Source organism: Gracilinanus agilis, chromosome 3, assembly GCF_016433145.1.
Source record: "Gracilinanus agilis isolate LMUSP501 chromosome 3, AgileGrace, whole genome shotgun sequence".
Taxonomy (NCBI): domain Eukaryota; kingdom Metazoa; phylum Chordata; class Mammalia; order Didelphimorphia; family Didelphidae; genus Gracilinanus; species Gracilinanus agilis.
In genome coordinates this window covers 6,869,908-6,941,996 of record NC_058132.1, presented here as the reverse complement: position 1 = coordinate 6,941,996, position 72,089 = coordinate 6,869,908, and the positions used below count along the sequence as shown (strand labels likewise).

Sequence of the window (72,089 nt, the reverse complement as noted above, 5' to 3'; positions counted from 1 at the left end):
CCCCCCACTGCTGGGGAGTGAATTATGAGGGGACTCAGATTCCGAGCACCCTCAGGATGGGATTCGGGAGTCACAGAAAAATTATTAATTTGATAGTCATGTGGAAAGGTTGAGAGACGGGGCAAGAGTGGGAGCTGCCTCCCAGAGGAGACAGGTTCAGGGGACTTGGTACCCCTTTCTCAGCACAGGTTACAGGGTCAGAAAAGGGGGGATGGGGTGAGTTAGGAAGGAGGCCCTTTCATGGAGGTTGGGGGTGTCTGGGATTATCCGTAGAATCTAAAGGAAGTTTATGCTTGTGAGCAGCTGTTTTCAGCTTTCAACGATGTGAAATCTGACAGCAGAAACAGGCTAAGAGAGGACCTGAATGCTGAATGTGTTGCTCTCAAACTTACAAAGTATGAGGCAAGCTTAGTCAAATGATGAGAATGTAAACAACAGCAAAAATTACATTAATTGTTCAAAAGCATGCCAAATGCCAACTTTTACTTTTCAATGAAAACTTGTTTGTATCACTGAAAATTGTTATTGTATTTTTCTTTTGAAACAAAAGATGCTAGTGTGTTTGTTGTTTTTTTTCTAAATTAAAACCCCAGTATTCAGGTTAAATTGCCGTAGTGGTGATAAGTAAATGAATTTTGGGTTGCAGTTTGGGCACTCTGTCTCTAAAAGGTTCTCCATCACTGGAATATACAGATGGTAATCATAACTATGAATGTAAATGGGATAAATTCACCCATAAAACAGAAGCAGATAGCAGAATGGATTGAAAATCAGAATCCTACCATATGTTGTCTACAAGAAACACATTTACACACACAGAGCAAAGGTAAGAGGCTGGAGCAGAATCTGTTGGGCTCCAGCTGACACAAAGAAGGCAGGAGTAGCAATCAGGATTTCAGACAAAGCTGATGCAAAAATAGATTTGATTAAAACTGATAGGGAACCAGCTGTGTGACCCTGGGCAAGTCACTTGACCCCCATTGCCCACCCTTACCACTCTTCCACCAAGGAACCAATACAAAAAAGTTAAGGGTTAAAAAAAAAAGTTTAAAAAAAAGTGATAGGGAAGATGTAATGATAATTGTAATGTAGGTGAAATTAGCTTAGTTAAGAATAGAGTGTAGTAAGATATAAGCATAAAAGGGATTTGAGATTTCTTAAGGTGCTTTGAGATTTTGCCATGGAAATCTGATGAGGTCAGAGACAGAGAATTTTGGAGGGTGCCTTAAGAGCATCAGTTGAGAAATTGTTACCCACGTCTGGGACAGAGACTTGGAGGTTTTTTGTTCCTGGCTTTCCTGCTGATCAGCCTTGAAGACTAGTGAAAGAGTTACAACATCTTGAATCTGAAGGAGTTAGAAAGGTGTTTGGAGCAGAGAGCAGGAGAGTTATTGAGTCTACTTGGAGCTCCTCTGGGGGGCACCAAAGATCAGCAGCTGGGAGAAACAGCCTGTGACTGACTAAGAGAGTTGATCTTTGACTAAAGGGGAAAAAAACTTGGCAAATCTGTATAAGTTAAGTTTATAATTTTTGGAAGTAGGTTTAGTGAGTTAGAATTTATAATTTAGGGACATGAATAGGCAATTTTTGGATAAGAAATCAAAACTATCAGTAAGCACATTAGAAAGAGTTCTAAATCCTTTATAATTAGAGAAATGTGAATCAAAACAACTCTTAGGTACCACCTCACACCTAGCAGTTTGGCTAACATGACAGCAAAAGAAAGTGGTGAATGTTGGAGGGGATGTGGCAAAATTGGGACATTGATGCATTGTTGGTGGAATTCTGAATTGATCAACCATTCTGGATGGCAGTTTGGAACTAGGCCCAAAAGGTTTTAAAAGCCTTTCTGCCCTTTGATCCAGCCATACCACTGCTGGGTTTATACTCCAAAGAGATAATCAGGAAAAAGATATGTACAAAAATATTTTTGTGTGTGTGATATCAAAAAACTGGAAAACGAAGGTATGCCCTTCAATTGGGGAAAGGCTAAACAAATTGTGCTATCTGCTGGTGATGGAATACTATTGTGCTAAAAGGTATAATGAACTGGAGGAATTCCATGTGAACTGGAAAGACCTCCAGGAATGGATGCAGAGTGAAAGGAGCAGAACCAGGAGAATGTTGGATACAGAGACTGATACACTGTGGTAAAATCTAATGTAATGGACTTCTGTACCAGCAGCAATGCAATGATCTGGGACAATTCAAGGGACTTATGAGAAAGAAAACTATCCACATTCAAAGGAAGAACTATGGGAGTAGAAACACAGAAGAAAAACAACTGCTTGAATACATGGGTTGATGAGGATATGATATGGGATGTAGACTCTAAAAGACTACTCCAGTGCAATTATCAAAAATATGGAAATAGGTCTTGATCAATGACACATGTAAAAACCAGTGGAAATATGCATTGGCTATGGGGGTGGGAGTAGGGGTGAGGGGGTGGAGGGGAAAGAAAGAACATGAATCATGTAACCACAGAAAATTTTTCTAAAAAATAAAAATTAAAAAATAATAGACAATATAAAACATTTGGGAGTCTATCTGCCAAGATAAACACAGGAATTATATGAAAACAATTATAAAACACTTTTCACACAAATAAAACTAGATCTAAACAACTTGAAAAAAATTAATTGTTCATGTGAAGGCCAAGCTAATATAATAAAAATGACAATCCAACCTAAATTACTTATTCAGTACCATACCTATCAAAGTACCAAAAAACTATTTTATAGAACTTGAAAAAATAATAAAATTCATCTGGAAAAACAAAAGTTCAAGAATATCAAGGGAACTAATAAAAAACAATGTGATGCACCAATGCAACTATCAATAATAGGGAAATAGGTTTTGATCAATGATACGGGTTAAAACCAGTGGAAATGCACGTTAGCTATGGGGGGGTTGGGAGGGTGAAGGGGAAAGTAAAAACATGAATCATGTAACCATGGAAAATTTTTCTAAAAAATAAAAATAAATTTTAAAAAACAGTGGGATAGCTGGTGGCCCAGCAGTACCAGATCTCAAAAGGTACTATAAACCAGTGATCATCAAAACAAGCTGATACTGGCTAAGAGATAGAAGGGTAGATCAATGGAATAGATTAAGGGGAAATGACCTCAGTAATCTAGTGTTTGATAAACCCAAAGATCCCAGCTTTGGGGATAAGAACTCACTATTTAACAAGAACTGCTAAAAAATTGGAAAACAGTATGGCAAAAATTAGGTTTAGATCAATATTCACACCCTCTACCAAGATAAATTCAAAAGGGGTTTTTGATTTAAACATAAAGTGTGATATTAGAAGAATTAGAAGAATGTAAAATAGTTTACCTGTCAGTTCTATGAAGAATGGAAGAATTTAAGACCAAACAAGAGACAGAGAACATTGCAAGATGTAAAATGAAAATTTGGAGTACATAAAATTAAAAAGGTTTTGTACAGACAAAACCAATGCAAGCAAGATTAGAAGGGAAGCAACAAACTGGAGGAAAACTTTATAACAAATTTCTCTGATAAAGGTCTAATTTCTCAAATATATAAAGAACTAAGTCAAATTCATAACCCATCAAGCCTTTCATCTCTTTCCCAGGCACTCACAGTCGGTTGGGCTTTGGTTGACTTTGATGTTAGAGTTACAGATTTCTCTCAAAATGAAGGCAAAGGGACCCCCTTCATGAATCTCTGATGGCCAAATTCTGCCACAAAAAGGCTCAGCTTTGTATCATCTCACTCCCTTCAAACCTGGTTTCTGCACCTGAAGATATCAAACAATGATATATGCAGAGAAAGAAACACACACATCATTGCAAAAAATAAACTGATTTATATTCTATTTCCCTAATCAAAAAGATTTTCCCAATTAATTCCCATTAAATTCCCATTAAACAGGCAGCATCACATTTTGGACACACCAGCAAAATGGCCAATGTTCAAAGGAGCTTCACCTACAATAATACTGGATTTTCCTAGCATTGGGCTCGTCCAGCATTCTCACTCTGTTCAGAACTTGGACCAGGAGCTCAAAATGGCTAAGTAACCTGACCAGCATCACTGCAGCTAGGCTACCACTCAAACTTTGTGACTTGCCAAGGGCCACAGAGGGGACAAGGGCCCATTGAATCCACGCAGAATGACAGAGTCATGCATGGAAAAACAGGCCACAGGAAGTATGGAAACCCCAATCAGACCCCCCTGTGTGACTCCCTTCTGACCAACAATTTTTATTACTGAAATTATTGTAATAAATTTCTCTAGAATAGCTCCAAATCTTGTAGTCTAGATATAGAAATACCCTAATCACCTTATAATAAACCAGCAATTAATGAGTTAATATTTCATGCATCAGCAAAAGCAGCATTCAAAATGATAGAAGCTGCTTCTAATCTCTCCTGATTTCTGAGAAATCTGGAGGACAGAGGATGGCAATTTAAAATACTTTATTACTTCAATACTTTACAAGATTAAACTAAACCTCATAGTTTTAGAAGTTCACACTTTACCCTACCTTTTGGAATATGTTGAATAATAAAAAAACTGTTATTGAAATAATATTTGGACAAAATTAGGTCTTGGTAACCTTTGAATGCTATTTAAACTAAAACATAATCTACATAAAAAAATATGTTATTCATACCAAACTCCTATGTAACCTTGAATTCTATGCTGTATAAGGCTTGAAATGTAATGTGTATTATTCATGCCAACCTTGTAGAAAATACTGGTCTTAAGAAAGAATTATAAAATTAAATACAGCTCAAAGGCTAGTAGAACAGCTCTGGGCTAACTTGTTGGTACTGGACTTTCCTCAGTTTCCTTTCCTTTTCACCAACCATCAGGCTTTTCCAAGCCCCCTGTTGATGTGTAAGCTGGCCCTACACAGTGACTGAGCATGGAGGTCGAGGAGTACTGAGCTAACAGTTTATACTCCTTAACAAGAAGACCTTTCTAGGGATTAGACCTACCCCAAAGAGGATGGGGCTGCCTTAGAAGGCAGATGTCCTCCTCAATGTCCATCTGTAAGGAAAAGCAGGACAAGCAATTTCCAGATATTTTGCAGACAAAATTCATGCCTCGGTTTTTTGATAGACTAGATAACCTCTGAGATTAGCTACAACATTGTGAATCTATAACAGTGGTTTGAGTTTTTTACCTAAAGCTAACAAAAAAGGAAAGAGGGGGCAGCTAGGGGCTCAGTGGTTTGAGAGTCAGACCCAGAGATGGAAAGGTCCTGGGTTCAAATCTTGCCTTAGACACTTCTTAGCTGTGTGACCCTTTGCCTATCCCTTACAGCTCTTCTGTCTTGGAACAAATACACAGTATTGATTCAGAGACAGAAGGTGAGGGTTAAAAAATAATAATAATAAAATAAAACATGGAAGAGACAACTTCAGAAACAACAAAAGAAGAGTCCCACCCAGTTTCCAATCACAGAATTCGAAAATCTTTTATAGGAAAACCAGGTAGAATCCCATGGAAAGGTCAGCACTTTTGTGTTTCCAATAATTGATATACATTAAAATCCTGCATAGTGGGGAGGAAATGAAGACATTCCTTTAATGTCAGATTTAAATAAGAGCAGCTTCTGGACATTCTTCCTTGTTCAGCTCTTTCTGAGAATGGTGTAAAAGGCACCACTCCTACTGGGTAAAGTCCACAGCCATTTCCTTGAATGTCACCCATTCTTAAGCCATCAAAAATTAAGCCATCGATGATTTGGAGCTGAAAGAGATTTCAAAATTCATCTAGTTCAACCCTCATCAGCATACAGGAGGAAACTGTAGCACACAAGGGATTTACCCCAAACTTAAACTTGAAGAGTGTCAAAACCAGCACTTAAAACCACAGTCCTTAAGAGCCCCCTGGAATATTGAAAAAAGCAGTTTGTGGTTGATGTAAGAATCATGTTGAAATAGTAAAAGTTGGAGAAATGTCTTATTCTGAAATGCTTCTCCTGATGGACTCCGAAGATGATATGTGATCTCCAAGTGAGATATGAGAATCTATGGAGAAGAAAAAGAGAAGGTAAGTGGAATTCCTTCTCATCCGAAGTATCATGAATAAAATGTTAAGATAATTCTACGAAGAGTCTGTGAGAAGGTGGCAAAAGTACTTTGTATTCTGGGGAAAAAACATTACCAGCCATCACTGAGAAGAAGGCAAAGAAAGAGGAATTGCCTAGTTAGTGTCCTAAAAGTCTGAAATAATGTCTTATCTAGATGAAATCACAAAGAGAATTGTGGAGAGATAGCACTCACAATCTGGACTGAACCGGGGGGTCTGAGACTCAGCTGTCACCATTTGGTATCCAGAGTGAAACTATGATGGAGGACTCCACAGAGAACATCAGCCCTCTTGGGTTAATGTGGTTATTGTCCGTCATGCTCAGAGAGGACCCAAATGACCACAGCACGTGGGGGTCAAGGTAAAGTGTGTCTGAGCAGACGAATATGAGCTTGGAAGGCTCTAGCCCAGGTCTGGCACAAATAAGCCACAGGAACAATGAGATGGAGGTGACTCTGAATTTACAAATCTCACATTTCAAACTAATCGATGTTTGATGCAGATGAGTAAATACGGGGCTGCACACCAGATCTCTGAAAGCTGCCCACGTTTCAGTTCCACTGTTGCTAACCGTTTGCTGGCTCAGCTTTTTATCCAATTCAGTAACTGTTCCCACAGGGGGAAGCACGCTAGCCTGTTGCCATTAAGTCCTTTGACAGTTGTCTTGCCTTGGGGCCCCCACTTTTGTTGAATGTGAATATTTAGCTTGGAGAAGATAAGTCTGTGATCTGTTCAACACCCTGCACCACACATCGCCTTCATGACTCTCACATCCTCTCTGTCTCTTCTCCTTACAGTGACATAGTCTGTTAAATGCCAATGTTTGCTTCTAGGGTGCATCCATCAAGTTCTGTTGTGTTGGGGAAGAGGAAAGCAGTGTCGGGGACACGCAGGTCTTCAGGAGTAAGTGAGCACTGTGGTTGCTGTTTGGCTGCATCCCTGTCAAGGTCTCCCTGCCATGGCAGTTAGCCTGTGCCTACTCTGGCACACAAGTCTTGGATTATTAGAAGCTTGTCCTTTTCTGGCACACCATTGATGAGGGTCTCCAGGTCTTGATAAAATTTTTCTTTGACCTCATCAGGGTTCATCATGGTGAGAATGTAAGGGATCAATAAGCCAACATTTGAATCTAGAGAAAGGTTTAACAAAAGAAGAGACAGATACAAACCTAACTTGTAACCTTAAATGAAAGTAAAGTTTAAAAAAATGAGTGATAGGTTAAATTTTAAAAATCCTATAGTCTGTGGGTTACATAAAATATATTTAAAAAACAAAGACTCACAGAATGAAAATGATGATCTGAGTGATAAAGCGTTACTTGTTAAATGAATTCATAAAAGCAAAAGATGTGATCATGCTACCAGACTAAGCAAAAACAATCATTTTTAAAAATGGAAAAGATAAATAAGGAAACAACATTAAATGGAAAAGAACCATAGAAAGAAAACCAATATCAAAAGAAATGATCTATATTCCAATGTCCCTATCTCAATTTTGGATGTCTCACAAATATAGATAAACAATAAGAAAAATAGATCTGAACAATGTGTCAAAGAGACTAGAGCTAAACAACTTATAGCATCTTCTGAAGGAGACTTGCTCAAGAATATTCAGATTCATCAACACCATAGAGAACTTTTACAAACATTTTTTAAAGAGTGGGCAATGTAAGAATGTCTTGCTTATACCTATTTGTAATAGAGGAGTTGTTTTTCTTTTCTGTCTCAATTTGAGGTGGTTAGAAGAGATACATGGAATTTTTCCTGATGAAATATTTTATTTTTAAATATGAGAAAATACTCAGGTTCTTGTCACAACTGTGGGTAAGAGAATTCTTGATCCAAAATAGAGATTTTAAATTACATCAAATTTGAAGGTTTGAATAAAATCAGTGAATATCAAATTAGAAGAGAAATTGTAGATTGGTTGATATATAAAATAGTATGTGAAAAAAATGGCCACAAAAGTCACTTATGTCCCATAGGGAAAGAAAACTGATACCCATGTATAGCAGGAAGCACTGTCAATGGGTAAGAGCTGAAAGAATAGGAAGCAGAAACGACATATCAGAGCATGTTCCAAAGCACAGGCGATAAGAGAAAGGAATATGGAAATAATTGCCAATTCATGTCGTACCTTCAAAATAAGTGGAAATGACAAAAAGGAAACCATCGATAATTAATGTTTTAATTATGAAATTCATAAACATGAAATAAAATAAAAAATTTATATCCACCATAAAACAGGAAATGAGGATTATACATAAAACAAGCTTTAATGTGCAGAGCCTGACTTTCTTTTTGAGTGCAAAAAAATTCAACCTGGCACTTTGAAAGCTGTCCTCATTCCTGCTCTCCTATTGTGTGTATGATTACAATGCATCCGTTTCCTGATTTCCTTTTAACACCCTGAATAAGAAGCTCAAATCAGTTCCTTGACTCCATTCTCATTTTTTCATTCCCAGGAGTTACGGCTAATAGCGCCACAAAGCCGCTGAATCCCTCATTAAGAAACATCACTTTACTGTGATACTTACGGTCCAAGGAATGGTCATCATAAAATAAGCCAGTATCTCCATAGTGATTTAATGCCTGGGAAGCATTTTACAAATGTCTCATTTGATCCTCACGTCAACCCTGGGGAGTAGGTGCTCTTCTTATACCCATTCTACACATGGGAAAACTCAGGCTACCTGAATAATCCAAAGTCAAAAAGCCGGCAAGGGCCAGAGATCCAACTGGGATTCAGGCCTTTGGGCTCCAAGCACAGCACATCATCCACTGGGCCATCTTGCTGCTTAAAGAAAATATGACATACATAAATATCCAATAGTTACCAAAATATTTATAGGAGGATTTCTGCATCAGCAAGCAACAGGAAAATTCAATAACGGGGGAATGGCTGAAAAAAGTATAATATACGAATGCCATGAAATATTGAGGAAGGATGACAAACATTAGGATTTCAGAGAAAAATTCCTTACCTTTGTAGGATTTTACGTACAGTATGAAATCTGGGTTGTTTCATAAGGTCTCCTCTGTGGGGAGCTCTAATGAAGTCTGGGCTACAGCAAAAGGCCTTCTCTTTTTAATTAAATATGTTAAACTTTAACTCCAACACATTTTCTCCAATGTACAATCAAGTATGAGCTCTAGGTGAAGCAATTCCCATCAGGATCACTTATAGTTCATTCCAATAAGAATATTGTTCTCTGTGGATCATTTTACTCTTTTTTTTCTTTTCAGATTTGATTTTTGTTCTCCAATTACATGTAAAAACAATTTCCAACATTTAAAAAATGTTTTGAACCTCAAATTCTTTACTGAGTCCCCCCAACATGAGAAAGTAAGCTATCTGGCATAAATCTGAAATATTCAATCATGTAAAACATTTTCCCATATTAATCTTTTCATGAAAAGAAACTCAAACAAAACAATTAAGAAAAAAAAGGGGGGGAAATGGATTTGGTCTGGATTCAGATTCTATCAGTTCTTTCTCTGGAAGCAGATGGCATTTTTTATCATGAGTTCTTTCTGTTTGTTTTAGATCGTTGTATTCCTGGGAAGAGATAAGTTATTCACAGTTACTCATCCTATAATATGACTGTCCCTGAGTACATTGTTCTCCCGGCTCTGCTTCCTTCACTTTGGATCAGTTCCTACAAATCTTCCCAGGTTTTTGGTTTTTTGTTTTCTTTTTTTTTTCCTTCCCAGGTTTTGCTGAGCTCCTGTTTCTCTTCATTCCTTAGAGTACAATTAGTATTCCAATACAATCATATGCCACAATTGACTCTGCCATTCCCCAATTGATGGGTATTCCCTTCCTCGATTTCCAATTCTTTACCACTACAAAAAGAGCTGCTTCAGCGTTTAGAGGTCCTTTTCCTTTAGGGTTCTGATCTCTTTGGCATTCATACCAACAGTATTGCTGAGTCAAAGGGTATGTACTGTTTTATAGCCCTTTGGGGATCGCTCCAAATTACTCTCAAGAATGGCTGATTCAGTTCACAACTCAGTAATTCATCCGTATCTCAATTTTCCCAAATCCCCTCCAACTTTTGTCATTTTGCTTTTTTGTCTTAATAGCCAATCGGCTATATATGGAGTGATCCCTCAAAGTGGTTTCAATGGGCATTTCTCTGATTAATAGTGATCTTCCCCCTCTTGAGAAGAAACACATGCCCCTGGATCATGTTCTTTAGGTTTCTCTGCACTAGGAATCCTCTGACATAAAGTAAGAGGCATCTCTGGCTCAAAGCCTTTGTCTGGGGGAATCCACATGGAACGGGTTCTCAGAAGGCATTTTCTCATTCTGAACAAGCTTTGAACTCCATCTGAATGCAGACTCTCCTCATCCATGACAGTGATGAGATTTCTATCCAATGGATTTGGGTTTGGAATAAGAGATAATTTTTGCCTGAAGGCTTCACCCTATTAAATATATTCTTAAGGTTGCTCTCTAGCATGGACTCTCTTCTCTTAAAAAAAGCTAGAGAGGCAACTAAAAGCTCTGCCTCACTCTTGAGGATTTGTTCCACAGTGAAAATCTGATGTAGGGCAAGGTCGGAGCTCTTCGTGGAAGTCCTTCCACACGGGTTACACTCATAATGTTTCTCTCCAGCATGGATCCTCTCATGTGTAGCAAGACTGTCCCTGTGTGTGAAAGCCTTTCCACATTGCTTATGTTCAAAAAGTTCCTCTCCAAAGTGGATGCTGTGATGTCTAACAAGCTGAGAGTTCTGAGGGAAGGCTTTCCCACCTTTATTCCCTACAGAAAGCATTTCTCCACATCTGAACTCCAGGTAGACGCCATTTCCCTCAGATTACCCAGATACTTGTGCGTTTTGGGAGGTCTCCCATGGGATTGAGAAGTTCTCATTGTTCAGGAAAACATTTGCTATATACACTACCCTGACATTAGTCATTCCCTGAAGTTGTTAACTTACACTAATTTAGGACTGAATGTGGTCTGAATCTCCCTGAAATTCAATCAGATTCACAATCTCCTTTTGGATTTTTATCTACTTTGATATCCAAGTCATAGATTTCTCTCAAAATGAAGTGACAGTGACCCTCAGGAGTCTTTGCTGGCCATATTCTTCCTCAAAAATGCTCCGCTTTGTAGACGAATCATTCACTTCAAACCTGGTCTCTGCATCTGAAGAAAACATAATGACATACACAGAAGGGCATATACACTCATAAATAGAAGTTCTTTTCTCTGATAGCAGAAAGTAAGTGGATTTTATTCTGTTTTGTTTATTCTAAACAAAGAAGAGTTTTCAAACTTAAACAGGCAGAATCAGTCTTTGGAAATCCTTTCACATACAAGAACAGTGGAATTTCCCAACACACCAGTAAGATAGCAAGCTGAGCATTCTCATCACACTTCCTAAACCAGGCCATGAGCTCAGGAGGAGGAGTGACCTGAGCAGCCTCCTGGTCCCTAGACTCCAACTCCAACCTTGTGAGCATGCTCTGTCCTCAGTCCTAGAAAGATTTTCTCCATTGTACTTTCTACCTTACCTTGAAATGTCACTTGTGGATTAGACTTCTGATGTTGTCCCTGTGGGGTCATATTCCTGATATTCTGTACTTGAAGGGCATTCATGCTGGCTGTGCGGCTAGAATAAGTAGAAAGTCCCTGGCCTCACTCCGCCCCCCCTCTGTCCTTTCTTCTTTTAGGTACAAGCCCCTCAACACTCCTCCTCCCTTCTTTTCCTTTCTTTTCTGCTCACCTGCTACCTAGAGCAGGTCAGGAAGTACTCAGTCAAGAACAACCCCCCTGGGCTTCTTCACGCAGACCAAATTGACCCTGTAACTTGGCTGATTGGACTTTGACGGGCAGCCACAAGCATGGAAGAGGGTCCAGACTGGATTTAGGAAAGTGTGCGGGAGCATGGAGAGAGACAGGATCGGGTGTTAGCTGTGAACCCCTCCGGTGCACGAGGAAAGGATCCCCCATCCTAGAAACTCTACTTAAACACCCGCCTCACATTCAGCAGGTGCCTCCCAACTAAGTGACATCTCTGCTGCAGACACCCTCTTCCAGGGTAATAGATTGGCTTGTTGCTTTGGGATCTCAGAGTCGCGGCCCGCACATACTGGTCAGTTGGAATGCACGATCACCCGGTCATTCTAGGAAAATTTCATATGTTAAGCTGAGAAATAGCTCTACTTTTTTGTGTGTGTCACACAATATTTTTCAGTGTTACGTCCAAGTCTTCTTCTTTTCTACTAGGATTCAAAGATATGATACCATTTGATACAGATATAATAAATCTTCATCTTATTTTATTATTATTCTATTTAATACTATATTCTATCATATCAATATACATTATATTACTATTATTATATATTACTATATTTATTACCCATCACCATAGCAGTCTGGCATACGTGTGCACATTTGTTCCTGGATGGTCACAGGTGTGCACGTGGCCTCTTTTACTTTCTAGATCATCCCAAGGTGACCTTGCAGTCTCCTCTCATCACTCCTGTATGCACCATGACAAGCTGTTAGAAATGTTTGCATTGTTCCAGTGCAGATGGCTGCCTCTTTGGAAAACATGTTCCCTGGACATACTCATTACAAACCATCTTGAAACCATCGTGGACCATCACCCATGTTCTATGAGAACAAACTTTACATTGCCTTTCATTGGAAGGTTAAGGCTATTTTCTGTTCTAAACTTACCTTTTGCTTCTGTTATTCTTCTGTCTAGTAGATTTTCAAATCTGGTTGGCAAGCCAGGTCAGTCATTCTATAGAGTTTGTGTGAGAATGTAGCCAGTATGGCCATGGTAGGAAGAAGAAAATTATATGTGAAAAGGTATTTCCTTGCAAACATTATATAGAAAAATGGTTTTAAAAAGTAATATATGGCGGGGGGTGAAGGGAAAAGTAGGAGCATGAATCATGTAACCATGTTAAAAATGATTATAAATAAATGTTAAGAAAAAAGTAATATATGCAACTGAATTTCAAGTACATTTACTATTTAACACACTAGTTGTCATTAGACAATAGAAAATCCATCTTTTATATAGTAAGTAGCCATTCATTTTGTTGGCTGATTTGGGGGATAAAAAAGTAATAAATTTCCATCTCTCAACAAGAGAGCTAGTAAAACACATCTGCCATTTTCTACTTCATCCTTGTGTCAGGGAATCCTTTTACTATATTTTGGTTAAAAATCAATATGGCCAATTCTTTTCGTAGACCTAACCCTCCTGGCTCGCCACCTCCAAGGCTTGATAGTCCTGCAGATGGAGTTGTTACAGTGCCTAAAGCAGATAAGTTCTGGTGCAGCTATACTGGGATCTGCTGACCTTTCCCCAGTAGAATTTGCATAATGTGAATTTATGTAAAACCAGAACTGTTTGTACATCTGGTTGCACCATGGATAAAGAACTGGGCCTAACTGTCCGGAAGAGCCAAGTTCAAATCCCACCTTAGACTCCAGCACTGTGTAGGAAAAGTTTTGCACAGAGAGGAGAACTTTGGCATGTTACAAGGACACTTGAAGGACAGGGGGTGACAGTTAGAAGGATCGACAAGAGGCTTCTGGGAAATAAAACTGGAAAAGGGGAGTTCCTCCTGGGAGGAGGTGCTAGATGGAGCTCATTACCTCACCTCAGATTTCAAATCTTGAATACTTGGGGGTTTCCCCCATCTTTATTGTGTGCCTTGAAGAGCTGTGGATATCTGTTTCTCCTGAATACCATCTAAAGAGGGTGGCTGAATAGTTACAGCGGCTGGAGGGGTTTTGACCTGGAAAGCACACTAAGCCAGTCTGAAGAGAATTTGTCCTCTATGTGCTATCTAAAGAAAGACCTCTGCAAGCTGGTCATTAGATTAGGTTAGCTGACAGATTAGAGGGAGGAAACAAGAAGGTTTCAGGCCAAGGCCTTTGGCTTGGCTTATAACAAAAAGGACCCCATGCCTTTTGTGTTAGACTAAGGCCTCCTAATCCCACTCTCCTAAACCTCCCTGATCCTGTTATAATAAACCAGCTTTTGAAAGATACACAGTCAGATAAGGTTTCATCTGGAAGATAACGGGGAAAATTGAGGGTGAAAGAGGATATTCTGGGAGAAAAACTCTAATAGGCTTCAGTTACGTCAAACCCCGAGTCAAACACTATTATTTGTCTCCGGGGCAGGAGCTGTGTTCAGGGGAGCTTCTTGGGGGCCAGGAATTTTGCAGAACCCTGGCAAACAGTTAATATCTTACTCCATAGAAGTCTTTGTCTGAATGTTGGTTCCTGTCCATTCCTGTGCTCAATACCATCACAGGGAAGCCCTCTTGAAACCTCAAGGGTAAAAGAGGAGGGCAATCCAGCTAGCCTGAAATCACAACCAGACTAGCAAACCAATAATACCTTTGGGTTCTCTCTTCATCTTTTGACAGTTGATTCATTATCCTTTTAACATCTGTGATCCCAGGTGAGTCACTTAAACTATGATTGCCTCTGTCTCCTCAATTGTCAAATGAAGATAAAAATGACATCTATTTCCCAGCATTGTCATTAGGATCAAAAGAGGTCATCTTTATTGAGCCCTTAGCCCTGTCAAGGGCACATTGGAGGCATTATAGAAATGTTATACTTATCATTATTTTTGTTGTTATCATTACTATCAAATTGACTTGATGCAGAACCAAAATGAAGATCTCATTTGTCAAGTGTTGAAAGAAATATTACAAACTCTTCTTCAGAGAAAAAAGGCAATGTCCACTTCTTCCCCTTATCTCTCCCATCAGGGGAAACAAATCTGAGAAGCATTGTGCCAAGCACAGTCCCCTATGAGCCTCTGGATCCCTCTTTCCCAAAAAGGGAAGAAAGTAGGTATAACAAACAGTCTAGCCAACTCTTGAATAGCATATTCAATTAGAGCATGTGAAGGACAAAGAATTCCAGGTATAATATAAGTAGGATGATGCACAGTTAGGAAGAAGAGTTGATAACAGCCTAGCAGATTATTTCAAGTTGTTTCATAATGGAATGTCCACATCATAGCTGATAACAGGGACCTCACAGAACAGAATGAGGGTTCCCATGGTCATAGGTTATGAATTTTCAGTTGAGTTTACTCAGTCAAATGTATAAACTTGTCAGCTTCCTAAAGCCATTAGTAATGCAGTGAAATTCATACAGGTACTTCCCTATAAGTAGCTGGATAATGGGGATGCTCCAGCAGGTCTAGATAATTGGAACATTCATTTTCACAGCTGAGACCAAACAGAGCCTCAGTGACTCCCAACTCAGATCTCCCTCTGATACTATGTGTGAGATAAGCAGGTTGGATGTAAAATAAAGTAGTAATATAGTAAATAGTATTTTAAATTAAATTAAATTAAAAATTAAAATAGTAAAGATGGGAATGGCACTCCAGGACCTTTGGGATGTGATGAGGAATCTGGCAAGTAGCAAGGGCAGGGAGCAAGCCCAGAATCCAGGACTGGAAGAGTCCTGCTCCTGGCATAACTGGCAAACACTGACTAAGAGATCAGACAATAAAGACCATCAATGGAAAGGGTCAGCCAGCAGAAACAGAATGCAGGGAGACATCCACCCTCAGACCTACCTGGCACCTGCCCAAGCAGAACTGACTTCTAGAAGCCATAGAAAATTCAGCCTCAAGGGAAGAAGCGATCACACCTTGAGCCAGGACCTCAGGATACTATGTCTCCTCCCCAAGCTCTGGCCTCCAAAATGATGAATACTTTGGCCTCTAGCATGACTCTTCTTTCTCTCTGGTCTCCTCTCAGCCTTCAAACTCTACCCAAAGAATTATAATTCCACCTGGGACACATCCACCAGGCCAATCATCTATGAAAGATTCTCTTCTCCATTCTTCTCTCACCTCTTTCCCTTAATTTGCTCTCCAGTGTGGAGTCTCTTATGTTTAGTAAGACTGGAGCTCTTTATAAAAGCATTTCCACATTCTTTACATTCATAACATTTTTCTCCAAAGTGGATTCTCTGATGTGAAGAAAGGATGGAGTTCTTTGAGAAAGTCTTTCCACAATGATTGCATTCAAAAGGTTTCTTTCCAGTCTGCATTCTCTGATGTTTACAAAGATCAAAGATACTTCTAAAAGTCTTTACACAATAATTAGATTCTTAAAGTTTCTCCTCAGTGTGGTTTTCTTTCTTTTTCTTTTTTTTTTGAATTTAAACATTTATTAATAATCATTTTTAACATGGTTACATGATTCATGCTCCTACTTTCCCCTTCACCCCCCTTCACCCCCCCACCCATGGCCAACGCACATTTCCACTGGTTTTGTCATGTGTCCTTGAACAAGACCAATTTCCAAATTGTTGGTAGTTGCATTGGTGTGGTAGTTTCGAGTCCACATCCCCAATCATGTCCACCTCGACCCATACGTTCAAGCAGTTGCTTTTCTTATATGTTTCCTCTCCTGCAGTTCTTCCTCTGAATGTGGGTAGCATCTTTACCATAAATCCCTCAGAGCTGTCTTGTGTCATTGCATTGCTGCTGGTACAGAAGTCCATTACATTCGATTTTACCACATTATATCAGTCTCTGTGTACAATGTTCTTCTGGCTCTGCTCCTTTCATTCTGCATCTGTTCCCGGAGGTCTCTCAGTTCGCCTGGAACTCCTCCAGTTTATTATTCCTTTTAGCACAATAGTATTCCATCACCAGCATATACCACAGTTTGTTCAGCCATTCCCCAATTGAAGGACATCCCCTCCTTTTCCAGTTTGTTGCCACCACAAAAAGCACGGCTATAAATATTTTCGTATAAGTCTATTTATCTATGATCTCTTTGGGGTACAAACCCAACAATGGTATGGCTGGCTCAAAGGGCAGGCATTCTTTTATAGCCCTTTGAGCATGATTCCAAATTGCCAGCCAGAATGGCTGGATCAGTTCACAGCTCCACCAGCAATGCATTAATGTCCGAAATTTGCCACATCCCCTCCAACATTCATTACTCTCCCCTTCTTTCATTTTAGCCAATCTGCTAGGTGTGCGGTGATACCTCAGAGTTGTTTTGATGTGCATTTCTCTAATTATTAGAGATTTGGAACACTTTCTCATGTGCTTATTGATACTTTTGATTTCTTTACCTGAAAATTGCCTATTCATGTCTCTTGCCCATTTATCAATTGGGGAATGGCTTGATTTTTTATACAATTGCTTTAACTCCTTGTATATTTGAGTAATTAGACCCCTGTCAGAGTTTTTTGTTATAAAGATTTTTTCCCAATTTGTTGTTTCCCTTCTGATTTTGACTATATTGTTTTTGTTTGTACAAAAGCTTTTTAGTTTAATATAATCAAAACCATTAAATTTACATTTTGTAATTTTCTCTAACTCTTGCTTGGTTTTAAAGTCTTTCCTTTCCCAGAGATCTGACAAGTATACTATTCTGTGTTCACTTAACTTATTTATAGTTTCCCTCTTTATATTCAAGTCATTCACCCATTCTGAATTTATCTTGGTGTAGGGTGTGAGATGTTGATCTAGACCTAATCTCTCCCGTATTGTTTTCCAAATTTCCCAGCAGTTTTTGTCAAATAGTGGATTCATGTCCCAAAAGTTGTTTAAAAGTCCACCCCGGTTCAATTTAAGGTTCTTCTGATTGAGTTCAGCTGAGTTTAAGGGGTTTTTTAAAGTTCAAAGTTCTGAGGAGGTATGAGGGTGAATAGGCCATGTGGCCCAATTAAGGGTAAATGCTAGTTCAAGGTTCAGACGCTAGGTCCACGTGGAGTCAGGTCGTGGGTTTGGGGCTAGAGAAAAACTTAGGTCAGTTTTGTAGAAAATCCCATGTGTAGAGGTTGTGGGGGTGGGGGGTGCCTAAATTAGGTGTTTAGAGAAACATGTGGAGGCTAGAATGCAGGCCATTACCAAGAGAGTGGGGGGGTGGAGGGATATACTTCCCCAAATCTTTAGCAGCAGAGCTGAAGCAGTCTCTGAAGATCAAGATCTCGGCAAGTCAGAACCGGGCGGTAGTGAGAATGGCAGCAGCTCCAGCAGCCTCCAAGTCAGGGCAGGGTTGTAGTGGAAGCGGCAGCACCAGCAAAGAAGAAGTGGTCTGCTCCAGTGAGTCAGGAAAAGCGGTGGAGATCAGAGTAGGCAGGAACGTGAGGCAGTGGTCTGTACTGGCGGGCCGGCAGGAATGGAGTCCAGGTCAGGAGTCAGAAATGGCAGCAGAGGCACTGGCAGGGCACTGGCATTTTGGTTTTAAAGCCAAAAGCCAGAATCGGCTGGCCTTACCTCCCAAGGTGGTTTGGGCTGGACTGGCTGGCTGAGTCCCTCGTGGGGCAAAAACATACTGTTGTTTTTAGCGAAAGCATGGCGAGGAAAGTCATTCTCCTTTTTAAAAAAGGTGCTCAAAAGAGCTGAGCCAGGCAAAAAAGCAAGCGTGGCTATCGTTTCTGAAAGGCTATCTGGAAAATTGAGAATTCAAATTCCAAACTTCTGGTTGCCATCATTGTTACGATTAAAAATGATAAAGACTGATATAATAATATAAATTAGTATTTTAATTAAAGCCATGCTGATAGGTATAAAATCATTAGACCACGCGCCTGTAAGTATTCACATTGCCTCAGTCCTCTTTACCTTTCGTATCACCTGTGCCTCGTAGCTAAGAGAGCGACTTCCTCCTCACCCAGGAGATTTAACCCCTCTCTTACATCATCATACTTCCTGTTTGCCATGAGGAATCATGGAAAATGTAGTTTCAAAGTCTCTCACATGTCCATAGAAAATATATATATACTTTTAAATGGCATCTCCCAAATTCCAATTATACACTATGAAGTGGGTGAGATGTAGAAAAAGGACTATAAAAGATCATGTCTTCCTGGATTCAGTTCTCTTCTGGCTTGGAGACATTCCTACCTTGGGTTTTGGAGGGACTCTTTCCTTGAATTCTGCATGGGTGAGTGGAGCTACTTTTTTTTCCTAGGAGTCATTCTGCATTGGTGGAACTATGGCCAAAGACACCAAATGGAGTTCTGGTTGAGGATTACTAGAAAATCCATGTGGAGATTAGGACTTGGGGAAGCCTCTGCTAGGGACTGAGCCGAACTTTACTTTGGCAAATGAATTGAACAGCAGGATAGCTGGATCAGAGCATACAGATTAATGGCTCCAAATTGCCATTTGCCCTTGTGGTCCACTTTGCCAACATGATCTTGGTGGTGTGGCACTTCAGAGTTCATTTAATGTACATTTCTGTGACAATTAAGATGTTAATAAGTTTGTGCTTTCTGCCAATTCCTGTAAACCTTCCCCCCATGTACAATATATCTCTGCATTCTGAGCGAAAATGCTGATTAGACGTTCTTACCCAAATCCCAGCCTCAGTGTTCCCAGGACTCTGTGTGGTTGTGCAGTTTAGAACTCTGACAAGAGAGTGTCTAATGGGTTGTGAGGGACTTGGGGAAGGGGTTCCAATGGAATAGGTATCAGGTGAAGGATGTGAAGGACTTTCCCCAGGTTTTTTCTCTCTTTCTCCCTCAATAAGCAACTGCATTGTGATTGATGGCTTCCTGGTCTCATGAATAGTGGCCAGACCATGATTGCACACAGATGGTTCCCTGACCAGGAAACCAGAACTACAGAGGACACTTCTGTTTTCCTATCTGAACAAATTATTTGTTCTGATGGGTAGACTAGGTCTCTCATTACGCTTCTAAAAAACTTGGGGGTGGAGAGAGAAGTGAGAAAGCCAAAGAGAAGCAGGAAGCAGTAAACCATGGCCAGCTGGGAACAGCATTTGTGAGTATTAATAGGGACCCCTGGTGAGGGAGATGCCTCCTCCCCAATGAGGGTGGCTTAAGAAGGGAGAAGAAGGGGGAGGAACACGTGGATTATAAACTAGGGTTTGATTCACAAGATCTCTCAGGCAAGACCCAGGTTGCCCAAGTCTGGACTGGTGAGTCTGAAAGTGAGTAAACTAGGAACTGGATTACAAGACATCTCACACAAGACACAAGTTGCCCGAGTTTGGTCTGGTGAGTCTGAGAGTGAGTAACCCAGGGTTTGATTCTGTGAATCAGGAAAAGTTAACATGCAAACTATCTGGGCTGCTAACATTATGTCGGAGTTGGAGGATTGGGGCCCTTGTGTTGAAGATCAGAGTTTGGGATCCTAAAGAGGAGACCACGGGGCAGAGACAGTCTGCAATAGAGAAGGAGACACAGGACATACTAGATAAGGCTGAGCAGAGCAGCAGAGAGCCGGCCCTCAGGAAAGTCCATTGGGATTAAAATTATAAGCCTGCAGTAGGTCTTCCCATTTTGCAGCTTATGACAGGAAGGCTTTTGTTCAATACTGTTGTTTTAGGAATTTTAAGAGAGAGATGGAAAGTCCTCTAGAAACAGAAGAGCAGAGCCAGAGCAGACAAGATATTACGAAGGTCTGGGACAATGAAAGTCCCATAACCCAAAGCAGATTGAGAGGTGAACAGGAATTTCCTCTCAGGGACAGGAATGAATCTACACAGCACACCAGGCAAAGAGAAGAACCTCCCACTGAATTTGTAAATAGATTAAGGGAGGCATTTAGACAACAAATCTCAAAGGTGTTTGTAAGGAAGGAAGGATGGAGCACTCAATTTGGAAGGCCTCCAGAGGCCTGGTCTGCTCAAACCTGTGAGCTATGTGCTCTAAATCAGGCCCTGAAGATACTGGGAGACTGAGGAGGAAACATATTTACTGACTCAAAATATGCACAGGGAGTAGTTCGTGTGTTTGGAAAAATTTGGAGTGAACTAGGAATGATTTCTAGTAAGGGAAAGGAACAAGCACATATTGAGCTGCTAGAGAACGTGCTTGAAAATATGTAAGTCAGAACAATTGGCTGTGATCCACGTGAATGGACATCAAAATGGAAATTCCACTGAAGCTAGAGGAAACAGAATAGCAAATGAAGAAGCTAGGAAAGCTGGAGTTGAGGAAATCTTGCAGTTTGCTCTCTGCTCTTTCTAGAAGACAAAGGCTGGAAGATGCTTTAACTGTCTGTTATGTGTCTTTTGTAAGTCCGTGTTCTGGGTCATGTGTGTCATATGTCACGTGTGCACACTGGGGAGGTGTTTGGGGAATAAAACCTCTGATTGATGAGGTACTCTGTCTCTCCCCTCCATTATTCCAGAAAAATAAAGGAACTGACAGATCAGAGAATATGTTTAAGGAACTGAAAAAGAACACTCCTGGGAGAAGGAATTTTGCATTTTGCTTTCTGTTCTTTCTAAGAACACAGAGCCCGGAGACGTGTATTCAACATTGCTCCTCCTTCTTCCTCTGATGGCCAGCAGAGAGAAGTGGGAAGAGAAGAACAGAGAAAGCTGTTTTGCTCTCACAATTGGACTTTTACTTAGGAATACATTTTAAGGTGGATATATGTGATTTCACAAAATCACAAGTGATCAAAACAACTCTAGAACAAGACATTTTAAAGACAGTCAGCTGAGCTAACCTAATAAAAACAGGTGCAAATGCAAATCTAGTAAAGCTGTGTCGCTGTTCTCCACGACTGTTAATGCAAAATTAAGCTACTATTTTCTTTAGGTAGCATATAAACTCAGGGATTAAAAAGGTGCTTTAGGAAAGCTGCTCTTTTTGATAATCTTATTTTGTTTCACTGTGATGATAATGGAAAAATGTTGACTAATTTATCTGATGTTTTGAGCATTTGATAATATGGGATAAGAAAAGGTGGTAGGTTAGGAGGTAAAAAGAACTACCACGGAAGAATGGGAAGCTTGCAGTGGAACTTAAGAAACTTTAAAATTAAAAGAGAGTCTCCTCTTCCTTTCCAAATGTGGGAAGGCAGGCAATAAGCAAACATAATGAAGAATTAGTGAAGTAGGGACTCCTAGATGGTTCAATGAATACAGTGCCAAGCCTAGAGACGGGAGGTTCTGGGTTCCAATCTGGCCTCAGACACTTCCTAGCTGTGTGACCCTGGATAAGTAACTTTACCCCACCATTGCCTAGCCCTTACCATTCTTCTGCCTTAGAACCAATGTACAGTATTGATAGAAGGCAAGCGTTTAAACACATGAATCAGTGAAATAGAAAGATTACTTCCATAACCAACTTGGGATGTGATTGTTAAGGGAAGGCTCAGATCAAGCAGTGAAGGACAAGCACAGTTTTCATGTAGTAAAACTTCAGGTGGTTACTCTTTGTAAAACTGCAGCTGGAAATTTTCAGCTCCTGAAGCTGAAGGAAGATTAAATGTAAAGCGGCTTCCCTGAAAAGCCTGTGAGATAGGCAGAGGTTTAGGAGTGGATTAAATGGACACAAAAGATTTGATCGAACCCTTGGATGGGGACAAAAATTAATCCAGTTCTTTGAAATAGGGATGAAGTTATATTTAGCTGGGAATTTTGAAACTGAGTATTGATAACAGGAGATTTTCCCTTTCTTTTCAAGTGTTATGTTTTGAGGAAGAATTATAATGCTGGGAAATACAGTGATTCGGCCAGTCTGTAACTTACTAGCCGTGGGATTTCACGTGTCTGAAGGGTAATATGGAAAGAGTAGCATCAAAAGGCTTAATAGCCTATGTGGTTTATGGCAAACACTATAAATATTAATCCTGGTTATTGCTATCATTATAATCTCTTAAGTCATTACCTTGCTTCTTGGAATCAATATAATTGGTTCCAAGGCAGAAGAGTGTTAAGGGCGAGACCAGCATGGGTGAATGTTTACAAGATCACATGCTCAAACTTCAACTCCAAGCTGCCTGTGAGCCCCCCACAGCCCCCCAGAGAGCCAAGGGAGGAAGTGCTTGCTTTGGGGGGCCTGTATGTAGGGATGGAGCATGGAAAAAATGTCCTCAGGAGTTGTGGAGAGGGGAAATGGAGCAGCCCTCTCCATACCACAGGGGCACCATACCATGACTTTGCCAACACGGGGCTAGGCAGTGGGGCTAAGTGACTTGGGAGGGTCATAGCTGGGAAGTTTCTGAGGCCAGATTTGTTCCTAGAATCTCTCAACTCTTCTACGCCTATCTCTCAATCCAGCAAGCACCTAGTTGCCCCTATTGTTATTGTTATTGCTGCTGTACTAGAATGTTCATATTAGATCATCTTATACAGGGTTTTAGATGTGATTAAAAATGTAACAGATAATTCTGTGTAAGGTAATTTGATAGTTTTGTTTCAGGTTTCAAAGTCAATATATTGTTTATGAAAAGGTGAAATTTGGCAAACCCTTGTAAAGATATGCTATAGAAAAGCAGCTTCTCATACAATCTGGGTATTGCTAGATTAGAAACTAAATTTTCATAAAGATTTAAAAAATCCCCATTTGAAAAAAATCATGTTTTGAATGGTTCCAGATGTAAATGAATTGTGAGGATACTAAGGATGTATTCAAAAGATGATTAATGAGCAACGTGTTCATGGACCAAACTTATGGATATATTTCTAATATTTCACATGACTGATTTCTGAATCCTTAAATTGAATGGGGCTCAAATCGTGAAGATGAGATTAATCTCACCCTGCCCATTTTTAGATTAAATCACTAAAAGTGTAAACACTACCACTTAATTCTCAAGTAGGGGAGGCCTGTGACCCATGTGCAAGATGAATCAGAATTGACTGCCCCCTGGGCAGTTCTAAGCAAATCCTTTGTTGTGATTGGTACACATAAAGTGCACAGGAAGTGACACAAAAGAAGTGCCTTTAAAAGGGAGAGACAGCTTCCTGTGAGACAGTTCTTGTTCGTTCTTTGGAGTTGGAGTGAGACTTTGCTTGCTAGACCTGAGACCTTAGACTTGGTGAGACAGTTCTTAAATCTCTCCCTTTGAACTGCCACATGGTGAGTGAAAAGGACTGACTCCTTCTTGGATTGTTCTGAAGGGACTCTCCTCTTAAGAGAGGCTTTATGACTGAAGCCCTTCTTTATTCATCCCCAGACCTTCAGCCTTTGGTCCTCAGCTCAAGGCTGAGGCTTCTCTGGCTGAGGAGTAATTAACCTGACCTGGGTTGAGCCAGGGGCCAGAGCAAATTACTTAGTGTGTTAAGTTAGTTATCTTACTCTATCCTCTCTTAGATTTTCTTTATTTTCACTGTCTCCTGTATTTTGTAAATGAATTGCTAAAAAATCATTTGGAATTATTTATTCAATTCCTAGTGACCCTCTCTCTTGAATATTCAGTCCAAACAAACCTGCTCTGGAAATCTAGGTATATCTTGGGGGTGGGACAATTAAGCAGCTTGAGATGGAAAGAGAACCGCCAGAAACTCAGTAAACTTGCAGAGGCTGTTCTCTGAGCCTTCTGCTATCTTTTTAATTTTTATATCCTTCTCTAAAGATTACATAAATGGTGGCATGAATTTCCATACTCAACATACAATTTTTTCTTGTAGATAATGAATCAAGTCATACATTAACTTTACTGAATCACAAAATTATTTGATTGCCATTCCATTATTATCTTATTTTATTATTAAACAAAAGATGCAAAGCTTTGGCAAGAAAACTTCATTACAGATTAACTGGGCTGTAAATTACTTCCCTACCCATCTGCAAGGTATATGGCATGCATTCCAGCTGTAAAGAATGGTCAATTATCTTTTAACAAATCAGATTTAAGCATGATTATTTTTTTATTAAATTGTATAATTAATCAGTAAGAGATTTCTTGGCTAGTTAATTACACAAACACACAATTTCAGATTTCAAAGATACAATAACCCTAACACTGACCCAAATATTATTTCAATATATCCTTTCATTTTTCAATATTTTTTAAAGAGTTTGTTCTGTTCTTTAAGCTTCGGGGTTTGACAAGAACACTCCAGAGGAAGCCTGCTTTAATTTTTCATCCTTGCCTTCCCTGTGAAAGATCAGGGAAGTTTGAAAGCAGTTTCAGGCATTTGTGTGGGAATTGTGAAATTCTTGGTTGTGGCCTTGCTGGGAAGTTTTAAAGTTTTTTAACTCTTTATTTGCTGGTTTGTCATGGGGGGACTCTAGGGGAATTTCTATATTATATATAAAGGTGGGGCTTTCCTAGAAATTTATAGAGGGCCTGTAAGGGCTCTAATGATAGCCATTACTAATCTTCTCTATCTCCCTAGGGCTGGATAGAGTATTGGTTATAATAATTCCACTAAGGAATGTTAATAAAAGAAGAGTCATGCAGGGGAATCTTTAGTGGGGGGGGGGGGAACCATCCTTTCTAGAATTTCACTATGCGGTTCTAGGACCCCATCTGAGACTCTGTCATTCAGAGGGGGTTTGATGGCCCTCCATATCTGCTTAAATCTCATACTTACTTTGTAAGCTATAAGACTAAGTGAAATTTTTATCCCCTTCTCAATTATGATGATTCTGATTTAAGGGGAAATAATTTCCAGAGGGAGAAATAATTAGGACTTTGTTCACCTTATAGAAATATTTTACTGTGGTAGTATTCAGATTTTAAGCAATAAAGAATAGGGGTCTATTTCCCCGAGTATAATATGGTTTCTCAATAGGGGCATGAGATTCCCATAAGTAAAAAATGTGTCTCCTTCCCTATTGTTCTTAGAAAAGAAAGTGCCTTTCCTCTTGCTTGTGGAGTTGTGTTCTGTTTCGCTTTACCCTGACAACCTCAGACTGTGCATCATGACCCTGAAATCTTGGATATAATGGACTGAACAGTGGGGATCAGATCTCATATTCCTTCTGCATCTTCCTCATGCACTCTTATTTTCTTTGTTTGTTAAGATCTACATGTGTCAGCAAAAATTGGGAACAACTGAGTGCCAATTAACTAGAGAATGGCTAAAAAAGCTGAAACAGATAAATGCTGTGAAATAGTGACAAATAATGTCAAGCATTAGGATGCCAGAGGAAAAGTCCTTATCGTTGTAGTATTTTATGCACAGTATGAAACTTGGGGTATTTCATGAGGGCTCCTCTGAAAGAGTCTATGAAGACTGTGCTACAGCAAAAGGCCTTTCCTAGTAAATTGGAGATATTAAATCTTATCTTCACCATAACACATCCAGTGTTTAGTCAACCATAAGCTCTAGCTGAAGCCTTTCCTGTAATTTTTCCCTGTATACCTCTTCATTCCAAAAAAGATATTATTCATTACTGATCATACAACTCTTACCCATCATTTCATATTTTATTTTTCACAATTACGTATAAAAATGATATCCAACATTAAAAAAAATTAGTCTTAGATTTTCTCACCAATGCCCAAGAGCTGTTAAGCAATCTCATAGATTTGCATGTGCAATCCTAGAAAATAATTTTCCATATTGAACCTTCTGGGAAGCTAAACTCAAACAAACATAAAGTTTTTTGAGGGAAAAATTTTTTCTTTGGTCTGGATTCAGACTCCATTAGTTCTTTCTCTGGAAATGGATGAAATTTTTTATAATGTGACCTTTGGGATTGCTTTAGATGCCTATATTATTGAGAATACCTCAATTAACAGTTATTCTGCTGCCAGAGGGGTCCTAAAGGGGTAAGGAGAATGAGATGTGGGGAGAAGGATGACTCATCAGGAGGGCCAATGAAGCTGGTAGCAATCAGTGGCAAGGTTTATTGATCACAGCTAGTATTTTACAGCAAAAGTGATGTAGACCAAGGGATTGATCACAGCTAGTATTTTACAGCGAAAGTTATGTAGACTAAGGGACAATAGTTACTTATGATTTACAATCTTACTATAATAACTTAGTTTACCTAATTGAAGCTTAGACAGAGTTTTCTATAAGTTAATAAATTACAGGTAAATACGTAACCATCTAACCAAGCTTCTCAAAGAATTCCTGCATCAGTAACTTCTTAGAAGAATATTCAGTTTCTGTGTGGAGAGGTGGAAAGGAGGAGTTTTGGGGAACTCATGTGATACCTAGACTGTGTGACTGACTGGCCAGATCATGGTTTCCCAGAGACGTTGCAAAATGAGTTCACACTCACTATTGGGGGCTACATTCCGCATACAATATTGTAGTCACAATGTACAGTGTCCTCGTAGTTCTGCATCAATTCTCAAGTATTTCCAGGTTTTTCTGAGCTTTTCCTTCTCATTAATTACAAAACAGGAGTATTCCATTACAATAATATGCAACAATTTGCTCAGCCACTTCCCATTGATGACTTTCCTCTTACTTTCTATTTCTTTTATTACCCTTAAAAGAACAGCTTTAACTGTTTTTTTCTTTAATCTTTATAGTCCTTTTCCTTTTTCTAATACCCTTTGGACATGGTTTAAAAATGCTCTTGCATGAATCAGTTCACAACTCGCCCAATACTTCATTAGTATCTCAATTTTCTGGCATGTCCTCCGATTTTTGTCACTTTCTTTTTCTGGCATGAGTCAATTTAATAGATTTGGAGTGCTCCCTCAGACTTATTATAATTTGCATTTCTCTAAATAATAGTGATTACCATCCTCCTGAGAAAAACACATACAACTTGAGCACAGTCATTAGCTTTTTCTGCACTATAAATCCACTGATATGAAGAGATGATCTCTGGCTGAAAGTCTTCCTACAGGGAATCCATCTGGAACTATTGTATTCAGAAGACATTTTCTCATACTGAACAAGCTCTGAATTCTCCATTTCAAAGTCTTTCTTCATTCATGACAGTAATAAGATTTGCATCCTAAAGGAATTCTAGGTTGAGAATAAGAGATGATTGTTCCTGAAGGCCTTACCACATTGATCATATTCCCAAAGTTTCTCTCTAGTGTAGATCCTCTTATGTTAAACAATCTAAAAGTGTCAACTGTAAGCGCTGCCTCCCTACTCTTGAAGTTTCCCTCCAGTGAAGATTTTGGGACATGAAGCAACTATGAAGTTTCATGTGAAAATCAATCTGAACTCATTACATCCATAAAGTTTCCCTACAGTGTGGATACTCTGCTATTTAGCCAGATAAATCCTATCTGTGAAAGCCCCTCCACACTATTTACATTCATGAGGTTTTTCTCCAGTGTGGATTCTCTGATGTGCAGCAATACTGCTCTTCTTTGTGAAAGCCTTTCCACAGTGTTTACATTCATAAGGTTTCTCTCCAGTGTGGATTCTCAGATGTGCAGCAATACTGCTCTTCTGTGTGAAAGCCTTTCCACAGTGTTTACACTGATAAGGTTTCTCTCCAGTGTGGATTCTCTGATGTGCAGCAAGACCACTGCTCTGAGTGAAAGCCTTTCCACATTGTTTACATTCATAAGGTTTCTCTCCAGTATGGATTCTCTCATGTGCAGCAATACTGCTCTTCTGTGTGAAAGCCTTTCCACACTGTTTACATTCATAAGGTTTCTCTCCAGTGTGGATTCTCTGATGTACAGCAAGACCGCTCTTTTGAGTAAAAGCCTTTCCACATTGTTTACATTCATAAGGTTTCTCTCCAGTATGGATTCTCTGATGTGCAGTAAGTCTGTAACTATGAATGAAAATCTTTCCACACTGTTTACATTTATAAGGTTTCTCTCCATTGTGAATTCTCTGATGTGCAGCAAGACGGCTACTCCAAGTGAAAGCTTTTCCACAGTATTTACATTCATAAAGTTTCTCTCCAGTGTGAATTCTCTGATGTGAAACAAGTTTGTTCCTTTGTGTGAAAGCCTTTCCACATTGTTGACATTCATGAGGTTTCTCTCTAGTGTGGATTCTCTGATGTACAGCAAGACCACTGCTCTGAGTGAAAGCCTTTCCACACTGTTTACATTCATAAGGTTTCTCTCCAGTGTGGATTCTCTGATGTACAGCAAGACCGCTCCTCTGAGTAAAAGCCTTTCCACATTGTTTACATTCATAAGGTCTCGCTCCAGTGTGGATTCTCTGATGTGCAGCAAAATTGTAACTTCGAGTGAAAGTCTTTCCACACAGTTTACATTCATAAGTTCTCTCTCCAGTGTGGATTCTCTGATGTGCAGCAAGATCACCACTCCAAGTGAAAGCCTTTCCACATTGTTTACATTCATAAGGTTTCTCTCCAGTGTGGATTCTTTGATGTGCGGCAAGATGGCCCCTCTGTATGAAAGCCTTTCCACAGTGTTTACATTCATAAGGTTTCTCTCCAGTGTGGATTCTCTGATGTATGGCAAGACATCTTCTTATTGTAAAAGCCTTTCCACATTGTTTACATTTATAAGGTCTGTCTCTAGTGTGGATTCTCTGATGTATGGCAAGAACGTACCTCTCTGGGAAAGTCTTTCCACAGTGATTACATTTGTAAGGTTTCTCTCCAGTGTGAATTCTCTGATGTGTAGCAAGGTACCTTCTTATTGTAAAAGCCTTTCCACATTGTTTACATTGATAAGGTTTCTCTCCAGTGTGGATTCTCTGATGTACAGCAAGGTTGTAACTTCGAGTTAAAGTCTTTCCACACAGTTTACATTCATAAGTTCTCTCTCCAGTGTGGATTCTCTGATGTACAAAAAGATCACTCTTCAGTGTGAAAGCCTTTCCACACTGTTTACATTCATAAGGTTTCTCTCCACAATGGATTATTTGATGTGAACTAAGCTCAGAGTTCTGACTTAAAGGTGTCCCATCTTTATTATTCCCCAAAACCATCTCTACATGTTTAGTTTTTGGATGTCTAATGAGGTCTAAAGTAGAGTCAAAGGCCTCTCTCCCAAGGTTACCAAGATAAATGAGAATTTCAGGAGTTTTCTCTAGTGACTGAACAAGTCCTATTTTTTCAAGAAAGCCTTTGCTGTATTTACTAACCTGACAACAATCCTTTCCTGAAGCCAATTTGGTGTATTGATTTAGGTCTGAATATTGGCTGAATTTCTCTGCAGTTTCATCAAATTCAGAGTCACTCTTTGGATTTCTATTTCCCTTGATATTAGAGTCACAGATTTCTCTCAAAATGAAGCCAGAGAATCCTTCATTCATGTATCTTTGGGGGTCAGATCCTTCCACAAAATGGCTCAGCTTGGTTGATATCTTCCTCACTTCAAAATTAGTTTCTGCATCTGAAAAAAATAAAACATGACATAAAAACAAAAGGAAGATAAGTACACACATGTAAACATAAATTCTTATCTCTGATGGCACAAAGTAAAGTGACTTTTATTCTATTTCCCCTAACAAAAAGGAGTTTTCAAACTTAAACAAGCCAAACCAGTCTTTGGACACATCATTTGGTCATGACTGCAAGATGGATGATTTTAGAAAGATTTTCACATACAATAACAATGGAAACTCACAATGGAACAGTGAAAGAGGCAGACCCAAGATTTTTATCATACTTCACAACTCATGTCATGAGTAAACAATGGAGTTGTGACCTAAACAATTTCCTTGCAGGCAGACTACAACTCATACCCTGTGTCTAAGCATGCTCTGTCCACAGTATTAGACAGTCTTTCTCCATTGCCCTTTCTAACTTTACTTTAAAAATCACTTGATGATTATTCTTATAATTTTATCAATCTCAGGTAACGTTTCAGATATTTTGTTCTCATCGTTTTGGAGGTACCATCACATGATCATTCTTGGTAAATTTTATATGCTAAACAGAGAAACACCTTCATTCTTTTTAACTCTCATGTAGTAATTCTCAAAGCCATCAATTAAGAAAGCATTAAAGCTTAAATACACTCTACTAACTTAATAATACAAAATAACCAAAACTGCTAATCTAATATTGGATGATTCTATTTAACTTTAGAAGACATAATATAGTGTCATGGAAATTTTTATCCCACCACTCTGATATAGGCAATTTAGGTAAACAAAGTAAAAAAGCCAAATTTCTCCAAGTCAAGGTAGAATTTTAGAGTTTATTGGAAGGGGGCCAAGTCTCCTAGATAAACCTAGAATCTCGCACATGTTACATAGTTGGAACCCAGAGAGAGACCAAGCCAGGCAACAGAGACCTGGTTTATATACAAAATGAATATTTCCAAACAAGGATTATGACTTAAGACACAGCATCATGTAGATCTTTTCTAGAAACTGTTATCCAAGTACACAGCTGATAGATGAGTTCATTTAGGAAAACCCATATTAGTCTAAAGGTCAAATCACAAGACAATACCCTTATTAAGAAATACTGAACACCATTACCTCAGGGCTCATCTGATCAAGTTGAGAAATATGGTTATTTCCAAATAGGAAATGGTGTGCATACTTGCACCATAGCAGGACATGATGCAGCATTTCAGTACCTGAAACTCAGATGATCAGCATCTCATGATAGAAGGGAAGTATGACTTAGGGAGGGGTTGAAAATTCCCTTAGAAGCAGTTTTTATGCTCTAGTCAGAGATCCTGATAAAAATCATGAATTCTACTAAGTATAAAGATTATAATGGAATTATACTAATCACTTTAGAATCACTATATTGATTATCTTAAACCTATCACTATCACTAAAATCCAATCAAGTATAATGGGGTAGGGGTCTTTTTTCCCCCGGACAATAGGTTTTCTTCTTTTCTCTACAGTTGCAAAGATATTATGCCATTTAGTGCAGATATACTTAATATTCATGTTATTCTATCAAAAATATGGAAATAAGTCTTGATCAATGATACATGTAAAATCTAGTAGAATTAAGTGTCAGCTATGGGGGAGGGAAAGAACATAAATCACGTAACCATGGGAAAATATTCTAAATAAAAAATATTCATGTTATTTCAGGATCTAACATGTATCATGTGTCATACTGTACACTGAGTACATCATGCATCTCTCAGGAAATGAATAGCAAGATTTAGTGCTGGTCTTTCAGCCTCCAAGTCTAGCACTTTGTTTACTACAACAGATACAAGTCTATTGGGATAACAGCCTTTATCCACCTGTTTTCATTTCACTCACCTGGACAGGAGCTCCTTGGGCCTTTTCGCTCTAGCAGCCATGGTGCTTCCCCTTGCTGAAAACAGGAGATAAAATCTTCTCTACGAATTGGAAGCCCTAGACATAAAAAAGAAGGAAGGGATTAAGAGAGAAAATAAAATACAGCAGAAACTATCCTGTAGGCCTTGCTTGCCTACTCCTTTTCCATTAAGAGATTCTCTGGTGTGTTGATAGCTTCTTCAATTTCTTTTTCTGAGATAGGCTTATTTAAATTTTCTATTTTCTCTTTTGTTAATCTCTGCAATTTATATTTTTGTAAATATTCATCCATTTCACTTACATTGTCAGATTTATTGTCATATAATAGCTCCTAATGCTTTAATTTCTTCTTCATTATAAGTGAATTTGCCCTTTTCGACTTTAGTATTGGTAATTTCATACTCTTCTTTCCTTTTTTTAAGTGAAATTAACCAATGCTTTATTCATTTTGTTGGTTTTTTCCTTCAGAAAACCAATTCCCAGTCTTACTTATTAGTTTAATAGTTCTCTTATTTTCAATTTTATTAATTTCTCAGTTGATTTTTTGGATTTCCAATTTTTTCTGTTCTTGAATATTATTAATTTGTTCTTTTTGTAGTTATTTTAGTTGCATGCTGTAGTATACAGAATTGGGGTCATATAGTTTTTTCTAGCTTTGGCTGAGTTCCAAAAGCTGTTAGGTTTTGGAATCTTGAGGGAAAGAGGCAGTTGACTGGATCTTCCGTAGAGGGAGGTAGTCAATGAGCGAGCTGCTTTGATTACCTAACTTTAATATTGAAATTTAGCCTAGCTTTGATATATTTACTTAAGAAATTATTATTTTAGATAAATCCTTTATATCTTCCTTTCCTAATACCACCCCTGCTTTCCCTCCCTTATCTTATGTGTCTGTAGAGTTAATAAGGAGAGTAATTAGAGAGGAGTTAAGTCTGTGAAGAGTTATCTAATTGACAGCATTAGTTATAGTTAGTCAAATCATCATTTATTCCCTTTAGATAGAAATAGCATTTTGTAAAGCTGAGTTTAAAGGCAGGTCCTTTCTCAGACTCCATCTTTACTTCCCTTCCCCCACCTGAGGTTCCTGAGACAACGGATAGGGCTTTCCTTTGATCCACCTTCCTAACAAACATCTTTCAACCAAAATAAACCCTTTTGTGTATCAATAGCCCTATTAGTGTAATTTGTCTGTTAGTTATCAAGTGGGAAGAAGAGGGAAAGAGACAACATACTCTGGGCTTAGAGGGAAGCTGGGCATCCATCTTGAAGGAAGGTGTTACTTCAAAACAGGTCCCTTCCTGTGAAATTAACTAAAGCCTGTTTGTTAATTTCAGTCTAGTCTATTTCCCTCAGCTTGTGTTTGAGTCTAAGTCCCAGTCTGTAAGCCTGCTGTGTTTGTCTGTTTAGTTTAATTTCTCTTCTCCCTGAAGATCTCTGTTTCCCTTCTGTGTTATACCTCTGACTTCAGTCCTATTATACCTTGAATCTCCTTTAATCCCAGCCTAACTGAAACCGAGATTACCCACTTAGCAAGTCTCCAACATCCTCCTTTCAATTTCCCTGATACCCCACCTTTCCTCAAATTACCCACATTAACATTCTGGCAAGCCAAGTCATACGAAACCTATCTTCTGAAAAAAAGAAAAAGAAAATGAATTGCACAAGATTGATTTTTATATTAAGCAGTCTATCACTGCTTATTTGGTCTTTTATGCAGGGAATGTGTGCATTTTGGCTGGTAAAAGTATCAAACATGATACAACAATTAATTGAAATCTACGACTATTATAAATGGTTTGCATTCACTTTAGCTGAATGCATATGCTTCATTCCAACAGCAGTGGCAATTGTTCTGGCTCTATGGCATTTTTTGGCAATTTTAAAAGCGGTCCTGACTCATCTGTTTAACTATTATAAGGCATCTGATTCAAAACAAGAAAATGATAACAAAGAACTAGGTGAGAACATAAAACTACTGTTCCAAGTGTTGAGGCAATTATGTGAAGGGAATGAACTCGATAAACATACCATCTTACAACTTGAAATCATAGAATCAAATTTTTTTGAGAAAAAGGAAACAGAGAAAGATCAACCAATACAGAATGCAGTGGTCTCTGTCCTACCAATAGTAGACAGGACTATTGTGCAACCTGGAGAGGGGGTGGTGCATGTCAAAACATACAAGGCATTCACTCCTAGTGATATGGAGGTTTTAAAACGCCGTTTTCCCAGATTCTACGAAAAACCTTATAACAGTTTAAAAGAATTAAAGCGGGTGTTCACACTTTTTAACCCTAGTTTCGACAATGCCGAATTTCTTTGGGGGGAATTTTACACTCCCTCGGAAAAGGAAAAATTCCTGACCGAAACTAGAACGAACCCAAATTTAGAATCATGGCCGTTAGTACATCAAGATCTAGATTTCACTCAACACGCCAACATGAGATACTTGTTAAGATGCAGGGCTGATCTTATCGAAGCAATGAGAAATTTTGCAAAAAGGCCAAATGCATGGCAAAAATTTGAGAAACTGAGGCAAGGGGAAGAAGAGCACCCGAGCAGTTTTCTAGACAGAGTTATTGAAGCTGCTGAAATGATATTAGGACTTAGAGATACTCATTCCCAGGATACGATCGATCATATAAGGAGACAATTTGTAAAGGGAACCTCAATCCCGATACAAAATTACTTCAGGCCAAAGTTGTCCACAGTGGGAATCATTACCACTGGAGGATATTATGAATCATGCAGCATATATACATGATTCCAAACAGAAAGAAGTGAGAATGGCTAGGCAATCTGACAATGAGAAAGATGAGATCATAGCAGACTTGAAGAGGCAATTTAAAAAGTTGAGACGGGAGAAAGAAATCGAAGAGGTGAAGAATTTTGCTCTTCAAACGAGTAGAAACCAGTTTAGACAACCTGCCAACAGCACCCCAAAATCAAAATCAGTACCCCGATGCTACTTGTGTGGGAAGATCGGGCACGTGATTCGTTTTTGTAGATATAAGCAACAAATTGATTTTTCAAAACCCAATAATCAAAGAGATAATAGGAAAACATTTTATAATTCAAAGTGGGCTAGAAATAATGAATCAAATAGATATAATCAAGAAAAACATATGGATACTTGCTGCAATCACACATGCAAAAAGTACAGTCAAACACCTTCGTTAGATGATATGGAGAGATATATACAAATGGGCACGAAACCGAAAAAATCATTATGAATCGAGATTTCTAATTTAAAACCTATCAATCAGTGTAATTTGGGTGTGGCAGAGTCTAAGAGAATTGTGGGAAGCAAAATGAGAAATCAAGGCAAAATAGAAAAGGTGTCTAAAGTAATCTACACAGAGGATACACATAGGTCTGTGGTAGATAATGAGCAATGGGAAGACATAATGCAAATGTGCAAAGAAATCTTTGGCATTCAGGAGGATGATTATATAAGGGATCAGCTCTCTCATTCCATATCACACACATGGGGTGGGAAGCATGAATCAAACCATTGCAAAGAATCACATCAAGAAAATTTGCAAATGGATTTAGAATTAGATGCAACAGTTCTTTCCCATGCAATTGCTTTAGACACAAGGTCACAGAGGTTAAAGAGCAAAAAAGTCTAGAGGTTGGCAAGAACTTGATTTTAAAGAAACAACCCACTGATTTAAAAGATGATAGCAGCTGTGTAGGAAAGTCAAAATCCACCTTTCTCAACCCGTTAGCTATAGAATTTCATCCTAAACTTTGGGGAAGAGATAGGGAACAGTTGCTTTCTTCTACAATCAGTGTGGCTGAACATAACATCGAGACTGTTACTGTGATTGATAAAAATAAAAATCATCTAATGTCAGTCACAAAAACAGTAGGGCAAAATAGGGAACAACAGTCAGCTTATGAATCAGTAACTGAACCTGAAGTGTTGAAGGGAACACAATCTAACTATCATACAATCCCAGAGACTACTGAAGGAGAGATTGCTGATTTGAGGCTTGACAATTCTTTAAAGAGTGGAAGATAATGGGGCAGCTGGGTAGCTCAGTGGAGTGAGAGTCAGGCCTAGAGATGGGAAGTCCTAGGTTCAAACCTGGCTCAGCCACTTCCCAGCTGTGTGACCCTGGGCAAGTCATTTGACCCCCATTGCCCACCCTTACCAATCTTCCACCTATGAGACAATACACCGAAGTACAAGGGTTTAAAAAAAAAAAAAAAAGAGTGGAAGATAGAACAAATCAAATTTCCATTTCTGAAGCCCTTAATGAAAGCCAACATGGAATTTGCAATAGTGACAATGACTTACAAGCTCTCAATGAGAGTATGCTCTTTAAGCCTGCTTTCTGTAATCCTGATTCTAAACTGAACTTGCCTAATGGTGCTATAGGAAGTTTGGGTTTAGAGACAAAAGACCATACGCAACAAAGAATCAATGACAAGTGTACACAAAATACTGAGGATTCTTTATTACCCTTAGTGCCAGTGAAGCCCAATGACAGTGGAGAACCCTTAGTTACTTTAGAAATCGGGGGAGTACACATTTCTCTTCTTTTTCTCTACCTAATCGATATAAGCATTCAGAGATATAAAATTTCCCCTAAGCACTGATTTGGCTATTTGCCATAACTTTGGATATGCTGTCTCCACATTGTCAATTCTCTTGATTAAAAAACATTGTTGATACATGTAAAACCCAATGGAATTGCTCATTGGCTATGGGTGATGGGATGGTGAATGGTAGGGAAAGAACATGAATCATGTAATGATGGGAAAATACTCTAAATTAATTAATTAAATGCATTTTTTTTAAACATAATATCACTTTATTTATTTATTTATTTTTTAAGCCCTTGTACTTTGGTGTATTGTCTTATAGATGGAAGATTGGTAAGGGTGGGCAATGGGGGTCAAGTGACTTGCCCAGGGTCACACAGCTGGGAAGTGGCTGAGGCCGGGTTTGAAGCTAGGACCTCCTGTCTCTAGGCCTGACTCTCACTCCACTGAGCTACCCAGCTGCCCCCATTAAATGCATTTTTAAAGTAAAATAAAAATAAAATTATTTCCATGATTTGCTTAAGTTACCTCTTTTGAAGAATAAGACTCAGTTTCCAATAAATTTTTAATTTGTCTTTCCATTAACTCTCATTGAGTATACTTTTTATTGCATTATGATCTGAACAGGTCTCATGTTATTATTTATGCTTTTTTTTGCATTTGGTTGTACACTTTTTATGACCTGGAATATGGTTAATTTTTCTTTTGTTCTATGTTCTACTCAAAAGAAGGTATATTCCTTTTTCAGTCCATTAAATTTTCTATACATATCTAAATGTAATTTTTCTAATATTTCATTCACTTTCTTTACTCCTTTTTTTGTTTAATTTTGGTTACATTTATCCAGTTGTAATAGGGTGTGAAGAGGGAATTTCATCCATTCCTCCTCCTGAACTGCTGACCCAGTTCATCCCATTTTTTACATGCCAGCTCTGCGTCCATAAATGTAAATAAAAGGGTGTGGGTGGACCCCACTTCAATCTCTCTACTTCCCTGAGAAGGCAGGTAGGAGGGAAGCATAATCCTGCAAGATGAGCTACACGTGGTCAGACTTAAGAGTTAAAAAAAAGACTTTAAATCTATGCTTTTTCTATTTTAAGTGATTATTAATAAACTTTATAGGAAATTAGAACTTGTATAAAATAGGGTGACTTTTGCAAAGCCATGCCAGCTTGCTCCACCAGACACACCTTTCCTGAGATAGATTGGCTGTTCCCTTTGTTTCTTAGCCCCAGGCTTCCCTTGGAATCTGGCCACACAGATCAGTAAGAACTCTTCCCCTCATGGTCCCCCCACACCCATTTTTTAGCTTAGATAAGGTTGGGGTGTTGTAGGATAGAGCCCAAGCCTTGAGGTTTGCACAGACAGGCCTAGGCTCAGCTGCACCAAAAAACCACATGAATCCCAAGTGGCTCTGGGACCCAGCAGGAATTCCTAATCCTTCCCAGCCCCTGACTCCCTGCACCTTACTTAGCGCCTAACACATGGGAAGCTGATTCAGGCTTTTAGCTTCTGCTGGGCTCAATACAGCACAGTGCAGGAATCAGTCTGTTCATGCACAGCGCAGAGCAGGGAGCAGCCTGTTCAAAAGGACAGTAAACTAACCCAGGGGGTGCTTCCTGGTTGTGTGTGGGGTTGGGGGCAAAGGGGGAGACTGAGGTGTTAGCTCCCATGAGGGACTCTCTTGCTGCCCTCTAAACCCTGATCTCACCTAGGGGTAGCTGGCTAGCTAAGTGGATTGAGAGCCAGACCTAGAGACAGGAGGTCCTGGGTTCAAAATGTGGCCTCAGACACTGGTTGGGCAAGCCACTGGCAGATAGGCAATTTCTTTGCTTCAAAATTCCAAACCCTGTCTGTGCAATGTCCCCACAATATCGTCCCCTTTTATCCAATGAGCTAACCAGCTCAGTGATGTCAATTATTTTATTTACCCTTATTTATCCTATGCTATTTGCTAAATTAACCCCCCAAATAATAAAAAACCTTATCTACACAATGTTATTCTAGATTCCTAACTATCTACCCTAAGCTAAGATGTTTTCTAGGAAAAGTTTGGGTTAGGAATTGGGGTTTACAAAATGAATACAGGCAATAATAACAATTTTTGTAATACAACAGCATAACAAAAATCAATAATCACTAATATTTCTATCTTCTAGCTATGCAATCTAATACTGATACAATTTCCTATTTTACTCTGTCATTATGCAAAACCAATTTAACTATAACATTTCCATTAACATAATTTCCAGCTAATGCTGTTACATATAACTTCCTTTAAAGATAACTATTCTGCTACTCTAGTTTCAAATCTTATGGTCACCCTATGTGCTAATCTAAACTAAATATTTAGTAACTCCTTAAACTACTTGCTAAACTGTTTCTCTAAGTTATACTAACTTCCCTATCTATCCTAGACATTCTTTGTTTTATACCCTATGTACAAGGTATGATACAGTATTTACAAACCCTATAACTACTATATGCAAACCTATGTTAAATATATATATGTACAATTTTTTTACATCAATTATATACACTGTACAACAATTATGTTATTTCTTATACTCTGGTGTTAAGCAGAAAAATTTTTGGTTTTTCTGTTTAGGTTCATGCATTTCAATGTTTATGCATTGTGACTAATTATTTACACATTTTGCATTTCTTTTCAATCATGGACTCTCATTTATTTACACAAGGTCAACAGATAGTTTTGAATTGTGTGTGTGTTCTTTTTTATGTACTATTGCATGAATACTTACATCTTTCTCCTTGACTCCTCTTTGTTGTTGCCTGATGGTTCTCTTCATTTCCTCCAAGCTATGTGTGTGCTGCATGTTTTCCCTAATGTGTTTCGCTCCTTGTTGGATGAATTTTTCCATGGTTTCTAAATTTGGGGCTTGTAATAAATGTTTGCTATTACAATTGCAACATTTTGTATTTGTATATTGTTGTTGCTATACTTTGTGTTGTTGCTTTTCCAGGACCCCCTTTTGTTGTTACCTTGTACTAATTGTGCCTTTAAATAACAGTCACAAATTATGTGTCCCAAGTTTCCATATAGGAAACAGTTGGGTACATTTCTCTTTTGATTGTTTTATGTGCAATTTCTTATGGGTCTGTATGTTTGCAAAGCAGCTAGATTTTTTATTTCCTCAATTTCTTTTTGTTTAATTGTGCTATTTGCCTCCTTGAGCTTGGTTTTAAGCTGTTTTATTATTTCATCCTTTTCATTTAAGATTTCTTTATGATCTGCAAATATGTAAGTTGTAGTTATTCTTAAATCTTCCAGACTTAGCATTTCCCAGTCTGGGCATTGAAGTTTAAAATATGATCTAATATGGGTATTACTGCCTTTCACAAATTGTCTCCTTATGTGTTGGAGATTTTGTTCATTTAAATTTTCAAAGCCAAGCACATCCTCTGCTACTTTGATCACTCTATCAAGGAACTTTAATGGATGTTCCCTACTCTCCTGCCTCAAGTTCTCAAATTGTCCCCAAGTATCTGTTCTTTCTGAAAAACTTTTCACTGCCTATAATAAATCCTCTCTGGCCTTTCTTAGATAATGTAGATTTGCATTATTAGACAACTCTAAGTCTGTTCCTTCCTGTGGCCATGATGCTAAATTTGCATTGTTCCTAGTCTCTTCAATAAATTGTTGCTTTTCTCTAGTTGAAAATAATTCAGTGAGAAGAATTTCAGCATCCTGGAAATTTGGATCATAAAGCCCAATTGCTTCTTTGAATTCTTTCAAACATTTTACAGGTTCAGAAAACCACGAAGGCATTCTTTTCTTCAGACTTTCCAAGTCTGCAGCTGTAAACAGCTTATGTGTTTTGATTTGGACTATACCAACATCTGCTTGTAGACCCGTGTGGTCTCTTATTCGCAATATTGGTATTCCCCCTTCAGCCTCATTTATGTTTTCTTGCTCAGTTACATTGTGTTTTTTTTTTAGTTGTATCTTGCTGTGTTAATATCTTTGCCATTTTGTTTTTCCTCAGTTAGTTGCCTAATTTGTCTGAGGAAGGAGGAGGGAAAGAGACGGGGGAGAGTGAGAGTTGCTCTCTCTGGAGGACTCTTTCCTGGACCTCGGGCTTGGAAGGTGCTCTTGGCCTCTTGGGATTGAAACTACCTCTATTATTGGGATTTTCCCAACTGTTTCTCTTCCTGGATTCCTGTGGATCTTAACATCAACTAAAAGGATTTCAAGGGGCTACTTGACCTGTAACATCTGTTTCGGGGGGGGGGGCTTTAGCCCGAGGAGACAAGTCAAACCAGCTCTGAAGGTCAGAAATCTTTTTTCTTCTCACTGTCTACTTGCTATAGACTTTGAACTTTTTAAAGCTAACATAGATATAGTACAGATTAGAGGAAAGGAAACCTCCATAAGCCTGTGAGCCCTGGGCTCAGCTCCACTACTGTTTTTGAAAAGGCTTTTACCTGGTGTAAAGATCATGTACACTCACACTGTGGATTGTGGCCAAGTTAAAAGAGAAATAAAATCTCATTTTTGATTGAGAAACCTTTGTGTTCTGCCTCTGCTTGGCTAACACATTGTCATGTGGCACGTGAACTATGAAATTATGGTTTATAATTATTTATTTCATATTTGCAATAGGATATTTGACTTTTTCTTTTTTCCTAACCTTTTTAGTACTTGAAGTACATGGAATCAGTATTAATGTTTTTGATCTTGAAGGATAAGTTTACAGTATCTATTAGCCCAAATAACTATTCAAACCCCAAATCTTTAGACTATGGAAACCTGCCATGAATTCATGAATGTTATGGGAATTTGATTAATGACTGAGTCTGATTCCAGTAGAAGTGAACAAAAAAGAGCACTGTACAGTACTTAACAAAGTTAACCTGCCCAGTGCCAAAGAGCACAAAGGTCAAGGAGAGCAACCAATCCTAGTGGGATTGATGAGATTCTGCTCCAAGAGAGGTGTGTTATGGCTTCAGAGAAGATTTTTAACCTCAGCTGGAAAATCTATAGCTAATGCAAAAATTATTAATGAAGTTCTTTCTGCTCTCCAGCTACCTGAAGCCCTAGCTGTAGTTCACTGCTCTGTCCATACCGGTGGCACTTACCCTGTCTCTAGGGGAAATGACCGGGCAGATACTGCTGCAAAGCTAGCAGCCATAGAAGGGCCTGAATTGATTTTAACATTGACAACCACTGATGACTTAAATTTTTCACTTTCCTATAATGAGAAGGAAGTGAAAAAATGGAAGGAGAACTTTAAGGGTAAACAAATGAATGGAGTATGGGTGTCCTCTGAAGGAAAACCCCTGCTCCCTAGAAATTTTTATCACCAAATTTATCAATCTATTCATAAAAATGGTCATTTTGGTACCCAAGGCATCATGGACTCTGTTAAAAGGGTATGGCTAGCTCCTGGCATAACCACTATAGCCTCTAAAGTATGTGCAACTTGCCCTACCTGCCAAGCATATAACCAACATGCCTTTCATGGCAAGGCTTTTGGTGGACATCCTCTGGCTTACACACCTTTTGAGCACCTACAAATTGATTACATAACAATGCCAAAGGCTGGACAATATAAATTTTGTCTAGTCATAGTGGATCAACTGACCAGATGGCCAGAAGCATTTTCTACTGCCCGAGCCACAGCGGCTTTTGTTACCAAGGTGCTTTTAAAAGAAATCATTCCTCATTTTGGCCTGTCTGCACGTATTGACTCGGACAGGGGAAGTCACTTTACCAATTCAGTTTTATCTGAAATATATTCCTGTTTGGGAATAACTCCCAAATTTCATGTACTATATCACCTCCAGAGCTCAGGCCAAGTTGAAAGGATGAACAGAGAACTTAAAGCTATGATTGGCAAATTATGCACTGAGACACATTTGAAATGGCCTGAAATTCTTCCTCTAGTTCTATTTTATCTTAGAAGTAGGCCCAGGGGAGATCTACACATCTCACCATATGAGATGATTTTTGGACATCCCCCTATACAGGCTAAGCCTTTTTCTCCTGCATATACATCACTATTAGAAGGAGATACTTCTATTGCTTCCTATATACAGGAATTGCAGCATAAACTGTGTGAACTCCATGAATCCAGAACTGCAGTACAAGCAGGACCCATAGATTTTTCACTTCATGACCTGAACCCAGGAGACAAGGTGTATATAAAGAATTTCCAGAGCTTTGGAGCAACTCAGCCTTCCTGGGAAGGTCCATTTCAAATATTATTAATTACTCCAAAAACTATTAAAATTGGAGAAAAGGACTCTTGGATTCATTGCTCACATGTAAAGAGAGCATCTTCTATTAAAACTGATTGACTGTATACTATTATAAGCATTGGAGATAATAGTCCATAAAAAAGTGGACACCATTTTTGGAACACATTGAATTCCTGAATTTTTATTTTACTATTGCCTTTTATTTTTCTAATAGAATATTTGATTTTCCTTTTTAATTCCTTGTACTCACAGTAATATAATCAATATTAATTTTTGATTCTGCAGTAATATGTTTAAAATATATTTGCTATAATATTTTAATGCATACCCTAAAAGCCCTAGACTATAGTAACCTGTCATTTATTATTAAATATTATAAGATTGTGATTAATGATTCTGTCTAATTACAGAAGAAGGGAACAACAGAGCCAACATAGAGTACAAGAAGCACAAGGTCATGGAGACCAACCAGTCCCATTGGGATTGATGAGAAACTGCACAGTGCCATGGAGCACAAGGTCAAAAACACACCATACCAATCCAAGTAGGACTGCTGAACTTCCATGCCAATATTAAGGACTTGAACTTAGTGTAAGATTCAAAGTTGCAATGCTTGGCATATGTTAAGTCATAGGACTCTTTGTATTACACTGCCAGTTGAGTTTGGCCATCATCATTCTGGCTCCCCTGTCCCTGAGAATGAAACGAAATCAGACCAGGGAATGTAAACTTCCCTTTTACATAAAAATCTAGTTCTCTTTTCTCTCATGATATGCCAACTTGCTGTAGTCTTGGCTGCCAATGGGTAAGCTCAATATTACTGCATTTTGTCCTACAGATTTATGGGTTAGAATTTACTTTAATTGGACCCTAATACAAGAACTGTTATGAATTTATTGTTTAATCAGAAAAATTTTACATACATAAATTTTGATATTTTGATTCTTATTTTGAATCTTTATTTCTCTAAAAATTTAATTTTCTTATGTTTTTGGTTTTTCTTTTGATAACTGACTCATACCCCCATAACTCAACAATATATTCTGAGTTGATCTGGGTGTTGGTCAACCACCCTCTTCAGGGTAGATTTTATTTTTATAAAAAATCCAAGTTTTAAAATTTTGTTTGAGAAAATTTTTCAGAAAAAGAAGTCTGCTAATGCTTGAAACCAGAAAATGGACTATTTGTCTGCAGAAACCTACACTGAATCAAGATGATCCAAAATGAACTTTGAGGTGCATCTACTTGAACTTGAGGGGATTGATAACAATTATTTGAATTGTAAACTCTTATGCCAAAGGGGATCACCCCCAATTGGATTTTTGTCAATGCACCTAGCAAAACATTGGTTTTGCTCTCTCTCTTTCTATCTCTTCTACTTACCTATTATCTCTAATTATTGTAATTAGAACTTTAGGGGTACAAGGTGATTATGTCAAATGATCAACTGGGGAGACCAGTCTCCCAAATGATCACGGAGGGGGGAGAATGTGATAATTAGATTAAGTCTACACTGCCCATCTTTAGATTTAATCACAAAAGGTGAGAGCACCTCCAAATTCTGAGAGCTCCTAACCCATGTGTGCTAGAGTGAGTGACAAATCAGAATCTGCTGACCGCCCCCTAGGTGTTCTATAAGAAGCGTCTATTGTGATTGGATACACATGCTAGGGGAAGGCACAGGAAATGACACATAAGTGACCCCTTTAAAAAGAGGGAGTTGAGTGAGTGAGAGGGTCTTCGGTTGAAGAGGGCTTCTGGTGAAGGACCTCTTCTGTTTGTGGAGGAGTATTGGCTGGAACGCTGAGACCTTGTTGAAATTACTTTAAATATCTTCTTTTGAATTCCATGTGATGAGTTTAAAGACTGAATCTTCCTGAACTTCTCTTAAGAAACTTCTCTTAATAGACTCTGTGAATGAAGCTTCATTCACCTCTGGGTCTCTGGCCCTCTGACTCTCTGCTGAGGGTTAATTAGGTCTACCTAGATTAATTAGAGGATTGTAGCAAATTACCTACTGGTTTAGATTCTTATTTCCTCTCTTCTTAATTGTAAATAAACTTCCATAAAAGTCAATTTTGACTTGAGAGTATTCTTAATTGAGGATTGATAATAGTTCAATCCTCTGGTGACCATCTTTTAATATATTGAACCCCCAAAACCCCTTTTTCCCCCTTACAAAGGAGAATTGAACTTGTTTGAAGTTGTGGTTGTTTGACACTTCTATCAAGCATCCCACTTTGGCTGTTTATTCTGGCTCCCCTATCTATCCCTGATAGTGAAGGTAAAATCAGACCAGAGGAAGATTTTTTTCCATTTGTTCCCGAAACCTAATCCCTCTTCTCTAATAGTTTGGCAATTTTCTGGAGTCCTGGATGCTGATGGGTAAATTACTATATCGCTGCAATTATCCTACAGGCTTGTAGGACATAAATCACTTTAACTGGGCCTTGATGGTGATTCAAGGACCTGTTACAGGTTTATTCTTTTTTACTACTCAGAATTACAAGTTTAGTACCACACCCTCTGTCTATGTATATTACTTCTAACTACTATGATATGGATAATAATTTTAAGAGTTCCAAATACCATCTTTGCACTATGCATATAAATAATTCGACCTAATGGAGTTCTATAAATTTTCTCCATCTTATTTACCTATTCATGCTTCTCTTCAATTTTGTATTGGGACATCAACTTTTCTGTTTTGGTTTGCTCTTTTCATCAGGAATGCTTGGACATCTCCTATTTTAATAAACAACCATTTCTTCCCTGAAAAAATATAGCCAATCTTGATGGGAAGTTGATTCATGGCTATAAACCCAGGTTCCTTACCTTCCACAATATCATATCCCAAGCATTCTGATCCTTTAATGTAGAAACTTCCAGATCCTGTGAAATCAACACTAGGGCTACATGATATCTGAATTTTTTCTTTCTCCCTAAGTGCAGTACTTTCTGCAGGATCTGGTAGAACTTAACTTTGGCTAGAACATTCCTAGGAGTTGTCATTTCAGCATTTATTTTAGGAACTGAATTGTGGATTCTTTCAATTTCTCTTTTAACTCTGAATCAAGAATATCAAGGCAATTTTATTTGATAATTTCTTGTAACAGAAATTCTTGTGTTTTTTTTTGTAGTCCAATAATCTTTAGATGGTATTTCCTGCATCTCTTTTCCAAGCCAGTTTTTTTGGTGATATATTTCATATTTCCTTTTATTTTTAAATACTTTGATTTGATTGTATTGTTTCCAGATGTCTCAGAAAGTCATTGGTTTCCACTTGCCAATTTCTAATTGTTAATAAATGATTTCCATCCATGGCCTTTTAATCCTCCTTTTCCATTTGGTCCATTTTACTTTTCCTGGAACTCGTTTTTACACTGGAATTTTGATCATCTTTTAACAGTTGGTCAACTCTACTTTTTACAGAACTGTTTTCTTTATTAGATTTTTGTGCTTCCTTTGCCACTTGGCCAATTTTACTTTTTTAACCTGTTATTTTCTTTTTGTATTACATTCATTTCCTTTCTCCATTTTTCTTCCACTTCTCTCATTTGATTTTTGAGTTCCTTTTTGAACTCTTCAGCAACTGAGAGCAATTTCCATTATTATTTCAAGTTTTACATGTGGCTGCATTAGTACCCCAGTCTGCACCTGAGTCTGTGCCTTACTCTTCTTTGTTTCCTTAGACATTTTACATGCCTAGATATTTCTTTTGCTTTTTGCTCATTTTCCCAGACCTTTTTTTTCCCCTACTTTGACTTCTATCTCAAAGTTGGCTCTGTTGTCAGGGTAGAGGAGGCATTCTCTTAAACTTCAGTTTTTCACTGCTCTTCCCCTCAGCAATAGTTCTCATTTTCTACAAGTTTCATTTCTTCCAAGGTGGTATCATGGCCTATGGGCTGAATGCTCAGAAAGCTGCTGATTGAGTCTCAATCTAGGGACTGATAATTCCTTGCATGGCTCAGTGAACTGGGAGCTATTTTGCCCTGAGGCTAGGGGCTTCACCACAGGGTTAAAGTGGACAAGTGACTTTGGGGCCTTGCCAAAGCCTTGTTCCAGTTCTTTGTATTTCAAGGGGTAGGCTTCAGATGCTCTAATGTAGGCTAAAGCAAGGGTCCCAGAGTCTAGAAGTTGGCATATGTCCAGGATCAGAACCTGTACAGTAGGTGAGGGATGGATTGTCTGCACTCTGCAGTGTGTAGTTTTACTTTCAGTTCCCCCTTATACCCTAAAATAAAGAATATCTAACCAACATTCAAGTTGTTCTCCTTAGGAGAGCTAACTCACTCTTAACAATGTTGATTCTATGACTAGTCATCTAGAGGTGCTATTTTAAAATTACTTTGAAACCTTCAATTTATTTTTCTTCATACCATCTGCAAAGAGTCATAGTTTGGTCTCCTCATTGCCTATTTTAATACCTTCAATTTCTTTTTCTTCTCTAATTGCTACTGCTAGTGTTTCTAGTACAATGTTAAATAATAGAGGTGACAATGGGCATCCTTGTTTCACGACTGATCTTATTGGGAAGGCTTCTAATTTATCACCATTGCAGATGCTTGTTGATGGTTTTAGATATATACTGTTTATTATTTTTAGAAAAGGCCCTCCTATTCCTATACTTTCTAGTGTTTTCAATAGGAATGGGTGTTGTATTTTTCAAAGGCCTTTTCAGTATTTATTGAGATAGTCATGTGATTTTTGCTGGTTTGCTTATTGATATGGTCAATTATGTGAATGGTTTTCCTGATGTTGAACCATCCTTACATTCCTGGTATAAATCCCACCTTATCATAATGAATAACCCTCACTTGCTGGAGTCTTTTTGCTAGTATTCTATTTCAGATTTTTGCATCTATGTTCATTAAGGAGACTGGTCTGTAGTTTTCTTTCTCTTTTTTTTGATCTACCTGGCTTTGGGATCAGTACCATATTTGTGTCATGAATGGAATTTGGTAGAACTCCTTTTTTGTTTATTATGTCAAATAGCTTGTATAGTATTGGGATTAGGTGTTCTTTGAAAGTACAAACAAAACCAATGCAACCAAAATTAAAAGGGAAGCTACAAATTGCAAAAAAATTCTTTATGACAAAAACCTCTGACAAAGGTCTAATTACTCCAATTCATAAGGAACTAAAACAATTGTATGAAAAATCAAACCATTGCCCAATTGATAAATGGGCAAGGGACATAAGTAGATAATTTTCAGATAAACAAATCAAAACTAGCAATAAGCACATGAAATAGTGTTCTAAATCTCTAATAATTAGAGAAATGCAAATCAAAACAACTCTGAGATGCAATCTAACACCTAACAGATTGGCTAAAATGACAGCAGGGGAGAGTAATCAATGTTGGAGGGGATGTGGCAAAATTGGGACATTAATGCATTGCTGGTCAAGTTGTGAATTGATCCAACCATTCTGGAGGGCAATTTGGAACTATGTCCAAAAGGCTTTAAAAGACTGTCTGCCCTTTGATCCAGTCATAGCACTGCTGGGTTTATACCACAAAGAGATAATAAGGAAAAATATTTATAGCTGCGCTCTTTGTGGTGACAAAAAATTGTAAAATGAAGGGATACCTTTCAATTGGGGAATGGCTAAACAAATTGTGGTATCTGTTGCTTATGGAATACTATTGTGCTCAAAGGAATAATGAACTGGAGGACTTCCATGTGAACTGGAATGACCTCCAGGAATTGCTGCAGAGTGAAAGGAGCAGATCCAGGAGAATGTTGGATACAGAGACTGATACACTGTGGTACAATCAAACAAATCAAATACCGGACTTCTCTACTAGCAGCAATGCAAGGATCCAGAACAAAGCTGAGGGACTTATGACAAAGAAAACTATTCACATTCAGAGGAAGAACAGTGAGAGTAAGAACACAGAAGGAAAACAACTGCTTGAACACATTGGCTGATGGGAATATTATTGGAAATGTAGATGCTAAATGATCACTCTAGTCCAACTATCAATAATATGGAATTAGTTCTTAATCAATGATACATGTAAAACCAAGTGGAATTGTGCGCCAGCTACAGGAAGTTGTGGGGGAGGTTTGGGGGAAAGGAAAAGAACATGAATCATGTAACCATGGGAAAATATTCAACATTTTTTAAAAAGAGGAAAAAAATAAAAATAATAAAGTTACTTTGAGATTCTCAGGGTAGTTCTAGCTTTTGCTTCTGCTATGCCACCATCTTAGATCCTCCTCCCTCACTCATACTTCTAAACAAAACATTCTTGTTAAAGACTACACCCATCTAAAAGGGAAAGGGACTGTCTTGGCAGATCCCTTCAATGCCCATCTTCAAGGAAAAGTTGCATGGGTATTAACAGAATTTGCACATACATTTCAGGTCTAATTAGAGGTTGGACTACATGACTAATGAGATTTACCTTTAGGAATGTAACTGTAAATCTGGTTTAAGTGTTCACCTGAAGCTATCTAAAACAGAAGAGAAACAATTTCAGGATCAAGAAAGGAATGTCCCAGCTTTCTATCACATACTTCAAATAATTTTTTAATGAAAAGCAGGCAGGAGGAGGACCATGGGTGGTGATAAGCACTTTTGCTTTTTTAAGCACCAACAAAGAGTCAAAATCCTTTACATTTGGTTTGAAATGAAGACAATCCCTTAATAGGAGATTCAGAGGTAACAGAGGAAATGCATCTTACCCACAGAGTGTAGATTCTGCACATTCTCCTGCATGACCTCCAGGTAGAGCTCTTTCTGAGAATAGTCCAACAGGTACCACTCCTCCTGGGTGAAGTCCACAGCCACATCCTTAAAGGTTATTAACCCCTAAACAAGCAAGTCATGATATTTTAGAACTGAATCTTCAGAATTCCTATAGTACAACATAAATATACCTCATAAAATGACTGGAGGAAACTGAGGCACGCAAGGGATTCACGTCAAACTCCTAACCTTGGAGATTGTCATACCCAACACTAGTGTGTAATTTGAATCTTTTACCCTAAAAACTATGATCCCCAGCAAAACTACCATCCCCAGCACCCCACTCACTTCATGTTTATGTGCTGATATAGACAGGATATAAATGGGGTAGAGTGCCATCTCTTCCTCTCTTTCCTTCCTGAAGAGGCTTTGGTGGAGCGGGCATTTTTGAACAGGTATTATAGAATGTGGTTCTATTTTTGTCAGACAATAAACTTTATAAAATATATTTCCCAAAGTATTAGACACTGTTATTGTAGAAATTACAGAAATGAATTATGTGTAGTTAAAAAGTTGGTGTGCAGAGCCTAGTATGACTGCATGCTAGGAAACCTAAGAGAGGATTCTGGAATGTGGGAAGGAGAGATTTTGAAGGTGCAACTACCAACTGTGCTCTCCTATCCTGAAGCTGAGAGAGGAAAGATCTGATCTCTGCTGATCCTGTTTCACCAGGCTTGTCAGTGAGAGAAGGGAAACCTTTTAACTTCTTTGGGAGTACCTTTTCTCATAAGAAAAAATATATATCTGAAGAAGATCCTACATACATTTTGTTCAATAAGAACATCATTGTCCAGAGTCAGTTGTCCTACGTGTGAGGCCTGAGGTTTCAGCCTCAGGCCAGGCCCACCTGGGTTGAACTCAGACATCCCTTTCTATCTTGAACCCTGGCACATCTTGAAAACCCAACAAGGGAGGATTTATAGTGTCAGGTATAATAGAGAGGACTTGGGATATTAGTCAGAATCAGGGAGGTCTTAGGGAGCATCAAGAATAAGAGATCGTCTTGCAATGAACTTAAGAGGGAAGTGAGAATCTTGGTGATTAGGGTATCCTCAATCCTAAATCCTCCCTCCCTCCCTATTATTTAACCAATAAACTGCTTAGTTTCTACATCAAGAACTGTTTGAAAGACTTAGTTATGGCTCATCCAGTGTTATAAGGTCTCAACTGCCTTACTGCACTAAAGGGGAAACTGAGGTAGCCTTTGGTGGGTTACAACATCTACACACCTCAGTGTATCCTTATATTTCAACATTAATTTAAATCCTACACTAGAGACCAGTCATTCACAGTCCAATGTAATACCAACAAAATCTTTTAGTGTCTGAAGTGAGAATCATGTTGTGAAGAATAAAACCTGCAGAAGTTTCTTACTCTGAAATGCTTCTCTTTATGTAATCTGGGAGGTGATAAGTGCTGAGTGACCTGGGAGATTCTTCCCAGGAGAAAGTGAGGTGATCTCTATTAAGATAAGAATGGATTTTGGGTTTTGTTCAATAAGTTAAACTCTGAAAAGCTGCCTTAGGCTTGCCTTGGAATTTGCAAAGCAATGGGAGTTGTCAGTCTTTGGTGGAATGTTGAAGTGGGTTTTTTTGAACCAACTGTCATTCCTGGATGCTCTTCTCTCACTGGAGTTTGGTGAAGGAGGCTGCTAACCTCTGGAGCTCTTGGTATTCTCTGTGTCAATTCGGTAATACTAGAATCAGAGTTCAGTGATTGGCTGTGGTCAGAGAGCTATTACCAACTGAGCTATTACTAAATGAAAAGAAAACAGAAGATCTTTCTTTTCTCTTGGGTCTGTGGGAAACTGAGCTTCAAGGCTGAGCTTTGGCTAGGCCTCAGTCAAACTTGTTCTTGTTGGCCCTTTGATATTTTGGAGACGAGAGTTTGTTACTTATAATGTTATATTCAAACTCTGAGTCTCACCTTGATTGACAAGGGAGACAGTTGCAAGACATTGGAATGTTCCCCAAAGCCTTGAGGACAGAAGCAAAGGCAGTTGGCCTGAGGATATAAATACCCTAACAATCATCTGGGAGGGGTCTTTGGTCCTGGAGGCTCAGGTGTTAGGTCTTTGAGCTTTGACCATTGATCCTCTCTGAATCTCCCTAGATCCTTAGGCATTTGAATCATCATTAGCTATTAGGTATCTGGGCCCAGGAGATGAAGGGAGGAAGGGAGGTATAAGAAGAAGAGGGTGGATTTCCTGAGGGATTTCTTCCTAAAGGCTGTACAGGCTAACATCACAAATTGATACTAATAAAGCTGAGAGAGGTCATTGGTATCCATACCAACTGAGCAGACTGCCTTCTGGTTTGGCAGTGGCAAGCTGAACCAGAGGAGCGTGAAACCACTAGCTCCAGCTTACTGAACAACAGTGTAGTCCTGAGGAATTATTGATCATAGCTATAGTGACAGGGTCTCTATCCCCAATCCGTTCCTGATTATTCCTTTCCCTACTTAACATCAATAGATAGTTTTATTAAGTACCTTCCTGAGTGGTCCCTTGGGCAAATAGAGCCTAATAATAATATTAATTAATCCAACCCCAGGTGGGACCTGAAAGGGTTGTCCATCCACAAACCCATAAGGGTCCTACCTGGGCACTGTTATATTTAGAAAGGGACTTATAACACCAAACTAAGGTGAGTGAGTGGGTGTTCCAGTCACCAGCTACCTAGGGGAATATAAAAGCCACAGCTTCCCAAACCAATATCTCCTAGGAGCATAGCAGTATTAAGAAGAGTCCCTATTTATTTTATAACAATAAGGATATTAGGATAAATTATTTAGATAAGAAAATGGGATTTGAGTCAGTTTTTTTTTGAAGTCTTTTTTAATTAATTTTTTATTTATAGAAAAATTTTCCATGGTTACATGATTCATGTTTTTACTTTCCCCTTCACCCTTCAAACTCCCCCCCTCCATAGCTAACTCACATTTCCACTGGTTTTAACATGTGTCATCAATCAAGACTTATTTACATATTATTGATAGTTACATTGGTGTGGTCTTTTCGGGTCTACATCCCCAATCATGTCCTCATCAACCCAAGTGTTCAAGCAGTTGTTTTCCTTCTGTGTTTCCTCTCCTGTAGTTCTTCCTCTGAATGTGGGTATTGTTCTTTTCCATAAATCCCTCAGAATTGTCCTGGGTCATTGCACTTAATTTACTTAGTTTCCTTCTTTATATTCAAGTCTTTCATCCATTCTGAATTTATCTTGGTGTAGGGTGTGAGATGTTGATCTAAACCTAATCTCTCCCATATTGTTTTCCAATTTTCCCAGCAGTTTTTGTCAAATAGTGGATTTTTGTCCCAAAAGTTGGGCTGTTTGGGTTTATCATACAGTCTTGCTGATGTCACTTACCCCAAGTCTATTCCACTGATCCTCCCTTCTGTCTCTTAGCCAGTACCATATTGTTTTTGATGACCGCTGCTTTATAGTATAGCTTAATATCTGGTACTGCTAAGCCACCTTCCTTCACAGTTTTTTTCATTATTTCCCTTGATATTCTTGATCTTTTGTTATTCCAAATAAACTTTGTGATAGTTTTTTTTTAATTCAGTAAAAAAGTTTTTTGGTAGTTTGATAGTTATGGCACTAAATAAGTAAATTAATTTGGGTAGAATGGTCATTTTTATTATGCTAGCTCGTCCTACCCGTGAGCAGTGAATGTTTTCCCAATTGTTTTGATCTAGTTTTGTTTAGAAAGTGTTTTGTAGTTATGTTCATATACTTCCTGTGTTTGTTTTGGTAGATTCCTAAGTATTTTATATTGTCTAGGGTGATTTCAAATGGTGTTTCTCTTTCTACCTCTTGCTGCTCTAATGTGTTGGAAATATATAGAAATGCTGATGATTTATGTGCATTTATTTTGTATCCTGCAACTTTGCTAAAGTTGTTGATTATTTCTACTAGCTTTTTAGTTGATTCTCTAAGATTTTTTAAGTAGACCATAATATCATCTGCAAAGAGTGGTAGCTTAGTCTCCTCATTGCCTATTTTGATACCTTCAATTTCTTTTTCTTCTCTAATTGCTACTGCTAGTGTTTCTAGTACAATGTTAAATAATAGAGGTGATAAAGGGCATCCTTGTTTCACGACTGATCTTATTGGGAAGGCTTCTAATTTATCACCATTGCATATGATGCTTGTTGATGATTTTAGATATATACTGCTTATTATTTTTAGGAAAGGTCTTTCTATTCCTATACTTTCTAGTGTTTTCAATAGGAATAGATGTTGTATTTCGTCAAAGGCTTTTTCAGCATCTATTGAGATAATCATGTGGTTTTTGTTGGTTTGCTGGTCAATTATGTGAATGGTTTTCCTGATGTTGAACCATCCTTGCATTCCTGGTATAAATTCCACCTGATCATAATGAATAACCCTCATGATCACTTGCTGGAGTCTTTTTGCTTTTATTCTATTTAAGATTTTTGCATCTATGTTCATTAAGGAGATTGGTCTGTAGTTTTCTTTCTCTGTTTTTGATCTATCTGGCTTTGGGATCAGTACCATATTTGTATCATAAAAGGAGTTTGGTAGAACTCCTTTTTTGCTTATTGTGTCAAATAGTTTGTGTAGTATTGGAATTAGTTGTTCTTTAAAGGTTTGATAGAATTCACTTGTGAATCCATCTGGCTCCAAGATGGAAGCAGCTATACCAAGCTGTGGTTCCCCTCCCCCTTGTCTTTCAGGCACTCTGGAATGCTATATGACTAATGAATGGCTTTTATTAATGATAATTCAGGGATTGGGGAAAGGGGTGAAGGGCAGAGGGATTTGGGGTGCCCTCTTTGCTATTCCTATGGAGTCCTTCACTCGGGTGGGAACCTTTGGGGTTCCCACTCCTAAGTGTCTCCCGCCCCTTCTCCTTCTGTTTCTGTTTCTATCCTTCTCTATAATTGCAAGTTAGACTGGAGAGGGTCTCTCAGCAAGGTTGGATAATGGAGGATAGAGCCTAAGAGATAGCTCACAAAATGGAGTCCAAACACTTATCTAACTGGTTGAAGTCTTGCTGGGTGAGAAGCGATAGGATGCCTCTGACCAGGGAATCAGGGTTTCAATGTCCAAAGAAAGATCGTCAGGAAGCCCTCCTCCTCCCTCTCTCAGTCCTCTGCTGGAAGTCCTCTTCTCTCCCTTCCTCTTCTGGAGCATCATCCAGAATTCCCTCTTGTCTCAACTGTCACCAGCAGTCAGCCAATCATTCTCTGGCTCCTTTTCTACCATCTCCCTTGCACAAGTCCCTACAGGGGCCAGCTACTTAGCTTCTCACCTTCCAATGCAGAAACCTCAAAGACTCAGGGAGTCAGCTTTGGGAGGCAGAGAAGCAGCCAGGGAGCACCTCGTAATGAGGGCTCAGGGTGGGTGGAGACACCACTGCCCTCCACCCCCAAGGTGGGGAGGTCTCCACCACTGGAAAAACTCACTACTTTCAGTCAAAAGCTATCTTAAAAAAAATTGAGAATTCTGTTTCCATCTTCATTGGTTGCCAGAAATGTAAGATTAAAATTAATATCTAATGACTCTAAGCATTATATTTTATAAAATTTAGTAATAGCCACTTGAAGTGTAGGAAAGGTAAAGACTGAGTAATGTGAAGATGGTATTGATCCTACCCTGCCAATAGATTTAATCACCAAATGTGTAAACACCACCCCTTAATCTTCAAGTGGGGGAGGTCTATGGCCCATGTGTGCAAAAGTAGGTGATAAATCAGAATTGACTGACTGCCCCCTGGGCAGTCCTAAGCAAAGCTTTTGTTGTAATTGGTACACATGAAATGGGAGGAAGGCACAGGAAGTGAGAAAAGAAATGGTCTTGATAAACTGCAAGGACTTCTAGAGAGCTGGCTCTCTTCAGCCTTGAACTGAGCCTGGAGGAACTCTTGATGAGACCTTGGACTTGGTGAGACTGTTCTTAAATCTCTCCCTTTGAACTACCATGTGGTGAGTGAAAAAGACTGACTCCTTCCTGGATTGTTCTGAAGGGACTTTCCTCTTAAGAGAGGCTTTGTGACTGAAGTCTTTGCTTTATTCATCCCTTGGCCCTTGGCTCAAGGCTCAGGCCCCTCTGGTTGAGGACTAATTGGCCCTGCCTGGGTTGAACCAGGGGCCAGAGCAAAATACTTAGCATGTTAGGTTAGATATCTTGCCCTATCCTCTCTCTGATTTTCTTAGTTTCAAGCTCTCTTCCTATTTGTAAATAAACTACCATAAAGTCATTCTGACTTGAGTTTTTCATTAAGAATTGAATCAATTCCTTGGCAACCACCCCTTTGAATATTCAGTCCAACCATCATTTCCCCCCTTTACAGTAAAGAGCAATATTTCCTGACCTGGTTTGCGGGAGAAGAGAAAAGAGTGAGAGCGAGGGGGCTACCAAAACTTTATCTCCAAAACGTAAGGATGTAACGTGAGGATGAAAGAGGGACACTGGGAATCACAGTTCAAAGGTACAGAAATTAATTACACAATAGGTAGGCAAAGAGAGGCAGTTTTCATGGAGTAAGGGGCAACTAAAAGCAAAACTGTACACAGAGGTGTGCTGGCCACCCATCCCCACCACCTATGAGTCTAGGTTCTACATTAGGGCATAGGCTAACTTCGGGATCCCACAATCGGGCTTCACCAGCAAAACAACACCTCAGATCCACCTTTTGAAGTCCCAGGAATTTGTGAGGATCAGCAGTCCAATTGGTAGACAATCTCAAAATTCGGCCTTTAGCTGCAATGAAACCTTAAGCCCCAGATCACATTAGCTCACCCCATGCTGCCTAATCATGTAAACCAGCAGAGGAGAGTGAAGGTGGATGGGGTCTCTCCCACCTCCTGCTTGATCTTTTCAATCTTTGACCGGGTCTCAGGACCCTTAAGAGTTAGCCTTAAGTGTTTCCAACAAGGCTTCTCTAACTGCTCCTAATTCCCTAAGGCCTGCAAAGGAATTCACATTCCAATCAGGATCTTGGTCATGCCAATCAGGAAGTTGGGGGTTATTATTTGTCTCTTCGGTAATCTTAGCCTTTTCATGTTTAGTCAATAGCTTATCAAGAAGGATCTCCACATCCAAAAACAAAAGATCAGACAGTTTAAAATATTTCTTAAACTGCTTAACCACTCCATGGGGATTCTCCTCACACTTAGGTAATGCCTTCTTAAAGTGTTCAATGTCAGCCTGGCTAAACCTCTGATGATCCCGTAGATGTATAATCCCCATGTCAGGTGACAGGATCAGAACCTCACACAAAGACAACATATGTGCAGGGGTAGACTCCAGTACTTGCTCTTCCAATTCTAGTTTAGTAGGTGCACTGGAACTTATTGCACCCTATCATCTTACCACCCTATATCAAAATAAGTCCAAAATGAGTATCGGACAGTGATGGGCAAACTATTCCCGGCAGGCCAGATCCAGGCTGTAGTTTGCTCATCACTGCCTTAAGCAATTTTTTAATCAGTACATCTGGATGTGGGGGTATTGTGAATAGCGAATTGCTTAAGGCAGTGATGGGAAAACTATGGCCCGGATCTGGCCCGCAGGGAATAGTTTGCCCATCACTGGTATAGGACTTAAAACATAAATAGTGATATTGTAAGTCAATTAGGTGAACATAGAATAGTTTTACTTTTAAATCTATGGAGAAGGGAAGAATTTAAGACCAAATAAGAGATAGAGAACATTACAAGTTGTAAAATGAATAGTTTTGATGATATTAAATTCAAAAGGTTTTGTACAAACAAAACCAATGCAGCCAAGATTAGAAGGAAAGCAGCAAACTGGGAAACAATTTTTATAATAAATTTTCTCTGACAAAGATCTACTTTCTCACATATATAAAGAATTACATCAAATTTATAAGAAATCAAGTCATTTCCCGACAAATGATGAAGGGATATCAATAGGCAGTTTTCAGATGAAGAAATCAAAACTATCAATAACCACATGAGAAATGTTTGAGATCACTCAATTAGAGAAATTCAAATCAAAACAACTCTGAATACCACCTCACAACTAGCAGATTGGCCAATATGACAGTAAAGGAAAATAATTGTTGGAGGGCATGTGGCAAAATTGGGACACTAATGCATTGCTGGTGTTGTGAATGGATCCATCCATTCTAGAAGGCAATTTGGAATTATGCCCAAAGGACTTTAAAAGAATGTACACCCTTTGATCCAGCAATATGCATCCTATGTCTATATCCCAAAGAGATTAAAAAAAATGGAGATGGACCTGTTTGTACATAAATATTTATAGCTGCACTATTTGTTGTAGAAAAAAGTTGGAAACTGAGAGGATGTACCTTGATTGAGAACATTGTATACAGAGACTGATACAATGTGGTACAATCTAACATAATGGACTTTTCTACCAGCAGCAATGCAAGGATCCAAAACAATGCTGAGGGTCTTATGAGAAGAATGCTATCCATATTCAGAGAAGAACAGTGGGAGTAGAAATGCAAAGGAAAAACAACTGCTTGAACGCATGGATAGATGGGGATATTATTGGGGATGTAGACGCTAAACGATCACCCTAGTGCAACTATCAATAATATGGAAATAGGTCTTGAACAACGACACATGCAAAACCTAGTTGAATTGCATGTCGGCTACGGGGTAGAGAGGTTTGGTGGAGAAGGAAAGAACATGAATCATGTAACCATGGGAAAATATTCTAAATTTTAAAAATTAGAAAAAAAAGTGATATGTTGACTGGTCATGTACTGTGGTCATCTAGCATATGTCTCTTGTCCTTATCTCTCTCTCACACTATATACATATCTGACCTCATAGGTTCTTGACCATACAAGGAAGGAATCAGTTCAAGCTTTCCCCAGCCTTGTGGCTAGCCTATCACACTCTCAAAATGGGTCAAGGTTCCACATAGCTTGCCAGTTGTAAAGATTAACATTAATATGCAAAATATGAAATATATCTATGAATATTTTATTAATAATAAACTAACAAAAGAGACGAATTAAAAGGTACTAACCAGCTTGCTCTCAGGAACAAAAAAGCGGGAGGGAGGAGTTACAGACAACTACAAAAAAATAACATAACCACGCAAACGTGGAGGCGAAGGAGAGATTAAAAGGAATTTTGGGAAAATTAAGGGACTTATGGTGGATGAAGTCCAAGGTTCAAAATTTCCATTTATACACAGTCCTGCCCTTAATCCTTTTAGCTAAAGAAAAGAAGGGAGGTTCTCCTTAGTTTCATAACCTGGGAGGAAGGGGGCACCAAATATAGAGTGACCTTTGCAAAACTAAAGGAAAATTTATTCCACAAAAAATATCACAATTCAACCTTAATTTTCAAATCAGGCTATTTATGAAAAACAAAAGATCTAAGGCTAGCCCTATAACTATGGAAACTTGAGGATCAAGGGCCATGATAACATGTTAAGAGACTGACTGAGGAATGACTGCAGTGGCCAGATCTGACAGTAACATGGTACTAGGCAGGGCTCTTCTACTTCTCCAATCTTCTCCTTGGGAATCACAAGGCATACTTGGTATTGGATACTCTTCCATTTCACTCCTTTTCCTGACTCGTTCCCTACTTTTCAGCCTGGAATGCCTCCGAGACACCCACAGGAGGAATAGTCTGAGGAAAGGCTGAGATTTCCAAGCATGAGAGGACACAATTTCCCAGACCCTCAATAACATCTAGAAACCGGAAACCCTCCAGAGGCTTTGTCCATCCCCAGGGTGACACTAGATGGAACATCCTTCAAGAGATACCTTCATGTCTTGGGAGGACTGGGTCTGAGTTGCAATTCTTTGGGCCAGAACTAGCATTCCCTCTCCCACAACAGCAGCAGGAGCAGTGGGGAACTATGGGGGTTGTTGTGGAAAGAACATGAATCAGGTAACCAGGGAAAAATGTTCTAAAAAATAAAAATTAAAAAAATATAATACAAATATACACAAAATAATATGTGTGTGTGTGTGTGTGTGTGTGTGTGTGTGTGTGTGTGTGTGTGTGTAGGCATATATCTACATATACACCCACAGAAATATATGCAATATAATACATGACAAATGAATAAAAAAGGTACAAGAAAGTACTCCGGGAAATAAAAAATCAAAGGAGGATAATAACAATATTGCCCAATTAAGTACGAGCTCATAGCAAAGGCTGTATATATGTAGTGTCTGTCTTGTGTTTCACAACAACTCTGTAACATGTACAGCGTCTTACTTATAATTTGCAAGTCCACAAAGTACTAGAACAGCTATCTCATTTCTGCAGAAAAGGAAATCAAAGCTTAGATTAAGTGATTTGTCAGATAAAGCAGGATTTACGGCCCCCCCCAATAAAATAAAAATAAAAAGGCTCCTTTTCCTGTTGGTGCCTCACCAGATCTCACCCCAAACTCCTTCTGAAGTCTCCCTGGCAGGCCTGACTGACCTGTCCAAGCCCGGGGCCTAGAGCTCAGGAGCAGAGCCTATCCCTGGGCTATCTGTGGAGTTGGGGGACCCCCGGCCATCCCCGCTGAGGGGGGGGCGTCACACTGGTGGGGAGGAATGAATGGCAGCCCCTGGGCCGGCTCCTTCAGGCAGGGGCTCCCGAGGCCGGGAAATCCCAGAACATGGTGGATATGGGACAGCCATGGCTGACCCTGGAGCTCCCCCTGAGTGATGACACCCCTGGAGGCCTGGGAGAGACACAGCTCTGAGTTCTCCTGGGTGGGGGGAAGGGCGCTTAGCCAGGGCTGGGGATGGGCTGCACTCACCTGGGAGGGGGGCCTCGGGGTCCCGGGGGCCATTCCCTCTGGCTCTGGGGTCTCTACTTCGGCCACACGGGGGTCCTTCAGGGCCCCAAGGTGGGGAGGCTTCTTCATACACCTGTGGGGAAGGAGATAGAGGGGGAGGGTTCAGAGGAGCTGCCAAGTCTTCCCCCCCTAACCCCCTCCCCCGCTTCAGGGGAGCCCCTCCCCCACAAGGGGGAACAGGGAGCCTCAGGCTTGGAAAGGGTCTTGGACTGGCCAGGAAGAAGCCCCCCTCCCCTCTAGCGCCATCTTTGGCGTCATTCCAGGCAGAAGCTGCACTGGGTAGAACTGAAACTCCTAGGAGGTGGGGGTACACTGGAGGGGAGACGGGCATCAGGTGGGGGTTGGGGAGAGCGAGTTGGCATTTCTTCGGCGCCCAAGATCTGGGCTCCTTCCCTGGCACGTGGGCATCGGCATGCCCCACCCACCAGGCTTATGTTGGCTGCTTCTCTCTTGGCAGGTTCTGACCAGGAGGACCCCCATTGGGGAAGGGCCCAGACCCGCCCCTCCCCCAAACTGTGAATGCCTCTTCCCCGCCCCCAGCTGCCTCTCGGCTCTTGGTCCAAGGCATGGGGGAAGAGGGGCGAGCAGAGGGCCGGGAGCTGGGGGAGGGAAAGCCTCGCCAGGGCTCCTGCTCCAGACAGAGCCGCCCCGGCCTGACACAGGCGCTTCCCAGTTTGTCCCTTTTCTACGGTCCTTAAAAGTGACCGCCAGACACCCACAAACTCTCCTCCAGCACCCAACATTTAAACCCCGCCACGCTGCCTCTGCTCCTCCCTTGTCGCACATGTGCACACAGCCCCGCTACTCCGAAGTTCAGAACTCGTCTCCCCGCGTCCTCCCGCTCCCCCCGGGGTTAGGGAGCAGAAAGTCTCAGCTGTCAGAGCAGGAGCCCGGGGCCGCGCCTGCGCACGGACTCCCTCCCCTCCCCCTCTCACCCAGCAAAGCAAAGCTCAGAGAACAACTGTGCGCCCTCAAGGAACGAAGAGAGATTCCCAGCATGCCTTGCGCCGGCCACATGGGGGAGGAGGCAAGACTAGGGAGAAGTCAGGGAACAGGCATTCTGGGAAATGGAGTCCTCCAAAGGGGAGGGCCAAGACTTTCATGCTGTCATGTCGAAGGCATTCTGGGAAATGGAGTCCTGCCAGGGCCCCTGGAGAAGAGGCCTGCTAGGGGAGGGGCTCTACACTAATTGTCCCCCAGCCTGGGGAGCTGCAGCCTTCTTCCCCTCCCCCACTTCCCCTTCCCGCCCTGCCCTGCTGCTTCTTCAGACTGGAGGCTGCCTCAGGCTAGAGCCTGGCACACAGCAGGTGCCTAATAAGTGTTTAATGCTTGAATGACAGATTGATTGATCCATGGATCTAAGCTCCCCACAGCCTGAGGAGTTGGTCCTGGGATCCCCCTGTCTGACAGAGAAGGAAACTGAGGCAGCAGCTGACAGTCCAGGCCCAGCCCCCCTCCCACAGCTTCCCCTCCTCCAGGGATCTCTCTGAACATCTTGCTGCTCCTTCTGCTTTGGGGGAACCCCAGGGGTTCCCCAAAGGAGGGACCAACCTATCCCCAGGTGGAGGAATCAGGTGACTCGGGGGCTGCCCTTCTGGGCCTGGAACCCCCAAGATCTGGGCTCAAACCTGGCCTCAGACTCTGCCCAGCTGAGGGAGCCTGGCCAAGGCCCTTCCCCAGCCTTTACCTCAGTTTCCCCCATTGTGACATCCAGAGAACCAGAGCCTGAGCCTGGGGGCTGTGGGGAAGGTGGTCCAGAGTGGATCCTCCGGGTGGGACTCTGGGCCTAAAGCCTGAGGCCTCTGGGCCAGCTCAGGAGAGTCTCCTTCAGCACCGCCCCCAGCCCAGGAGGCCTAAAGACCCTTCAGAGGCCTGGAGGAGGCCCAGGAACTCCCCTCCTGCCCTTGAGGAGGCCACAGAAGGCAGCAGCAGCCTCTGAGCCTGGATGGACAGAGGACAGTCTGGGGGTGTCTGTGTGTCTGTCTGCAGGGCTGCTGGGCTCTCTTCCCCCCACTTTTGGGCTTTCTGGGCAGAGAGGCTGGGTGGCTTTGCCATGCCCTTCTGCAGCTCATTGGACAGGGGAGTAAACTGAGGTGCCTGGACTTACCCTCAGGGGAGGCAGCAGGGAGGATCCAGCCCCCTCTGGGGGTCCTCCTAGGCCTGCCAGCCCCCAGGAGCCCAGGAGGAGCTCTTTCCTGCAGGAATCCCAAGGCCCAGCCCCCAGAAGCCAGGCTCCTGCCCTCCCACAGCAGGAAGGCCTTTCCCCCTCAGGCCTCCTCTCAGGCCTTCAGACTTCCCATTCCAGCCCCCAACAGGGCCTTCCTGGCCTCCCTCCTCCTCCCTGTCCCTCCCCAGCACAAGCCCTGCCTTCTCCCAGCTCTCTCCCTGCCTTGTTCCCCTCCTTGTTTAAGCCTCCCCTTCTGTGTCACAGTCAGGGCTGTGTCTGGGCTCCAGAAGACCCAGAAGGGCTGGGGAGTGTCCCAGGACACATTTGAACCCAGAACTCTGCTCTCCAGGCCAGGCTCTCTCCTCGGAGCCATCTGGCTGCCCCTGGACTCAGCTGCTTCCCAGAGCTTTTCCTCCACGTCCCTCCTGGTGCTTCCAGCCTGTGTGGGATGACATATAGTGGGTCATTCCCAGAGGACTATTTGGCCTGGAACCCCAATTCTCAGGAGCCCTCCATGTTCTGTTCTGTAGGTCTGGAAGGAGAGGCCACATTTGCCCTGAGAAGCCACTAGTGGGGGCCGAATCCCTTTTCCTGCCCCCTCCCTGCCTTCCACTGTTTTCTCCAAAGAAAGCAGCTTTTCTCTGCCAGCATCTTATCCAGGCTCCTGTCTGCGCATTAGAGGACTTGGGGGCACGAGCCTCCCAGAATTCCACTCCTCACAGTTATTCCCCACATTCTGCCCCCCCCAGCCAGGGGTCCTATACCCCTATTGGCTGGGCCCCCCCAACTTAACTCTCCTTCAGCCAGAAACATCTCCCCCTGGGCCTGCCTCCATGCTGGCCTCCCTGTCCCCCTGTACAAGGAAGGGACCTTTCCCTGTGCCTTGTCAGGGCCTGTCCCGGACCCCCAGGACTTTGTCTTCCAGAGAGGATTGGGGGGCAGGGAGGCACTTTCGGGACACAACTTTCTGGGCTGGGCAAGGGGACTCAGGGCATGGATGGTCCCCCATCCTCCAGGGACTGGAGCAGAGCAGGATTGGGTCTGAGGCCTTGTTGGTTCCATAGGAGAGGAAAGGGGATGACTGGGAGGAAGAGAAAGCCAGGGCCTGGGCGTGAATCTCCTATCGCTATTCCTGGGGTCACCCTGCTGTCCCACCCCAGGGACTTATCCTTCCTGAACCCCCCACGTTCCCCAGGGCTGATGTTCCCCCTTTCCTGGCTCTACCTTTCCCCTAGCTCTCCCCTGTGTCTAGCAGGCTGAATCCAGGCTGGAGCCCAGCCATCACTGCTGGGTTTTCCTCCCATCCCCAGCCCTGACCTCCCAGAGGAGCCAGGACTCCCCCTACTTCTGGGGAGTGAATTACGAGGGGACTCAGATGCTGAGCAACCAGGGGTGGGATTCGGGAGTCACAGAGAAATTATTAATTTGATAGTCATGTGGAAAGGTTGGGAGACGGGGCAAGAGTGGGAGCTGCCTCCCCAAGGAGACAGGCTCAGGGCACTTGGTAGCCCTTTCTCAGCACAGGTTACAGGGTCAGAAAAAGGGGGGATGGGGTGAGTTAGGAAGGAGGCCCTTTCATGGAGGTTGGGGGTGTCTGGGATTATCTGTAGAATCTGAAGGAAGATTATGCTTGTGAGCAGCTGTTTTCAGCTTTGAATGACATGAAAGCTGAGAACAAAAACAGGCTAAGAGAGGACCTGAATGCTGAATGTGTTGCTCTCAAACTTACAAAGTATGAGGCAAGGCTCGACAGATGATCAGAATGCATACAAGAGCAAAAAAATCACATCAATTGTTCAAAAGCTTGCCAAATGCCAACTTTTACCTTTCAATAAAAACTCATTTGTATCACTAAAAGTTCTGTTATTGTGTTTTTCTTTTGAGACAAAAGATGTTAGTGTGTGAGTTGTTCTTTCTAAATTAAAATCTCAGTATGCAGGCTAAATTGCCCTATTGGCACTTTGCGATAAGTAAGTGGGTTTAGGGTTGCAGTGTGGGCACTATGCTTCTAAAAGGTTCTCCGTCACTGGAATATACAGATGGTAATCATAACTACGAATGTAAATGGGATGAATTCACCCATAAAACAGAAGCATCTTTCCTATCCCTACCAAACCATCACTATCCTTGTTCTCTCAGACATCCTTTCTCATATCCTCTAGGGCAAAGGTCGGCAACCTTTTTGGCTGTGAGAGCCATAAACGAGTACAGAAGGAGGAGGATAGAGGCTAAAGGTGCTGGAATATGGGGCGGGGGCTGAAGGGCCCCCTGGGGCACATCCTGGGACTCTGCCTGGACTGGCCAGGTCGGGAGGTGGAGCCAGATATGGCTCTAGAGCCATACATTGCTGACCCCTGCTCTAGGGTATTAGCTTCTCCTCTCCTCCCTGACCGTATCCATGCTGAGTCTATCCTCACTCCTCCTCTCCTTTTCCTCCCCAAGCTCACTTGTCTCATCCCCATCCTCAATCAGTACCCCCCATTGCTCTCCTCTTCCCAATCCCCAACCTTGAACTCCTCCCTGTCCCCAGCTCCACACCAACAACTCTCCACCCTGCCCTAAACCCCACCCCAAATCCTTTCACTCTACCTCCTAGTGTGTGATAAATCCAAAGATCCCAGCTTTTGGGATAACTCACTATTTGACAAATCTCACATTTCAAACTAATCGATGTTTGCAAGGGTTCTGGTCCAGATGAGTAAATACGGGGCTGCACACCAGCTCTCTGAAAGCTGCCCATGTTTCAGTTCCACTGTTGCTAACTGTATGTTGGCTCAGCTTTTTATCCAATTCAGTAACTGTTCCCACAGGGGGAAGCACGCTAGCCTGTTGCCATTAAGTCCTTTGACAGTTGTCTTGCCTTGGGGCCCTCACTTTTGTTGAATGTGAATATTTAGCTTGGAGAAGATAAGTCTGTGATCTGTTCAACACCCTGCACCACACATCGCCTTCATGACTCTCACATCCTCTCTGTCTCTTCTCCTTACAGTGACATAGTCTGTTAAATGCCAATGTTTGCTTCTAGGGTGCGTCCATCAAGTTCTGTTGTGTTGGGGAAGTGGAAAGCAGTGTTGGGGACACGCAGGTCTTCAGGAGTAAGTGAGCACTGTGGTTGCTGTTTCTGGCTGCATCCCTGTCAAGGTCTCCCTGCCATGCCATTAGCCTGTGCCCACTCTGGCACACAAGTCTTGGATTATCAGAAGCTTGTCCTTTTCTGGCACACCATTGATGAGGGTCTCCAGGTCTTGATAAAAATTTTCTTTGATTTTTATTTATTTATTTGTTTGTTTTTAGAAAAATTTTCCATGGTTCCATGATTCATGTTTGAAGCCGTCCAGCAGCTTCACAAAGATTCCTAGTGGGTTGGACACTCAGAAAGGGGAACCAAGGACTGTGTGAAAATGGGTTACGGGTTAAGGATTAATGGAAAGAGAACATAAGGCGAGAATAAAGACACGCAGACACAGAAAGTTTTGGCATAAGGTAGACAGTCAGCAAGTAAGCTCTGATGGTCAAGAGCTTCATGGTTAGGAGCTCTGATGGTTAAGAGCTCTCTTGCCAACTGATGTCTTGTCACTTTTATTGGGGTTACAACAGTATGGGGGGAAGGGGAGAGGCTGGTGGCCTGATACATTAACATTATGAGGTAATCATCATAAAATGCAAACTGCCAAAACCTAAAACAATAAGTAGAGCTAAGATCAGGATCCAGAGTGGATATGGCCTAAGGCATCTACTGATGTTTGATACCTATGTTAATTGATCATTGAAGGAAAAGTGAGGAGACTGAGATAACTGACTCTCTTCTGGGGTGTAGCCTTAGGGAAGGGCTAGGGATTTGGCAAGGTCAACATTCAATTTGACTCAAGATTGCAGGGATCAATCATTAGCAGTATAAGAGTTAAGTTTTTGAATACTTCTTAAAATAATATCACAATTAATGTATACCTGGATTGCTACAATGTTCTTGATCTCTCTTCCCCCCCACACTCCCCACCCCCAGTAGCCAATGTGCATTTCCACTGGTTTCTTCCTGTGTCATAGATTAAGACCTATTTCCATATTATTGATCATGGTGGTCATTAAGAGTCTACATCCTAATCGTGGAAAACAATTTCCAAAACTGGAAAACAAGGGTATGGCCATCAATTGGGGAATGGCTGAACAAATTGTGGTACATGCTGGTGATGGAATACTACTGTGCTCAATTCTACTTTTTAAAGGAATTCTTTTCCTCAGTAAATGTTTGTCCCTTTCCCCCCATATGGCCAATTCTGCCTTTTATGGGGTTCTTCTCTTCAATTACTTTTTGTATGTTTTCTCATTTAGCCAATTCTAGTCTTGAAGGAGTTCTCTTCAGTGGATTTTATGCCCCCTTTTTACCAATTAACCTATTCTGTTTTTTTAAAGTCATTTTCTTCAGTATTTTTATGCCTTCTTTACCAAGCTGACTCATTTTTCATTATTTTCCTGCATTGCTCTTATTTCTTTCCCCAATTTTTCTTCTATCTCTCTTATTTGATTTTCAAAATCCTTTTTTGAGCTCTTCCTTTAATTCTTTTTGGGCTCTTGACCATTTCATATTTTTCTTAGAAGCTTTGGATGGAGTAGTATTGACATGATTGTTTTCTCCTGAGTTTGTGTTTGGTCTTCCCTCTCACCAAAATAACTTTTTTTGTTGAACTTTTTTTTGTTTTTGATAATTTTCCAGCCCTTTTCTTTTCTTTTAACTTAAAAAACTTAAATTTGGTCTCTGTTCTCATGGTGAAGGCAGCAATGTTCAAAGCTTCAGGTTTTTTGTGCAACTGTCTTCAGAACTAGCTTTGGGGAATCTTTAAGTTTTCAGTTCTTCCAGACTGGCATGATGTAAGGAGGGGTATGTTTATATTCTCTTGACCTGTGTTCTTATCTGTGAGCAACCATATGTACTTTTTTCCACCTTGAAACTGTGACTAGGTTCCCTTGCTCCCCTTCATTCACAAGACTAAAATACACACTCATGTGTATTAGTGCTTTTCCTCTCCATGAGACCACCACCCAGAAGTGCAACCTGGATCTCTGTATGAGCAATGCAATAAAGGTCTTGTATCCAGAACCAGCAAGGGACCCTATAATTTTTTGAGCCTGACACCCCCATTACTATCCATGACTGAGAGCTCCAGAAGTCTTTGTTGCTGATTCAGTCACCCCTAATGCCTATTGCCATTGTGGAACCTACTTTCATGTGTTATTCTACATTCCATTTCTGCCTCGGTATAATAGATCATTTATGAAGGCCTTCTAAGTTGTTTTGGGCTAAAGAATTATTCACCCCATCCTTTTGTGGATTCTGCTGCTTCATAATTCATTTTGAGGCATTATATCATATTCATTAACAAAGTAATTTGATAGAGATCATGAGGGTCTATGTACTTTCTTCACCATCTTGGCTCCAATTAACATTTATTAAATTCCTACTATGTTCCAGGCACTGTGCTTAGTGGTAGGGATTCAAAATAAGGCAAAGAATAGTGCTTTCCCTCAAGGAGCTCACATTCTAATTGGGGAGACAAGAAGCCCACAAATATATTTAAAAGCTGTAGATAGGGCAATAGGGTATAATTCAAAGGCAAATGTCAATGAGTTGGGAAAAGCTTTCTGTAGAATGTTGGCTTTTTATTGAGATTTGAAGGGATCCAGGAGGCCAAAATGAGGAGACAGAGAACTCCAGCCATTTTGGAAAGCCATTTAAGAGATTGAATGTCTTCTTCCTGACATAAGAGGCCAGTTCATTCAAAGAGTAAGTGGATGGAAGTAAGGTGGAAGAAGACTGATAAAGCAAGTAATGTTTAGGTCCTAAAGGACTTTTAAAGCAAAATCAAAGGAAAGATACTCAGATGAGAGTATATGGAGGATCAATATTCACTAAGCATTTATTAAGCACTCATTATATGACAGTTATCATTTTAAAGCCTGGGGATTCAAATGCAAAAAAAGAAAGACTGGCCTATTCTCAAGAGGTTTACATTCTGAAGGAGAAGACAACACAGAAAAGAAAGATATATAAAGGGGACAGGAGAAGAATATACTAGACCCTGGGGCATAGTGGAGAAGCCAGTCAAAAGTCTTATGGGGAGATATGTGAGCTGAGCCCTCTTCTTAAGCAGATATTTAGAGTCCATGACCTTAACCCATGTTGTAAAGAAACTGTGTGGAGGAAAAAGGAAAGAGGTTTGGAAGAGCTTCTTCTGTTGGGAATAACTTAGGAATTAAATGGATTATTAGTGCACAAAACAGTGGCCTTCCTATTGTAATTGCTCATAGTATGAATACATATCATGCAATGAAGATTCATGACATAGCAAACCCTAGTCAAAAGGAAAATGTTGTAAATTCTTGAGAATCTAAAAAAATGAAGAAAAAAGTATTAAATTCTTTCATTCTTCAGAAGTTTGATAATAGAAAGGAAGGAAACTAAAGGTGAAATATAGATTACAAATAGAAGAGAAATCATGCTTTTAGAAAGAGATCGAAATGATAAACAAATGAAAAGAAATGTTTATCTAAATGAAAGAGAATTGCTCCAAAATAATAGAATCTCTGGAAAAGTGAATTCCATAATTCTGCAAAAAATGGAAGAAACTGAAATGGAACAACATTCAATACCAAGTGTAACCTGGTTTTTCCATGGAGCAGGTTAGAAAAGTAGCTGATACCTGCCAAGAATCTAGGTATTTTCAGATCTGGCCACTCTTTTGTCAGTTATCCATCAGTCAAATTTTTAACTAATTCTCTTGACTCTGGATCCCCAGGGTTCTAGAATGCCGGGGCATGTGTGGATAATTTGTTTTTCATTAAAAAACTGTCAATTTCATTCCTATGAATTAGCTCAATCTCTAACTCCAGTCAATAAAGTACTACAGTTTTAATAAAGACTCTCCTTTCCTCATCATAGTTACCCTTCTTTTTATGTGATTAAGTATTAAAATGAAAGTATATTCCATTAAGAAATGAAATTTATTTTCATTCATAATTCCATTATGAAGATGTTTTGGGCAAGACACATCATAACCAAGTTACCTGAAGCTCTCAATATAAGACTAGAAAACTCTTCTTCAATTGGCTAGAAACAGAATCTGATACCATGTATTTCTTAAAAATTCTCTTTGTGCTCTCATGTAGATAAAAGAATTTCAACTTTTTAGGAAATTAATTTGATAATTCCTTTTTCTTTGTTGTAACTAATTGCTGGCAATGTTTTTTACCCAGAATAAATAGTACTTGTCACCTTCTCACAAACTCTTCCTAAAATGTTCTTACCCTATCACTTCTAACACTTGTGATGAGGAGGAATTTCAGATCACCTTCTGTCTTTTCCACAGAATCTCATAACTCACTTCAAAGGCACATACTTTCTCCCTGTTTCCATAGAGAGAAGCATTTCAGAGTAAAACATTTCTCCAACTTTTATTATTCCAACATGATTCTCATTTCAAATAGAAAATGCTTTTCTTGATATTCTATTGGACTCTGAATGATTATGGTTTCCAGTGTTGGTTGGCTCTGACACTCTTAAAGGTTCTGAGTTTGAGGTAAATCCTTTGTATGCTACAGTTTCTTCCTGTAAATTGATGAGGGTTGGACCAGATGAATTATGAAATCTCAGATCTAAATTTTGTAACTTTTGTTGATTTAGGAATTGGTGGCCTTCAAGGATGTAGCTGTGGACTTCACCCAGGAGTAGTAGTGCTTGTTGGACCATTCTCAGAAAGAACATACAAAGAAGTCATGCTGGAGGATGTCCGGAACCAGCTTTTTGTGGGTAAGGACCATTTCCTCTGGTAACTCTTAATGTGTCGTCAAAGGAATATCTTTGTTTTATGCTTAATATTGTTAAAAGGGATTTTCTTAATCTCTCCCTCTGTCTCTTTAAGAGGCAAGACAGCAGAAAATGTTCTAAATGGAGCAGAACTGGCAGGTGCCAGTGAGCCAGAGCTGAAGATTCCATTACCTAGGCGATGAGGGAGTTAAGGATGCTGGAGAATGTCCAGAACCTGCTTTTCACAGGTAAGGACCATTTCCTCTGGTAACTCTTAATGTGTCATCAAAGGAATATCTTTGTTTTATGCTTAATATTGTTAAAGGGATTTTCTTAATCTCTCCTTCTGTCTCTTTAAGAGGCAAGAGAGCAAAAAGATTTCTAAATGGAGCAGAAATGGCAGGTCCAAGTGAGCCAGACTTAAAGATTCCATTACCTAAGAGATGAAGGAGTTAAGAAAGAAACAATTGGCAGTTAGAAGTCTTTTGCTTCTGAATATCTAGATAGCAAGGGGTTGGTCTCTGCTACTGGCAGTTAAATACTGACAGTTCTGTATAGTAACTGAATAAGGGAGTTTGTGAGTGGTGAATGTCTGTTTATTTAGAAAGATAGTTAGTTAGTGAATCAATATAGATAGTGTAGGTTAGATAGGCCTGGTCTGGCCAGGCAAGAAGCACCTGTCCTTGAAAACAGAGTAGGTTTTTTAAACATTTTAGATAGTATTAGGAATTTAGGTACAGTCATAGGGTATTTGAATAATAATCTCTCTTTAATCCTTTCTATTTTCTATCTTTACTTCTTCTCAAATGAAACTAAGTCTTTTATTCAAACTGTTCTCCTCACTTTTGTCAAACTCCTACTGTTTAACCCTTACAATATGTAGGATTTTGAGCCTTTACCATTAAAAAAACAAAAGTGCTTGTCTCTCCACAGGGTCCACCTGCTGCCCAATTTTCATTAACATTTTTTTTCTTGAATTATGTGTCAGGAAGCTAGGACTTTCCTTTGTTGCACCTAAAGTTGTCTCTTTCTTATTTTAGGTAGCATCACTTTAAAACTGAAACCAGCATTACAGATTGGAGGTCTTGGAGGTCATCTGGTTTAGCCTCTAACTTGACGGGTGTTTTGTCTCCAAAATCTCTGTTAATATCCATGCAGCTATAATAATTAGTAAGGGCACCTGGACAGGCAAATCAAAAACTAGCTGGAAATTAAATAATATGATTCTCCAAAATCAGCTAGTCAAAGAAGAAATCATAGAAACAATCAACAATTTCATTGAAGAGAAGGACAATGATGAGACATCCTACCAAACTCTGTGGGACTCAGCCAAGGCTGAGGGGGAAATTTATATCCTTGAGTGCATATATTAACAAATTAGAGAGGGCAGAGATTAATGAATTGGGCATGCAACTTAAAAAATTAGAAGTCAAGCAAATTAAAAATCTCCAGATGAAAACTAAATTAGAAATACTAAAAATCAAGGGAGAAATTAATAAAATCAAAAGTAAAAGAACTATTGAATTAATAAATAAGACCAGAAGCTGGTATTTTGAAAAAACAGATAAAATAGACAAAGTACTGGTCAATCTAATAAAAAAAAAAGGAAAGAAGAAAACCAAATTGATAGTATCAAAGATGAAAAGGTAGACCTCACCTCTAATGAAGGGGAAATTAAGGCAATCATTAAAAGTTATTTTGCCCAACTATAGGGCAATAAATATAGCAATCTAGGAGATATGGATGAATATTTACAAAAATATAAATTGCCTATATTAACAGCAGAAGAAATAGAATACCTAAATAATCCCATATCAGAAAAAGAAATTGAACAAGCCATCAAAGAACTCCCTAAGAAAAAATTACCAGGGCCTGACAGATTCACAATTACATCAGACATTCAAAGAGCAACTAATCCCAATACTATAC

General features: G+C 39.9%; 1 protein-coding gene across 1 annotated transcript; it reads right to left on the bottom strand.

Annotated features, from left to right (window-relative positions):
• Positions 1 to 28,193: 28,193 nt before the first annotated feature.
• On the bottom strand, positions 28,194 to 56,631 carry LOC123240689 (zinc finger protein OZF-like; the record flags this gene model as incomplete). Its single annotated transcript, XM_044668409.1, has 7 exons — positions 56,553 to 56,631; positions 56,021 to 56,142; positions 49,348 to 49,474; positions 31,865 to 31,960; positions 29,766 to 30,016; positions 28,992 to 29,159; positions 28,194 to 28,823 (listed from the first exon to the last, which is right to left on the bottom strand). Coding segments are annotated over exons 1-7 (1,473 nt in total), but the record flags the coding sequence as incomplete, so codon positions are not given.
• Positions 56,632 to 72,089: the final 15,458 nt, after the last annotated feature.